Source organism: Nipponia nippon, unplaced genomic scaffold (assembly GCF_047370975.1).
Source record: "Nipponia nippon isolate SJK-2023a ecotype South Korea unplaced genomic scaffold, ASM4737097v1 scaffold_1, whole genome shotgun sequence".
In the NCBI taxonomy this organism is placed as follows: Eukaryota; Metazoa; Chordata; class Aves; order Pelecaniformes; family Threskiornithidae; genus Nipponia; species Nipponia nippon.
In genome coordinates this window covers 26,173,433-26,235,305 of record NW_028262290.1, presented here as the reverse complement: position 1 = coordinate 26,235,305, position 61,873 = coordinate 26,173,433, and the positions used below count along the sequence as shown (strand labels likewise).

The 61,873-nt window shown below is 44.8% G+C and overlaps 2 protein-coding genes across 3 annotated transcripts; one reads left to right on the top strand and one right to left on the bottom strand.

Annotated features, from left to right (window-relative positions):
* Window positions 1-3,177: 3,177 nt before the first annotated feature.
* ESRP1 (epithelial splicing regulatory protein 1) lies at window positions 3,178-39,187 on the top strand. Of its 2 annotated transcripts, none has more exons than XM_087749760.1 (15): window positions 3,178-3,311; window positions 3,519-3,647; window positions 4,507-4,620; window positions 7,181-7,295; window positions 14,683-14,781; window positions 14,885-14,939; window positions 16,817-16,927; window positions 17,016-17,148; window positions 17,232-17,274; window positions 18,765-19,066; window positions 20,631-20,849; window positions 22,894-23,080; window positions 25,045-25,213; window positions 35,535-35,640; window positions 37,200-39,187. In XM_087749760.1, the coding sequence occupies exons 1-14, from the start codon at window positions 3,180-3,182 to the stop codon at window positions 35,623-35,625; spliced, it is 1,899 nt and encodes a 632-aa protein (XP_087605886.1). In that variant the 5' UTR covers window positions 3,178-3,179; the 3' UTR covers window positions 35,626-35,640; window positions 37,200-39,187. The 2 variants fall into 2 exon arrangements, with proteins under 2 accessions (XP_087605886.1, XP_009467575.2); XM_009469300.2 differs by having other exon boundaries at window positions 22,894-23,092.
* Window positions 39,188-59,427: 20,240 nt separating this feature from the next.
* LOC148057273 (GSK-3-binding protein-like) lies at window positions 59,428-61,037 on the bottom strand. Its single transcript, XM_087735008.1, has 2 exons — window positions 60,213-61,037; window positions 59,428-59,743 (listed from the first exon to the last, which is right to left on the bottom strand). The coding sequence occupies exon 1, from the start codon at window positions 60,938-60,940 to the stop codon at window positions 60,335-60,337; it is 606 nt and encodes a 201-aa protein (XP_087591134.1). The 5' UTR covers window positions 60,941-61,037; the 3' UTR covers window positions 59,428-59,743; window positions 60,213-60,334.
* Window positions 61,038-61,873: the final 836 nt, after the last annotated feature.

The window sequence follows — 61,873 nt, the reverse complement described above, 5'->3', positions numbered from 1 at the left end:
GCACGTAGGTGTGTTGCTGTGGTCAGGGGGTGGTGTTAACACCAGCTCCTTGGCATCATGGAATCAGAATTACAGAATGCTTTGGGATGGAAGGGACGCTTAAAGGTCATCTAGTCCATGGAAGGTGTGAATAGTTTCAGAAATGTCCTGAAACAGAAAGTGGCACAAAAGGACGCGTGGTGAGAAACCAGAACTAATACAAAAAGGACAGAGAAACTTTCACTGAGATTAGCAAAGAGGCTGGAAGCTAGATAGATGGACAGCCGGCAGGAAACAGAAGGAATATCAGAGGAGAGAAATACAGCAACAAGGTGCTGGGAGGAGCCTTGAGAGGTCGTCGTGCCCCAAAGCACCTTAGTACATTCCTGTAGGTAACAACACTGATGTCATGTGGAAGATGACGCTTCGTGCAAAGACTATGCTTAACCAGTCCAGGGATGAGGAACGGCCAGGGAGAAGCAACTGGAATGGGAGCATACGAATGCCAGGAGCCTGGGCAACACAACACAGGAACCTGAACGACTGGTGCACGTTGTCAGACCAGATACTGAAGGCATGAATGGAAGAGGGTGGAACGGGAACTGTGACTGCAAAACAGGCATTTTAGGGAATGTGTTACCCAAGAAAGAGAAAAATAAAAGGTAATGACACTACAGTAGCCGTTAGCAGTGAGTGGCTTCCATAAATAAATAAATAAATAAATAAATCACAGGTTAATCAAGAACCCAAAAGACATAATGGGAATTAAAAAAACCTTTTTTCGTACAGCTTAACCTATGAAAGGGGTTACTATACATAATGGCAGCCTGCTGTAGCCGTAAGCTGGGGAGTCTGATGCTCCTAGACAGAAAGAGACAAGACAGGATGAGACAGTAAAGCATAAGAGGGAAGAAGAAAAGAAATGCGTAAGCCAGAACACAACAAATCACAAGTATAGGAACAACCTACCCATCCAGAAACAGTTCTCACAAAGACAAGGGCTGCATCTCGAAAGCCAAGCAGGCACTGGGAAGGAAACCATCTAGAATGGATGATTAAGTTTCACTGAAAGAAGACCAGCCAACCAAGCAAGCACTGTCCCTCTGGCATGCTCCAATGTGAAGTCATTTCAGAAATGTACTTCTGGACTTTTTTACTAAAGCATAAAGTTTTAATAAGAAGTTGTTGCACTAAACTAAGACCTGAAAGGGAAACTGTGCAAAGAAATTCTCTATGCCATCGAATCCCTCTGCTCCAGGCTGGGGAAAGGCCACTGAGCAGCTCCCTGTGCAGGGACCAACCCCACTCCTCAGACGCCGAGTACCAATCAGCTGCAGCCGCCACTGAGGGCACACACCCCAGTGCTCCGCTTCACCGATGCTTTGCTCAACGGATCAGAAGGACAGAAGACAAATGCACAAAGAAAACCAGGCACTCTAACCCTCCGACAAAAGGGGCACAATTAGCTCAGGTGTTTCCTGATGCCAGATTCACATGGCCGATTTCAGCTACCGCTTTTAAAAACCGGAGGAATTAATTTGCCATCTTTACCCCTCAAATTCCAGTAACTGCTACAGTGAATACCATTTTCGATATCTTATGCCAAAAAGGGAGACAATTACTCCAGCCATCTTCCATCACGCAAAGGCTGGCTATTGAAGCACATAAACGATCAAGCAGGGATTTGGTGGCAGTCCCTGCAAGGAGAACCACGCTGCACCGAACTGCAGCGGGGCAGGACGAGGGTGCCGGGCGCTGTTCGGACGAGTCAGTGGCTGACAGGATCCCCAGTGCTTGTGAAACACATCCTCTCCCTTCCTGCCAAACCGACGCGCGTGTGTGCGTTAATAAAAGATGGTGCCAGCTGTGAACCTGCTCCAGCACAAGGAACGGTGATGAAGAGAAGCACAATGCGCACCATCATCTCAGTAAAAATTTAGGGAAGCAGCATCACGATGAAGTTGGAAATACACCACCGGGGTCTTCAAGAACTGGATGTACTACAGGATTTCCTCGGGGAAAGTCAGTGTTACTTGTTTACCCTACATTCAGTGACCTTGTCAGGTATTTGTCATGAAAAGATGAGGGTTTGAGCAATACGCACTTAAAACATAAATTTCACAGTGAAGCAATGGTCACCAGAAGAGAGGGTGTCGTCAGAAGGACCAAAATCACCGCCGCTCACCGAGGGAAGGCTGCGGCAGCCGAACCCGCCCGCTCCTGCCGCACCGCCAGATCCGCCGCGCCAGGGCGGTGCGGCGGCGGGGACGCCCGCGCCTTGCGCACGACGGGGGGAAGGCTCCGCCGTCCTGAGCCCGCTCGGCTCCCGCGGCCGGCGCTGCGCCCGCACACCGCCGCGCCGCTCCCCGGCACCGCACGGCCCCCGACGGCCGCGCTCGCCCCGCGCCGAGGGCGGCGACCCGCCGGGGCGGCCGCCTCTCCTTCCGTCCCGGCGGAGCGGGAGCGGAGGGTGCCGGGCAGAGCGAGCGGCGCCGCGCTCCGCCGACGAACGGCGCTGCGGGCTGCCCTCCCCGCCCGCGACAAGTCCCGGCAGGAGCGGGCGGCCCCGCCCGAGCCCGCTCCCCTCCGCCGCCCCGTCGGTCGGGAGTCGCACCTTGCCGGCGGCGGGAGGCGCAGCCCGGCAGGGTCCGGGCCGCCGCCGGTGCACGTTAGGGCTCCTCGGGGGCCCGGAGCGGCCCGGGACGGCGCGTCCGCCGCTGCCTGCCCGCCCCCCCCCGCAGCCCCGGCCGGGCGCTGGGCGCCCCACCCGCAATCACGGCCCCCCACTCCGCCAACCGCCCCCCTCCGCGCTTGCCACGTCCCCGCTCGGCGGGGCCAATGGGCGGGCGGCGCCAGGTGTGTGCTACCTGCACCACGTGGGGCGGGGGGCGGGCAGGTGAGGGCCGCGGCCCCGCGCGGAAAAGCCCGCAGCCATTGCGCGCTTCCCAGGGGTGTAGCCGGCGTGGGAGCGGCCGCCGCCCGCCCCGGGAAGGAGCGGGGGTGGGAAAGGGGGCAACTCCGCGCCTCCCCCGCGCCAGGTCCTCGGGGAGCGCGGCTGCGGGTGGGGGCACCCTCGCTCGGAAGCGCCTCGGGCAGGGAAAGTTTCTGGCCTCTTCTCTTCCCCCTCCCCCCCCTTCGTTTCCCCCTTTTTTCCTCTTCCCCCCTCCCTTTTTTGTCCTTTCCACTGGCCCGGTGGCACCATGACGGCGTCTCCCGACTACCTGGTGATCCTCTTCGTGACCACGGCGGGCACCAACGGAGCAAAGCTGGGCTCGGATGAGCGAGAGCTGCTCCAGCTCCTGTGGAAAGTGGTGGACCTGAGGAGTAAGGAGGTATTTTTTTCCCCAAAGGGGGAGCGCCCCGACCTGCTGCTCCCCTTGGCCCCTGCCGTGCTGGGTACAGGCGGGGCGGCCCCAGCGCTGGGCTGGCGGTGGGTGCCCCAGGCTGGAGCAGGCTCTGGTGGAGGGCAGGGGCCGGTGCTGCAGGTGGGGACCTCCAGCCCGGGGAGCTGACTCGCCCCTCCTCTGCTTTCTCTGGAGCTGGGGCACCTGCACGACGTGCTGGTCCGGCCCGACCACCCGGAGCTGACGGCTGAGTGCCAGGAGATCACCCAGGTGGATGTGGAGAGCCTGGCACTGGCTCCACCGCTGGAGCAGGCGTTGAGACAGGTGACACTGGGCGCTGGTCTCCCGTTGGGGGCTCCGCGGGGGGTAGAGGCAGCGTTACCGGCCATTTGTCCCTTCCACCACCACCACTGGGGCAGCGGAGCCTGGCACAGGGGCACCACAGATGCGTGTGGGCCAGGGAGCCTCGTCTGCGGTGGGCTTTGTGGGGATTTCTCCCTTGCGTTTTGCTCACCCACCTTGGGAGGGACTGAACCCAAGAGAGGGAGGTCAGGGTCAGGCCCCTACCCTGGTCTCCTGCCCTGCTGGACCCTGAGTCTCAGCTGAAGGCGAGCCCCAATCAGTGTTGGAAGAGGCCAAGTTTAGGTGCCCCCTGAAACGGCTAGGTGGTGGCAGGCCCTGCTAAGGCTTGTGGTGGCTCAGCCGTCCCGGGAAGGAGACAGTACTGAAGCCTCTGGATACACAGGGAGGTGCGCATGATCCTCATGCAGGGCAGGGCTGAAAGCCTGTCTCCTTTCCAATGTGCTCCAGTGCCCTGTCCGAAAGGCTCTTTGGCCCCAGCACTCCCTCAGCCCTCTGCAACCAGCTTTATGTCTCCTTGCAGTGCTCTTGCAAATGCTCCTGGAAAAGGGTGTTTTCCTGTGATGTGGACTGTGTGGCCACTTCTCAGTAGAAGGGGGGGAAAGGGGCAATTTCCTTGTGAAGACAGTTATCATGAAAGTTATCATGTGCTTAGCTAGTAAGAAACAAATCTACAAAAGTGAAGGATTAGGCTCACACAAAAAGAAATTACAGCTCCATGTTCCTGCTGCCCAGGAATAACGTGTTACCAACTGATGACACTGCCTAGCGCAGCACCTCTCATCTCTTTTACATGTATGTCTTTTGTTATTCCTGCTTTCAGTTTAATCAGTCCGTGAGCAATGAGCTGAACATCGGTGTAGGTACTTCCTTCTGTTTCTGTACTGATGGACAGTTGCACATTAGGCAGGTTCTGCACCCTGAAGCTTCCAAAAAGGTATGTACTTGTAGCTTAAATTTGACTCTTAGCGTGCTTTATATGTTTTCTTGCAAAACTGATCAACTTCTCTTTAATATGTGGGTGCCTCTACGCAACCGTAGGACAAACTGCTCATATGTTAATATGCTTGCCAGACTAAAGAGGCTGTCCACGTGGAAGGCATAGGCAATGCTGTGTGCTTATGTAGCCCTGAGATGCCTTTTTATGTTAAATCAGAAGAAAGACTTTCTTGAATTAAGTGTTTGAGAAAGGAGCAATGCATTAACAGAGTACTTGTAGCTCCTGCACCTGTAGGAGCCACAATGGGTTAACAAGCGTGAATTTGGAAGTGTTGCCAAAGAGTTAACCACCTTAATCGTAAACTGCATTTTGAAATTTTATGTTCACCTTTAGCTTTATCAACTTTCAATCTTTCTGTATTCAGTTGACGCTCTGAGGGCGGTGCTCATGCGTGTAAGGAGCTGAACAGTAGTTTGAGGCAGGCTGTGGGTGATGACTAGTCCTGTAGTCTAGAGTTTTCTATAACTTAAGAGTTGCCACATCACTAACAGTGTTATGAGGTCCTACCTGCTTTTCATTAGTGATAGAGTTGCAGCAATATGCCGAGCCTCTAGTCCTGAAATAACTGCATCAATATTAATAACATCTCATTTTGTGGTTTGCTATGAACGTGCATTGCTCTGTAACTGAGCTGTCCTGCTCCTCTCATTGCAGCTGATCTCTCTGCCCATCAGTTTGCTGTTTCATCTTTGAAGGGGCACTGCTGCAAGTCTGTGCTGTTACAAAACTGATATTGGATGAGTTGGTGCTCTTAAGTATTTATACCTTTGAAGGTTTAGAAGAGAAACAGCATGATACATAGTGAAGGGACAGTCCTTAGATATGTAACTTGTAGGGTATAATGTGAGACAATGGGGAAACGGGTTTTTAACTGACGTTCTTGTCACTTGTAATGGGTATGTGTTTTATACAGTTAATCTTTCCATGCAGTTAAATTACGTGGATAAAAGAAGGAAAAACTGCTACAATTATTACAATTACAATTATTACTGCTACAATTATAAGTTAGTTTGGTGTCTGGGATAGGCATCCTTTTTCTGTATTATCACAGGGTCACTGATAGGAATCAAATCTTCATCAAAATCTTCTGTTGCTGTTTCATTAAGAGTTATTCATTTGAAATCTGCTCTGTGCTGCCTATAGATTAAGTAAACCAGATGCTTATGAGACCTGTAATAGGTCTTTGATGAATACCCTAATCTTGAGGTTGGGGTGGGGGATCACTAAATTCCAGATAGGCAGAAATCACTAGGCTCTTGAGAATATATTTATTTCTTTTAAGATGCCCAGTCTGAATCAATCTAGCAGCTCACGATATTCGGAGAATGAATTGGCATCAACTCTTCCAACTGAATGTCGGTGAAGTACAAAACTTGATCTCTCATGGAGGAAGACAAATAGCCATGCTAAAACTAGAGCAGGAAATCTTGGCAAGCACACCTGCATTTTCATAAGTTTGTCTTTAAAGAGTATCGTTAGCATATGGACAGGTGCATTAGGCAAAGATAAGCTCTAATTTTCTCAAAGCGGAACTTGTTTTAGAGCCTAAACTTCTCTCTTTGGGCTCCCTAAATGTGCTTTCACGTATCCTGTCATTCTGTTATAATGCCAAGAAGCTAGCTAGTTGTTAAATCACAGAAAGCCCTTACTTTTGGTCTAGAGAGGCACTGCAGGCAACAAACAGTCAAGTGGTATACGAAGTATTGTGTCTCTGGGGAAGCTCTGGGGTGAAGAGCCAACTGAAGGAGTAGGGTTTTGTGTTAAACAGCTTCCCCCAAGTCTTCTCCATGTCTTCTCCTTCCCACCCCCAAAAAAATGAAAATCATGTGGTAGATGTAGTGGTGGGGCAAAAAGGGTTTTATTGACTTCCAGTGGGCTACATAACTTGCTCCTGGTTTCATACACTGCAATTAAAGCAGTTAACCACGCATAGACTGACAACTTCTGCACCATATCAAACCCTCATCTGCACACAGTCGGGGTTTGTTGTTGTTGTTGTTTTCTTTCTTTTTTTTTTTTTTTTTAAGGGAATAAATATTTGAAGTGTGACTATTCTCTGAAAACTCAGCCTTGTCTATAAACCAAAACATCTTCTGCTAGTCTTGCAAAATTTGCTTGGCTCTATAAACTGAACTGAGTGCCCTCTGGCTTTTTACAGTTAAAATTGGAATCAAGAATTGATGATAAATGTTGGAATAGCAGGCATTTGCTCTCCTACATATATATTGGATTTGAGGCACTAGTAATAATAGCAAATGTTTCTCTGGCAGTGAAAAAGCACATTTCTCCTTTTAAACCACGTAGGGAGGAAGCTGCTTAAGCAGAAAAAGTTTATAAGCATGCTTATGTGGCTAAGAAGAGCTATGTGAGTTTCTCTGTAGCAAAGGCTGTTTGTGTTTCCTACCCATTATAAGGAAATTGTTAGAAAGCTTGGTATCTAATGACAAAGTAGATTAAACTCACCCTAGCTGACAGTCGTTACTTTGTCCTTTTACAGAATATCTTACTGCCTGAATGCTTCTACTCCTTTTTTGACTTGCGGAAAGAGTTCAAGAAGTGTTGCCCTGGCTCACCTGACATTAGCAAACTCGATGTTGCGGCCATGACCGAGTGTATCCTTTTAACAGTGATGGTGTCTACTGCTGTTACAGCTTTGGCGGAGTTTTAGGACAGGTGTGTGAGTAATGCCTGCAACACATGCTTGGGGGTGGTATAACTTTAATGAGTGACTTGGAGCTGTACTGAGCTTTCTCACAAAGATAAAGATAAAAACATATGCGGATACATGCTCCCATGGGGAAAATCCTGTATTTCTTCTTGATTTCTGTACATTTTCTTTATTACCTTTTATAGTTTTGTCTCTTTAAACTTTGCAGTTTTGTGTAACTGGCATATTTGTTCAAATAGCTGATACTTTAATATTAAAGTTGTGAGATTGCTTGTTGCATCAGTTAGATTTTTAGGTAAATGTTGGGAGACCCTCTTAATTTTTAGGAGGGGGAACGGTTATTCTTGGTGTGAACTTGTAGTTAATATTTGATTTCAGGAGTTAACCTAAGGCAGGGATTCTGTTGTCACATGTGGTATTCAGTCTCATGGAAGCTGTACATGTTACACTTAGCAAGGTGAGGCTGGGCTGGCAGTAAGATGCAGTCAGTAACATGTTTCCACTTCCAGTGATAGGGATGTCTAAAATTACTTTCTGAATAGTCTTAAGCGGTCTGTAGCCTAGTCCTGTCTGTCTCTTTACTAGTCTTAGCTCAGTTTTGTTTGCATGCCATGTACAATTACCAAATCCAAAACTGGGGCTGTGAATGGTTTTTAATAACTCTTTTTCTCTGCCTAGCTTATTGTGTCCATAGAGTGGTTGCTATTAAGAGCTGGTATTTTTCAGACTCAAAAGTCTGTGGCTTCTGAATTATTTTGACCTTTCACTGTAGGACTAGTATTGCCTGGGCTTTGTACCTGTGTCGGGGGGCATAAAATATCTATGTATGTGTGGATCGTTTGTGTTTAACCATAAGGTTGAATACTGGAGGCTGTCTGCTCTGCTTTGGCATCTGCAAGTTAAGATTAAACTCCCCTAGTGAAGGAGCAGAAATCAATTCTCCCCTTACTCTGAAGTAAAGCAGTACACTTAATGTAGGAGTGTGAATTTTTATGTAGAAAAGTGAAATAAATACTTGTGTTGCATAGTCTAGAAGCTGGATGATGGAGATTTCTTACAGTTATGGTCAAAAAAACTTAATACATTGTTTAGGGATGCTTTGACATGAGCTGGAGAAGTTAAAGACAATGAACTACTTCGGCTGTTTTGGAAAGATGCCTTTGCTTTCGCCTTGTGTGAATGTCTGGTGTACGTCTTGCCACTGTGGAGACAGTCGTATGACTGTAGCCACCTGGAGCGCCCCTGGTCAGCTAAGGCACAGTGACAGACTGTACTCCCTGCCTGCTGGGAGAGGGGAGCAGGCCACCCTGCCTTACCTGACTGTCAGGAAGCCCCTGAAGAGTCAGTACCATCTGAGGGTGGTTTTGGCAGTTGCCAGTAGTATTTCCTCCAAGTTCCTAGAGTCTTGGTCAGTCTATCCAAATGCTCTCAGCTTGAGTCTGAATTCTGGATGTGATATGCTGCTTATGGTATATAAACCTAAACAACTGTGGTTTGTCTTGTTTTGTGACTGCTGATGCTCTTATCTGTAAGCTTGCTATGTTGATGCAACGTGGCTGAAATTAACTGTCTCTGCCCTATATTTCTTGAGAGTGTTGGGGATGGAGGATGCAGAGACCAAAAAGATAAAATAATTTGTGTTTTCCTTTTATTGACAAATATGATAATTTTCTTTCTCCTCACCTTGCTGAAATGTACAAACTTAATCTCCTCGGTGTCAGAAGCTGTATAAGTTAATTGCATTCGGAGAGTGGATGTGCATGTAATGTTTGCAATGAAAAAAAAATTGTTGAAGTAGGTGCTAAGTCTAAAGACTAGTTCAAACAGTTATGTGCAGAGATTCCCCCCCCCCGCCCCCCTTCTTCATGTAGGTGAGACAGCTACTTTCCTCCTGAGACAGTTACGTAGCAAAGAAAAGGAAATGTCTAAATGAAAAGTAACTTGGATTTGAAGTCGATATGCTGGGGTGGGGGACACAAAAGCAAATTAAAAACAAATGGAGTAGGTTGAAATGAAGTCGCAGATTAGTGCCCAGAATCTGACCAAGCTCTTGTTATTCTTGCAGGAAGTGCAGATCTTCCACCCGGTAGCTAAAGGGGCTGCATGAGTGGAATCTTCCATGATTTGTGCCTCACAAACTATACTGGACCAGATTTGTTAGCATTTGGTGGGGAAAGAAGGTTTTGGTTTGGGAGTAGGGTACTGACTAGAGATGCAGAAGACCTGCATTAGCAAACTGGTAGGAGAAGGAGTAGAATGATTTTTGGGCACATCCCTTCATCTACTTACATCTCCATTTACCTGCGTGTAAGATGGTCGTGATCAGTAAGAGGAACCTTGTGTGATATGAGAGAGTTAGGGGAAAGCTGGGTATTATTGTCTTCCAAATGCTTTTATTTTGACAGGTAGCATTTCATTAAACAACAAATTACAGGCAAATGGAGAATGTACTGTATTGCTCCCAACAGTCAGGGGAAATAACTTCCTACTGTACAGTCATTCAAGATAAATATTCCAGTGTATAACACACTGGGTAGTTGGTGCTTGGCTATGTATTTATTGCAGACGAGGCAAGCACAATCTTGAAAAAGAACATAGAGATATTAAACCGAATAATTGGCTAGGTTATTTTTCCTTTAGAAAGTACTTCTGGGCCTTACTCTTTCAGCAAACTACTTGAAATTGTGTACAGCAATGAAACCATTCCAAATCCAAGAGCTCAGGTGAAAGCTTTACATTTTCACCCTCCCTGTCCCCCTCTCCCCTCCTCCCAAATTATAAATTTAATGTACAAACAGCTACTGATTTCTTTTAATGCAAGGTAAGGGAATGTTTAAAATGCTGTGGAATTTGAGGGACCGAGGAAGAACGGAGGCTAGTTGTAACTGTTATCTCTGAGTGCTACTGCTTTCTAACTTAGTCTCAAAACAGTTTTTGGTGTAGGATACAGTCTTCTGCCAGACTTTCCTTAGTCAGTATTGTGTAAGAGTAGCAACAGCAGGACAATTATGAGAAATTTCGAGTAACAAAAAGAACTTGAGAAAAGTGATCATGTTCTGGCAGAGAAAGAAACTCAGGTCTGTTGAAATCTTTTTTTTTTTTTTTAAACATATATAAGTATACAAAAGGAGCAGGGTTGTTCTTGCACCCTCTGTACCTCCCATACTTGCTGCACTTCTTGATTTGCAAAGCTTGCTGAGCCAGTTTTCACCGCTGCGAGTGCCTTCAGGGTGGAGTGAACAAAGCTTGCATGACTATTCATATTCAGTCTGCAGAAGACTCATCCTTTGCCTCAAGATTGGGTGTGCAGAAGCTATTAAATGGCAAATAGCTCTTGCTTCCTCTAGTGCATGGTTTGTTCCACTCGCTTCTGAGCAGGGTTTGTGAGGATAACTCCTTACTAGGAGTATCTGCTGGGTGTTGTCGGTAAAAACACAGGTGTACTTCAGAACAGCCTGCATAATGTGCTGGATACAATCTGAATACTGCAATACTGAAACTTGGGCTTTTTTTTTTTGTTTTGTGGTTTTTTGTTGGGTTTTTTTTGACCTGGATGTCTTGAAAACAATGATGTGGAGCACAGTTATAACCACTAGTACTTAACTCTAGCAATAAAAAGCCCATTATTGGGTATTACGTGAGAATCTTGCATATTGCTATTTGTATTTCCTGTGATAGTACCCAGGAACTGAGTAATATCAGATAACCTCTATGCAAAGTAGTATTTAAAAAGATGTAATCTTCTGACTGAAGAGACTTAAAAACAGAACAGAAGGGGAAGAGGATCAGTGCAGACCAATACTAGGTCATGTCATGTCAGCTCAGAGTTAAGTTGGTCGTTTAGTGCTTCTTTTGCCATAGTTAAGAAAGCAGTTGAGACTCTCAGAAATGGAAGAGGCAGTGGTAGGGAAGAAGTCTTGGAGGGCACTGGCAGTGGGCAAAGCTGTGGTGACAAATCTGAGGAAATGGTTAAATGGTTTAGAAATTTCTCCCATATTATATAGGCAACTGATACAGAATGTGCTCCCCCCCCACTAACTTCCTGAGTGTTGCAGGAGGTGGTACCGCAGCTGCGCAGCAAGATTAAGAAGTTCCTTGTTTCCCATCCTGCCTTGTTACTTGGGTGCGTCTTTTGCCCATTGCTTCATTTGGAATATATGTGTGCATGCTATTGCATATAGTAGCTTTAGACAGTCAGGTGTGTTTTCTAACAGTTTTTCAAATGTGAACTTGGATTTATCCACTGTAGTCAACTCTTTCCAGCTGCCCAGGAGAGGCAACCTTTAAATATCACTGTACACACACACGTGTGTGGCCTCCTATCCCTTCACAGAAAAAGGGGTGTGTTTTATAAAAACTATTCCATTAACAGCTTTTTCCAAGGTGTCCATAATTTCCAGTGCCTCCATTCATAGGAGTCCATCTGTATGTAGTCAGTCTTGTTCATTAGAATTCAGGTTTTCACTTAGTTAATGTTATTATTACCGTGCTCCTTTACAGATGCAGAAAGCTATCAATTTTCTTCTTCAATCTTGCCTAAAAGCCTTGCTTCTAGCTAATCAGAGACGAAGGTGTGAGCGATTTCTCACTCCTACTAATGTTGATGACTTTCTTCCTCCCCTCCTACTGTGTTTATATTAATCTAGTGTTCCTTGGCACAGCTGACTCCCTGTGTCTGAACACCTGGTACCAACTTCTGTCAGCATTAGGGCGTTTTTAGGAACTGTATCTCCTGTTGATCAGTGTTTTCAATGAAAATGTTTTCTGAAGAAAATGAACGAGGGGTGGGGAAATTGTTTGTTTTTCCTTTTGTGATAGTCTTGCTTCAGATTCCCAGCTCCTTCGCACTGCTGCATTCCCCACTCTGGCGGCTGATTGCTTGTAGGCATCTTTGGCTCTGCAAAAAGGAAATATTGAAGTGTCTCTTCAGTTTTGACAGCACATTGTAGCAGCCAAGCGCACGTGTGTGCACATGTACATGCATGTCCCCTGCCGTAATAGCTATTGAAACTCCTGCCCAGTTTCTCTTGGCTTTGACAGAGGAGTGATAGCATTTCCAAAATCTTCATAAAAATGGTCAGGCAGGAGCAGGGTTCCAATACCTGCATCTTCAGCAGCTTCTGGTTCCCTGGATGGGCAGCAGAGCCTTTGCGCAAATGCAGCGCAGAGCTCTTGGATGCTGCAGGGGGAAGGGTGTCAGGAAAAGGAGGAGAAGCACTCCTCTGCTCTGATACACCAGGTGCCCAGAAACATCTGTGTGGTGCTGATTAAGCACCCTCTCTGCAAGGGAGTCTTTGTGGATTATTTGTCGTCTTGTCAACCCCCCTTACCCAAGGGGTAGGGAAGGAGATGAGCTTGAGTGTACAGCTTAGGAAGAGATACTGCAATGGAGAAGTTTCTTGTTGTCATAAATATGCATAGTGTCTTAAACTGCTTTGGGGTTGTTGCATGTGGTTTGTTCAGGATTTTCAGTTTGGTTTTTAAGAAAACCTTTTAATGTTCTCACTACTTTACTCCAAAGAAGGTACTGGGAGGGAGGGTAATGGCTATGCTAGCAAACTGTGTTTAGTCAAGCAGCTGGGGGGGAGGAGTCACTGGTTTAAGTTTTCTTTTTTTAAACTATGACAATTCACTTAAACTTCAAGTGTTCTTGTAAGACTAAGCACCATCCTCTTACCTTCCATACTCCAATGCACACTTAAAACCAACAAAGCCTCAAAATCAAATTAGCCTCAAAGTGTATTGTGTTGGCACAGCAGCTTTCCTTCCCTTGCTGTGGAAGAGAAGTTCATTAATTCAGTTGAAATTATTTTTCATCTCACAACAAGATAACAGTTAAACTCCAAAAACAATTAAAAAAATAATGTTTTGTAGGAGTGACTTGCAGTCATCCCACAAATAATAGGGAAGACTTTTTATTTTACAGTGAAATTTGTGCTGTCTCCCCTGTTGATGAGGCGATAGGACAAAGCTGGTGTGTGGTGTCTGTTTCTAACAGAAGCTGCTGTTCTGTTCCCTGCCCTTCAAGTAGGCATCTGCCAACTCAAAAATCTGCTCAGCTCTAGGTAGAGAGAACTGTTTTTCTTTTAGGAGGATCCTTGCTATCTTGGACTGAGAAGCAACTTTTAAGCACCAAGATGCAGACTCTTCTGAGCTCTTGAAATGTGTCTAATGTAGTTTTGTGGGAATGTGGGCAAAGAATTGGTGCATTTCACTGTTTTGAATGTCTTGCATTACTGTACTGCCATGCCAGGATAGGTCTTGTTTAAGAAACTCTTTCACTTTTGCTCTAAAGTCTTGATGCAAAGTGATAAAAGAAGTCAAAAAAGCAAGTCCTATTCCCAGACTGCTTTATATTTCACTTCTTTTTCTGTACTTGGCTTTTTTACCCTACACGCCTCAAAGGAGGAGATGTGGGTAGAAAAGACCTTTTTAAAAATTCGCTTTGTAAATGATGGAGTTGCAAGTAATCTTACAGTCCTGTAGCTTGGTGTTAGAGAGGGGCAAATATGACAGGAAGCGGGAGAGATACCATAGTAAACTCTGTTTAAAATTGTGTGAAAAAAGATGGTATGTGCAACTTAAATCAGACTCCCTTTATGAACGTGGGGGTTTATATCTGGTCGTTCTGCAGCCTGTCTTCCCAGGGCAGAACATTTCCTGCTCTCTATTGGCAAGAGAGCTTATCCTTGCTATCATCTTCCAAAATCCTTCAGACTGATGCTCTATTTTGTCTCTTGGTTATCCACAATGGTGCAGTCTTACCAGATTCTCAAAATGCTTCTGCGTAACAGCAAAAAAATTAGGTTGTAATTTCTAATAGGCAAGGCTTAGACAAGGTGCCATTTGTGAATTTTGTCAAAGTGGTGAGCAAGGTATTTATTCTACTTTGGGATTTACTTGTTCAGAAAGCATGTGGTATATCCTCCTATTTCTGGAGCTTCTAGTTGATGGTTTGCTTCTCCTCCTTCCCCAAATCTTCCCCTAGAGATTAAAGATGATGTTAATTAAAGAGGACAGGACTCCAGTGTCTTATGCATGCAAAAGTGTATCTGTCTGTCAAACATGCATAATGCATGAGTGTATTAAATATATATGTGCTTATTATGGGGTCTCGTGTCCCCAGACACTTTCTGGAGTGACCTCACACTCCCGCAGGTGGCAGTAGTTAGAGGCCAAGGCAGAACAGCTAATGTATCCCAGCAGGAAAATGGATTAAACCTTCCCCTGAGAAGCGACTTACCATCAAGGATAACATGAAAGCTTGTTGCTCTAGCAGGAAGCCAATTAGAAACCTGTTTGGTGATGATTGACTTAACTCCAGCGTAAAGATTTAAATCTTGACAAGAACAGTCCAGCGTTTCCCTATGGAGGCTCTCAAGTTGAAGATATGGGGAATATTATTTTAACACTAATATCTGAACCATACAGTAAGTGATTGTGATGAACGAGTTTTCTATATTGCTTGCTTGGTTTTTCCTGCCTCTCTTGTATGCTGAGGAAAAAGAACATAACTTGTACTGTATTTCATAGATCACAGATTTTCAGATCCAGAAAGAGTGAACTACAAATTTGAAAGCGGGCCTTGGTAAGTACCTTCTCCCTCTTCTTGCTGCGTTCCTCTCCCCTCGCCCTGGCCCCTTTTTTTTTCCCCAAGATACTGTTTAGATAAGCTGTACTTCTTTGTATTCCTAATTTGCAAATACCTGTTACCATTATTTTATTTATCTTGCCACTGCTGTGGGAATAAATTAGATCCTTTAAGTAGGAAAGGGAACAGATATTCTGTAAGTCTATGATCAGAAGCAAGACAGTTTTCTTGGTAGGGTTCAGTGTTGCCTGTTAGCTGCTGGTAGTTCTGGGTTCTGCTAATACCTGCTTATAATGGGTGTTAAGTGTGCTGTGCTGTTAACAAAGAATGTAAGCACTTTTGCAGAAGTAACCCTATTGGTACTAACTCTTATGCTTTTCCTGCAATTTACTTCACAGTTGCTGAATACACATAATTATTTTTTTTTATAGGGAAGAAACATTTCCATAAAGACATTGCGCCAAAGATACTGTGCTACCAGTAAATTGTTTAGGCTATGATGATTGTCTCTTCCCAAATATGTTTTAAACATAAAGCTTTATCTACTTTTGATGGCTGTTTTGTTGATTTTTTTTTTTTTTTTTATGTAATCATGCTTTCATTTGTGCAAATAATACAGATTTTTCTCAGTGGTTTGCTGGATACTCCCTCTGCGGTATCAGAAGAGACTGGTATTAAACTGACCTTATTTAGATTCCCATCTTGCATGAGTACTTACATCCCTCTTCCAGATTAAGGAACTGTCATAATGGTAGATGATGCTCACAATTCTGAGCCAAAAGAAGCAAGAAAAGAATGCAACAATACTGGCAGAAAGTATCCAGTGAGATTAGTTCAGGGGTTATATTTTAGCATTGTTCTAAGTTTTTTCCCTTTCACTAACAAAATCCTGGGATGAGGTGGAAGATTCCCATCTTATTTGTGATAGCAAGCAGTACAGACTTAGGAGGCAGGGGGGAGCAGTTTGGGACAGATACCTACAGAAAGGCCACCTGAGAAATTAAAATATAAGCAAGAAACGTGATCTTCCTACAACAGGGCATACCACACTCCTTTTGTAAGAGGGAGTCCTCTGCTGCTGAACAACACTTCATCTGCTTAATCAATCCCATAGTCTCTTCTGCGCAAAAACCTGTCCTTGCAATAGCCAGAAAGGCAGCCTTGGGTAGCTGTAAGTGTTTTGTTCTGCGTGGCACTTTTAACGTGTAAGAGAACAAAAGAGACTGCATAATGACCAATTAAACCTAGCTTTCTGTGGCTGAGCTATTCCCATGCTAAATAGCCAATGTAGCCTGTAGCTATCTTAGTCTCTAGTAGCACAGTGATGGCCTGAACAAGCAATGTTAAGGCTAAACTCTTTGGGCAGGAGTCCTTTGTGTGCTGAGTGTAACCCTGAATGGATTTGGTCTTGGCTTGTGACTGGCTCTTACACACTGTCACAGTACAAATAACAAGCACTAACCTCAGTTACATCGAACTGCTCTGCTTCAGTTTCCGCTTGGCTAAGATTAGAATAGCAAGTTTAATTTTGTGCCAGTAGCCCTGTTCAGACAATGGAGAAGCAACAAACCATTGGTATGTCAGGAGTTGGGGGTAAATTGGAAACATGCTCAAAGAGATGAGAGCTCAAGGAGCAAATGTGGTGAAGCAGGAAAGGGGAGCTGGGAAAGGGGTAGCTTAACAGAGCAGATTTCCCTGAGGAGACGCGTATAGTGGCTTTGGAGGGTGGTGGCACTTAGCCATCGTTGCCCTGGCAGTGCCATCCAGCAGACGCGGAGCAGGGACAGAAGCCTGTCCCTGGAGCACAGGTGACAAGCAGGGAGGGTGGTGTGTGGCAGATGTCTCTGCGTTACTCCCTCTTTCTGTGCCTGCAGCAGCAAGATGGAACTTGTGGATGACAATGCTGTTATCCGAGCAAGAGGATTGCCGTGGCAGTCGTCTGACCAGGACATAGCAAGATTCTTCAAAGGCCTAAATATCGCTAAGTTAGTAGCTAAGAATTTACCTCTACATTTGTAGGACTGTCTGCGTCAGTCATGGAGTTTTATCTCTCTCTTGATTTAAATCCTGCAGGGGAGGTGCTGCACTCTGTCTCAATGCCCAGGGTAGGAGGAATGGGGAGGCTCTCGTGAGGTTCGTAAGTGAAGAGCATAGAGATCTAGCACTACAAAGGCACAAGCATCACATGGGGAATCGATATATTGAGGTGCGTGACAGTGGCTTCGAAATCCCTTTCTTAACAGGAGTGCAAATAGCATGCTAATCACACGTTCTCTTTTCTTTCCTTAGGTATACAAGGCAACAGGTGAAGACTTCCTTAAAATCGCAGGAGGTAATTTTTAGGGAGCGAGAAGGGAGGGTTTGTTCCATCAGCATCTCTAACTCTTAGCTGTAAACTGCTCCTGTTGGATGTGGCCTTTCATTTTCTTTCTTTGAACAAGTAATTGGCTGGTGTGTTGACTACTATGCGCTCTGCTAGCAGCAGTCAAAAATGTTCCATAATTTATTTGCCCATCGCTCTCTTCCACATTCTTGCCATTTTCAAGCAGTCTATCAAATAAGGATTTGATCAGGCAAGGTGATCTTGCATATGAACTTAATTTGTTAGGTCATCTTCTTAACTGAAGGGACCTAAGCGTTATTGATTGTTGCAAAAGAAAACCAGAGCAGTTTTGCAAAACAATATGACTGCTGTTGCTGTGGAGATTTGCATGTAGAAGCAAACAGATATCGCAGTGTAAATAACAAGGGATTTATGGAACTGATTTTCTTTACATCAAATCTTTGGCTCAAACTGAAGGGAGAATTTAGAGGAAATGCTTATTTAAGGGGAATATTGAAATATTTGCAGCCTTGAATTGAAAGGCTGCAAAACTTTCTCTACAAACTCTCCCATGGTCTCTTTTCCTCCCCTTTATGACTGCAAACATACAGAATTTGAGTTAAGATCCAACATGCTGTTTTGTATCTACAATACTACCTTAAGGTCCTTGTTGGTTCCTGACAGAGATTTGGTCTGGGGATTGTAAATGACTAACTGGATGTCTGAGGTTGAGTTTTTAGAGTGGGAGAGGCTATTAAGCTGTAAAATAAATAGCTAATTGATAGGCTTGGTAATAGTTTTACCTTTCAAAGTAAAGATGTTGCACGCTGACATTGGGGAAAAATGGTGCATGTCTGGCACCACCAAACTTCTTTGCAGAATGAGCTAGCTGTAAGTGAAAGGACCATATTAGGATGTGAGGTTGGTTAGCAGCTAGCTTTGGTTAGGGTAGTGTTATAAGTATGAGCATCAGTGGTTGTCTCCTAGAGATATTGAAAGTAGAATTGGCAGACTTTGGCAATTTTATCAGGGTAGGATGAAATTCCTCAGCGGTTTTCAACATGCCCTTCCAACTTTCTTTCCCAGCACAATGGTCTGGGTACTTGGTTACTATATATTATGGTTTCAATGAGCATGCTGAAGGTATTCCTAAGTTAGAAAGGCAAGGTGCATAGTAGCACAGATACTGCTCATGCAAGAGATTCACAGACTGTGCTTTCCTTGGGCTCTGAACATTGTAAGTACTTTCTATTTTCCCTTTGAATAAGGATGAATCTCTTCCAAATGATGGAGTAACATTGTTAGACTTTAATGGGAAGTGTCCTATACAATATTTCTAGTTTATCAAAGTGGGATGTCTTTTCCCGACTCTGGAGGCAAATGTTGTTCTACCTGTTCAAAAACTGTCTGTGGGGAGCAGGAGCTAGCTATGCCAGACTTGCTTGTGATTTTATGTGGCTGCCTAGACTTAAGTGCTTGTGTACTTCTTCTTGTTAAAGGCACTTCCAACGAGGTTGCACAGTTCTTGTCAAAAGAAAACCAAGTGATTGTCAGGATGCGAGGTCTTCCTTTCAACGTAACAACAGAAGAAGTGCTGTCATTCTTTGGCCAGCACTGCCCTGTAACAGGAGGAAAGGAGGGAGTCTTGTTTGTCACGTACCCTGACAGCAGGCCAACAGGGGATGCCTTTGTGTTGTTTGCTTGTGAGGAATATGCACAAAATGCACTGAAAAAGCATAAGGACTTGCTGGGGAAAAGGTACATTGAACTCTTCAGGAGCACTGCAGCGGAAGTTCAGCAGGTGGGTGTGAAGCTTACAAACGTTGGCTTCTTATAATCCAAACTCCTACATTGGCATACAGTAGTGGAAGCAAATACTGCTTGGCCATGACTTGAAAGCTTGTTTTCTCTTCTCTCACTCTCGGCTGTTGCTGGAAAGAGTACTGTCTGAATTTCCATGAGGATTTGCTCCCTCTAAATATAAGATCTTGTGGTATATGCATGTTCTCAGTCATATATACAAACCTTTGGGGGTTTGGCTTCCAATAGCCTTGCAAACAGTAGCTATAGGAGAAAGTTTATGTGGGTCTAGTGCTTTCTTTTCTAGTGCTTTTTTTTTCACTATAGATACTGAATTTGTCTAAGTCCAATGATGGTTGATTCAGGAGGAACATTAGCAACAAATCTTGATCTAAAAGACTTATCTTTAGTCACTGGCACAGGAAAACAGAGCCTTTTGATGTAGTTGTCTTCTTCAGAGCAATGTATCTGACGAGTCTTATGAGTTGCCTCTAAGGGCAGGTCTTGGCCATCTTCTGCCAGCACTGGCTACCTAGCAGAGGGTGGTAGGACTTTGTGAAACTTGGCCTGAAGAGTGCCCCCTCTTGCATTAACATGGCTTGATGGACCATTAATTGCAGTTATGCTGTCAGGGAAAGGAAGTAGGGCTGAGAGGATTGTGTATGTAGGTCTCCAAAGATTTGTAGAGCTTCAGTTGAGGTCTAAACATGATTCTAAAAGGTCTCGTCTATGATGCAAATTACGGCCAACCAATAACCATGTCATTGTAACCAAGCAATGGCACAGTTCTGATCCCCCAAATATGTGGAGATTTCAGTGCCTCGTTTGAAGGGTGACACTAATGATGAGAAAGCATAGCTGCAACACTCTTGTCATTGTATTTTTTTCTCAAGTGCTCTCATAAGTTTCCTTGTTTAGCAAAACCTTCTGATACCTGTATAAATGTAAATGAATCTTAATCTTGCTCAGACAAAGTTGAAGGGTAGTGAATGAGTATTCAGTGAACTCTTGACCAGGCAAGGTTTTTACTGTTAAAATTCGTAGCAAGAAATCTCAAAGCATGACTCTGTTGCAGGTACTGTGACTCAGTAACACCACCTATGTTACTTGATAGACTATTGCATCTCAAGTCAGGGATGTTTGGTAGCGAAATACACTTCTTCTTCCCAGGCTCTCCTAAAGTTTTGGAGAGAAGATATTTTGGGGTAGAAGTGTAACGATGACTCTGTAGATGGCAGAATGCTTTGGGATATTTTCTCAATAACCATACTGTAGAAATACAGGTTTTGTGTTCTAAGAGGTCTTTTGAGAGTTGCATGACAGTTCAAGTAAATTCTCCAAAGCAAAATTGTGGTTTTCAAGGAAGAATGATCCAAAAATTTACTTTAAAACATCTGAATTCTAAGCACTGCTACTGTGCTTTAAGCCCAGAATCTAGCTCCCTTGTTTCTTAAAATACTGCCCAGAGTGAAAACGGATGGCATTGGTGTTACATTCGGTTCCTCTGAGTTAAAGAATGAGTAAGGAAGCTTTCTGTAACCTCTCTGTTTTTCTGTTCTGCACAGGTGCTGAACAGGTACTCTTCCACACCTCTCATTCCTCTCCCAACACCTCCTATTCTTCCAGTATTACCTCAACAATTTGTGCCTCCCACTAACATCAGAGACTGCATACGTTTGCGTGGTCTTCCCTATGCTGCTACTATAGAGGACATCCTGGAGTTCTTGGGGGAGTTTTCTACAGATATTCGGACCCATGGAGTTCACATGGTACTAAATCACCAGGTGGGTAGGCACCACGTTTCTAGCCAGTCTGTGCCAACTGCCCGTATATGCAAATGCAGTCCTTCTGATGATATCAATAGGGAAGCATGTTTGGGATTGACACTAATGGCATTAATTGGCCTCCAGCATTCCTCTAAAAGTGTACTGGCAATAGATGTGTTGGCTTATTTGAACTCCGCAGCATTTGCTGTAGAGTGGTTTCTGTTACCTAGACCCATGTGCCTAAACCTAAGCCACAGTCTTGGAGGGGTTGGTGCTCCCAGAGCAGCAGCAGTGGTTCTGCACTGTAGGAGGCTTGAACTGGAGTCCTGCACAACAGCATGCGTAATTCCTCTTGTAGCAGGCGCGGAGTATCTTCAAAAGTGTGGGCAATATTAGCTCTCAAAGGAAGTGGTTTGCCCCTGCCTTGCTGAACAATGTGCCTCAGGTATATTTGAAGACAAACGTGACTGTGGCCTTTTAGAGACAGGATTTCCTATGGCGTAAGTCAGCAGCTGAAGTTTCTGGTTTCCTGAACTGTATCGTTGCTTTCTTTAAACAGACACAGCTAAGCACCAAGATTAACAGCTCATTGACATGTATAAACAGTCACATCTTTGCCATTGTTTTCCGGAAGCGGTTTCTACCAAAACTTTTTAGACAAAGGACTGTACATTGTTGTGATCAACTTTATCTGCATAGTCTTGTGACTTTAGGGGGAGGAGACTCCCTAGCAGCTCCGCTAACTCTATGGAGATGCCCTGAGTGGTTACATTGATTACACTGATTATTGTGGTATAAAAATGGTTCTTCTAAAACTGTTTTGGTTGACAGTAAGCCGAAGCTGAAACTACAAAATACTTCCCTGTCCTGGAGTAGGGCTTCTGTGTTCCCAGGGCGTGGGGAGGGAGAAGGGACTATAGTTATTCCAGTACCTCGTTATCTAAAGAGATTCCTGTGTCTGTGAGGACTTGACCTAACCAAGGCTGAAAAACTATAAGGAATGTGCAGGGCTGCGAGAGGCGAAGAAAAGATGCAGACGTTAAAGCACAAGTAACGGTTTACAGTAGTATCTGCTCTTGCCAGCAGTAATGAAAGAACTTGGAGGAAGAAATTGATGTGTGTATATAGTCCTGAGGGCTGTCTGCCACCACTGCCCAAAGCTGTCGGATTTTTTTTTTTTTTTTCCCCTAGATACTGCTTTTGCCTGACCACTAGACTTTTTATCTTTCTGTATGCTCTCCCTACTGCCACCATTCCTGGTTTCAACCCTCTAATCATGAACAACTGTGTAAGGGATGGTGATAAAGTTGTTCTTCCCTCTGAAACTAGAACTGGCCCAGAACTTAAGTTAGAGCTGGGTTCAGATCTTTACCTCTAGTTCTGGCTACTTCAAGTCAGCAGCTGCATGTGGCTAAAATGAGGCCTCCCAGTTGTGTATTCCACTCATTTATAGCTGTATATAAGGATGTAATTTTTTTTTTTTTCCCACAAGCTCATACCAAGCCTTAGGCTAGTACCCTTCTAAAACATTCCAGCCCCTATTGGCCTTAACAAAAAACAAACAAACAAATCATTTAATATCTGGCACTTGACTGTATTTATCCTTGAATTTTAAAAATCGCAGATAATAAATGTGGATTAGATCTTCCAGTTCTGCATTCTTACTAAATAGGTGCTTTGAGACCTGCTCTTACCAAAGTACCCCTGAATTGTAGTCTCTCCCATAGGTGTCCTTATTTTTTTTTTAAACATAGAAATAACATGGCTCAAGTTACAATGTAGCTTAATTGAAACAGGTAAATAAATACAATCAAGTTAGCACAAGTTGGAAGAATGCCCATATGATGCAGTGGGCGGACTAGGGTTCCCCAGCAATAGGGGGGCAACTTTAGGGAGGAGAGCTTAAACATGCTGATGGGTGCTAGGGATGACTGACTGTACTTGACTTTGGAGATGAACGTATTTATGGCCGAAGAGACTGCTTTTAACAAGACAAATTATTGCTATGCTGCTACTTCATGGGAGCTCCAGAAACATTTCTTTTTGTCTGCCTTGTTTGTAGGGACGTCCATCGGGAGATGCTTTTATTCAGATGAAATCTGCAGACCGAGCTTTTCTGGCTGCACAGAAGTGTCATAAGAAGACTATGAAGGACAGATATGTTGAAGTCTTTCAATGTTCTGCTGAGGAGATGAACTTTGTATTAATGGGGGGCACTTTAAATCGAAATGGCTTGTCCCCGCCACCATGTAAGTTACCATGTAAGTTTTGCATGGGTCTTGCCAATACTCTACGCTATGTGCGGGTAGGTGCTGGAGCTGCTTTCTTGACTCTGATTCTGGTTCTTGGAAAGGAGTGTCAGATGGGGGTATTAAAATAAGGTCTTTTCATCTTAAATCATGAGCAGCTTGCAAGCATTATTTTTCCCTTTGGTTGTGAATTACTATGACTGAAGAACTACTTTAAAATTACTCTTGCTCTTCCAGTGGCAAACTTCCCCTCCGTTCCCTGAAACTTAACTTGGCCAGGCTGAGCCATGACTCGGAAAAGTAATTTGTAAGCCCTGCCTAGAGCTTAAAGAACAGTTTCCCAATTAAACTGATTTGTATTTATATTTTTCATCATGGTGAACATGTCAAGTAAAAGCCTTCCCCCTTTCACTTCCAAAACTTAGTTTATGAAACAATTGGTAATGCTGTCCTTTGGGACTTAACCGTAAGTGTTCTGTCTATTGCACCCCTACTGACTGAGCTCTTCCTTTGCTTTTTGTTGTTTGTACAGAATTGAGATTGCCTGTGTGGGAGTAAAATACATATAGCTTTGGCCTCAGAATTGCAGAAACTGTATTTTATGTAAAATTATGCTCCTCAGAGCTACTAAGATGAACGTGGACTTCTAGATGAGCATTTGGGGGAAATGCTTTAAGAGCTCAAGGGCTAACTTGTTAAGCATACATGCCATATAAGTCTGAGCTTATGGGAAAAATAATACTTTGCTTCCAAGATCATAAATGGCAAGGTAGTCCAGTAGGAGCTTTCTCTCTGTCTCTCTATGCAAATGTGTTGTTGTTGGCTTTTAAAGATGTGTCCTCTAAATCCTAGTCAGAGCTGCTAATATGGCAGCAAACTTCTTGAGTGTGGTTCCTTTTGAATGAGTAGACCTTCAGCTATTCCTTAGGAGATAAGTTTTCCAGGTGACAAGCTTTTTTTTTGGTTTTGCAACGCAAGTATCCTTCTGAGCAGGGATCTGCAGTATGTAGTCCTGTGTGACAGCTGTTCCAGACAGGGGTTGGAAACTTTTCCCAAGAGCTCCTAGGACAGGTTCTTCAGCAGCGTCTCAAACTTTGGGAACTCTTAGGTGGCAGTGTTGCTATTTCCAGCTGCTAATGCCAGTGATGTATTCCTCAGATAAGCCCTTTCTGCTCTGTCACTGCCCTGTCCCACAGTGCAGTGAGATGCTGTCACTTTAAAGTAAGCTTCTATTTTTGTTACTCAGGGTTATCTAAAGCTTTTATACATTTACTTATGCTACTGGGGAGGGGAAGAGGGAAGAAAAGGAAAAGAATGGCAAAGGAGGAGAGTGAACTCTCATACGTGAGAATTCATTTAGAGCCTCACATCTTGCTGAAGCAGCTCCAAGTGCAATTTTAATTTCTTTCTTTCTTTCTTTCTTTTTTAAATGAGTGTTAACACTTGAAGCTGCAAAGCCATGGCTTTTCCCACTCTGCTGTTGATTAATTGAAGACAGAGCTGTTTGGGGGATAGAGAGCGTCAGGATGAAAAGGGGAATGTTTGGGGGATAGAGAGTGTCAGGATGAAAAGGGGAATGTTAGGCAGATCTTAGGCACTTAGTTTCCTTCTTACAGTGGAGAAGTTTCCTTCTTACAGTGGAGAAGTCTCACACTTCTTGATTGGAGACTTCATTAAAATCTGAGCCAAGACAAGAAAAACTGGCCTCCTCTTCAGAAAGAGACCCTATCCTAAAGTGAGAGGTGGCTTTTTGTGTATTACTGACTTTGCTTTTGACTGGGGAGGTGGGCACAACACTTGTAGTCAAGCCCATATTGGTGGCTCAGATTTATTTTCTGTGATGAGCAGGAGAATGAGAAGCTTGTGAAGGTTCTTTACTTACTGCAGAGTTGTTCAGCTAATGAAGACCATATATATGCTGGAATTTAAAAGGTCCTAATCTATTTTCCATTTGTTCCCTTTAGGCCTTTCACCCCCTTCCTACTCCTTTCCGGCTCCTGCTGCAGTTGTGCCAACAGAAGCTGCTCTGTATCAGCCATCTGTGCTTCTGAACCCACGAACGCTCCAGCCCTCCACAGCGTACTACCCTGCTGGGGCTCAGCTTTTCATGAACTACACAGCGTACTACCCCAGGTAAAGCAGAGGAGAAACCAAGCAGGAACAAAGAAGTCTTTTTCCAGCAAATGCACAAAGCTCACAAAAGAACATTGTCTGCCATGCTAAAGGCTTGTGCTACCAAGAACAACTTATTCAGTATCTTGTTCAGGGAAACAATTTCAGGTTATCTAGGGATTTTCCAAGTTTTAGAGTATTTCAGGTAGTGATGCCTTTTTTTTTTTTTTTTTAAACATAAGTCACACAGTTACAGTGGGATTTTGGTTGGGTTTGTGGTTTTTGTTTGTTTTTTTTTTTTTTTCCACCTAACATGCCTCTTAAACTTGTTAGTTTGTGTTGTTGTGCCCCCAGTGGGAATTAGTGTGTGTAGTATTCCTTCCCATGTCCATAAAGAAGCCCTTGGCCCCTTTTTAGAATGGGTGGATTGGGGTCTGCCCTAACAAATTCTGCTGAAATTCTGCCTCTTTGTTTTTGTAATAAAGTAACTTTTGACCTTTATGGTGAAAACTCTGTTTACTTATTTATAAAAGTACTGCATTGAAGCACACATGTATTGAATGCATATATAAAGCATATAGAGGCATATATTCTTCCTGACCTCATAAACACCTCTCATGAAGGGCATTTGGCTCTTCTAGATGTATTAACTATCTTCTACAGAACTAAAACTCTTGATACCATTTGTCTTCTGCAGTCATGAGGCCTTGGAAAGAGCCATGTTCCCTGTAAGCCATAAACTATTCCTTGTCTGTCAGGAAACCTGTTAAAGAACTCAAGTATTCTATTAGATTCTGATCAGTGCTTTTTATCTCTGGAGAAGGATCCAAATAGCTACTTATGAAGTTGTTGAGCAATACGAACTCTCTAGTACCTGTAAGATAACAAAGGTTTTCTTATTGCTTTACACTAAACCAGTATGTGAGTTGCCTGGTTTTGGTTTGGTTTTTTTGTGTTGTTTTTTTTTTTTTTTTATTAAAATGTTTCTTCACTCATTAATTCATTTCTATAATGCCTTCATGTCTGTCTTATGGTTATGATAATATGTTACCAAACTCAGCTTCTTTAATGTAAGATCAAGAAAAATAAAATTCCAAACTTGCACTGGCAATATAAAACAAGTTTCTTAATAATAGTTCTATATGTCATGAGAACACAGTAGCAGTAATAGTTTGTAGTGACTTTGACATGTTGTACTTCTTAAAGTAATAATAGACTGGCCGTTGCAGGCTATGTGTCAGGCCCTACACACATCTCTCACTGAATGGGATCCCATGAGTCCCATCACTAGCTGCTTGGGCTGTGGATATACAAACTAATCAATCCCAAGTCCCAAAATATCCTTTTTTTAATGTTCTTGTCTAACTGACAGTTGTATACTATTCTTAGGAAACCATACCTATGTAGCTTCTGTGCCAGTTACAAGTACCTCTCTAACTCCAAAAAATTTTACCTTTTTTTTTTTTAACTTCTTTCCGTTTTGTGAGATCTGGTGTTTTGATATTGCTTTTCCATCCAGAGTAAATGTTTGATCCACAGACAAAGAGTGTATACTCTAATAGAAGTAGTGATCTTTGCAGCTGATATTTTGGGTTGGTTTGTTTGTTTGTCTGTTTTCTAAAAAAGTAAACTTTATGGCTTTTCAGGAAAGTTCTCGTGTATCCTTTCACGCAGCAATCGGAACTCTCTTAAATCGAGTTTTCTGGTTCTGAAATTTTAATTCAAAAAATGTTAAGTATGTGTAGCAGGAAAGAATGGGGTATCCTCTGTACTAAGTGCTGCATTTAAATGCATGTACATGGAAAAGCAATACAGAACTGGTGGCTAATGATCAGACAATGGTTCATAAATCTAACTAGTGAATACTTATGGAAATAAGGAAAGTTTCTTTGACCTGCTGCCAAAAGGTTCTACCGCTTGTGTTTTGCAAGGTCAAGTAGCTTTATAATAGCCAATTCTGTTCTCCGCACAGTAATCAACCTAGATGGGGGGGGGGGGGGCGCAGGCATTGCTTTGGTCTTCAGTATCTATCAGAAATCCCTGAAACTCTCAGACTCTTCTTAATGCTCATCTAGCTTTGCTGATGAAACCCAATGGTGTAAAGAAATGAATGCCTTCTGTGCTATTAAAATAGCTTTAGTGAACTCCTAGTGAAAATGAGGGAGAGCAAGTTATTCGGGATCTGTCAGTCTTTGATATCTCCGTTCAGCTTGTAATTATATCTGGCAACATGTTCTGACAGCAAATCAGTGGTCTCAGTCTCTGCCTAGTCCCAGGCTTTTGAGAAAAAGAATAATAGGATTCATGAGAGAAGGGTTTGTTTCTTTATCTAATCCTGGATAAACAGGTGTACTAGTTGCTGTATGTATGTACATTGAAAGTAATGAATAACTGCACTACTTGGCAACTGCTAACATGTTCTATGGAAACTTTTACCATACACAAACTCAAAAGTTACTGCTACAGGATTTGTAGTTTTAAAACAAAGTTAAATCCTGTTGTATTTATTCAGTTCTAATGCTATTTTGATCACTTTTAAGTAGGGCCTTTAAAACCTCAAAAGTTTCTGTCAAAATCCATAACTGTAGGAACACATGTAAACTTTGTTCTTTTTTCAACAATCTTCTGAACAGTGAAGTGGGAAGAGGAGCTTCTTACTCAGTGGGTAGTATGCTGGTGGGACTTAGCCAAAAAATGATGTGGAAACTGAAAACTGATGTGGGTTCAAACAAACTGGATAAATTCAAGGGCAGGAAATTCATTGTGAGTTAGTGAATACACAGAAACCACATCTGGCTCAGGAAGTCCTTGAACTCAAAATAACTGGAAGAATGTTCTTATGTTCTGTGTCCTATGGTAAACTTTTGTGCTGTTGAACCAAGGTGGGTAGGTGAACTTGTTTGTTTGCATCTTTGAAGTAGTATTTGTCTTGAGAGATACTGGTACTGCTTGTGAGCATGGGTCTTTTCCAATGTGTTTGTAGTTGTATTCAGCTGTGTTAGTCTAATAGTGGTTAAGTTTGGGTTATCTCCCTGTTGTGTCAGTGTATGTACAGCTCTCTCCCATTGGAGTGATTTGAATTAAAAGGTCTTTTTGTGTGGTAGTTAAAGGCATGATTCTGACACTTGCTGCACAAGAAAATACAGAGTAATTCGTTAGTGTCCTCATCTGTCTGCTTCTGCCTCTTCCTGCTATGGATTAGGTATGTGTTTTCTCATTGTACACTAATCAACATGTAAAAGTATTTATATTATATACATATGCAACATACATATAGCATTAATATATATGTATGCATGCATACGCAAAAAGTGTGTGTGTGTGTATAAAAATAAAATGACCAAGGTTAGAAAAAAGCCTCACTTGTTTTCCATAATGGTCATCATGGAGGATCTGATCCATCCTGGAGAACAAGTGAGGCTTTTTTCTAACCCTGGTCATTGCTCAGATCCATATTGAAGCACAATTAAGTTATAACCAGTTTAAACTGGCAAAACTAGGAAGAAGTAGGCTGGATTAGGAGTGATATCATTCAGAGCTGCTGCCAGCAGCTTTATTTGCATATCTGTGTGTCTGGCTAACCAGCATCACTTGACAGAACTGGGTTAGGAAACAACCATATGTGTATTTAGCCTGGGAGATCTGTCACAGATGGAGACCAGCAGCAGTCAGAAACACAACCTCTTCATCAGCTTAGTTGTACTCATAGCATCATAGCAACACTCTGGACCACAGCTCTTAGACTGTAGTACTCCCTTTCTTTTTTTTATTTTTATAATAAGTATGTCAGCTTGGATTGCATGAGATCACATCTGCAGTGAATGGGCTCACTGAGCATAAAAGCCTACTGGTGCCTTCTAGTTGCTGTCCAGCAAATGGAGTTCACGTTTACATCATGTGGCAGAATTTGGGACCCTTCATTACCTATCCTTGCTCAGGGTGAGCCAATCTCCATCGCGGATTTGTCAAAATAACCTCAACTCTTTAGTTAATGGCACAAACTTGTCACCAGAATGATTGATTGTTTCTGAGGGGAAGCCTTAATGATTCACTTTTCTAAGTGAAGGTAGCTTGCCAAGGATTAGAACAGCAGGGATGCCTTTAACTACTAGTGTATTTTATTGGAGGAGTACATTAGCAGGGAAGACTGATTTTTTTTTTTTTTGCGTGCCTCCGTAGGCTGTCATTATCCCTTCACTTGAAGGTTTTAACTAGTGAAACTACCATGGTGTCTGAAAAGCAGCAGAGTGGTAATGCTCTGATCAATAGGTATCTGGGTATTGGGATAGTAAAATTTATTTAAAAAAACAAAACCAAAACAAAAAAAACACACAAACAAACAAAACACCTTTCTTCAAAGTTGATAAGCCTGTAAAAATGTTGTCGCTGGTAGCAGTGTCCAAGATTTACTCAACCCACCACACAAAATGCCACCATGGATGCTGGTGGAGGTTCTTCTACTTACAGATCCCAGTTCCTTTTCTTCGCTTAATATACTGAATGATTTGATGTTCAGTTAGCAGCTCTTACTGTCACCTCCTGACTTTGCTATCTAGTAAAACATTTGGATTAGTATGACAGATTAATTGATATTACAACATTGTGCAAGCTAGCTGCAGAGATCAGTTTGAGAATAGTTTTTGCTTATTCACAGTTCAGTGGTGGGAGAGAAGATCCTCCTGTTGCACCTCAAGGCATGTCTGTCATCCATGCAGGTGGCTTTTTTAAACATTCGCAGTGATGGCCAGGTGATCTCAGGTTATTCAGGGCGCAAAGATGTGTTGCTGGATGCTTCTCTTTAATCAGCAGCGGCCCTCTGCAGGGGTGTGTTGAAAGTCCCAACACTACTCAGGGCAGGCCATTGCAGTCTTCTGTGGCAGCAGGCATTTCTGGCTCTATTCCCATTGCTGCTTCTTGTCGTGCTAGCATTAATTTATACAGATGGGAAGCTGCTCGCAGTAGGCAGACTTGTTAGAGATGCATTGAGTGGGCAGCAGGTTATCTGGTTGAACCTGGGGATGGCATCTGTACCGAAGGAGCTTTTGGTGTTTCCAGGGGTAGAGTTGGACTGATTTTGGAATAAGGCTCCTTAGAGCTGAAAACTATTTTTATTTAAAAAAAAAAAAAAGCCTTCCCTGTTGAGAACACAGCCTGTGATATTTGTCCATGATTAAACAGCAGTCATGGGGATTTAAATGTTTCTATTTAACAGATGACCTGATGATTTAGTGCTCATACTTCTGCTATTTGTCAAGTTATATGGCCTTTCTTTAAATGTGGATAAACATTCCAGTCTTGGAAAAGGACAATTATTCTGGTTATGGAAGTGCTTTTGCTAATAGCATGTCTTGTTAGTTTTTGTGAACAAAGTACCATGTTAAAACTTTCAACTTCAGTAATTATACCACAAAATTTACTAACTTTGCCTCTCTCAAACTTTGTACAAACCACTTCTAAAAAATCTTTATACTGAAGCTGCATTTCCTCCTGCTTTTGGGCTGCTTTCCAGCAATCAACATTATAGGCATTATGCTGCAAGCTTGTGCATACATGCACAGTATACCTGTGACCTGTGCCAGACCAAGAGGTAGTTGAAAATCCCTATTGGTCTCTGAAAAAATCTGCTGTTCATCAGATGCTGGGGTGATCTGTCAAATTTCCTTGAAGTTTTCTGAAGGCTGTTTGGTGATGTGCACCTTCTGCTTTTTGCTGTTCCTCCTGCTGGCTTCAGTCAGAGGATCTGGCTTTGGGCTGCTGCAGAGCTCCTCAGGGTCTGCTGGGCTTCCTAGAGCTAGCAAAGGGGGAGGCTGATTTAATCTTGAAACACTAGTGGATGAGCCCAACGAGTTGTTCTTCCCTGCCCCCCTTTTCTTTTCTCTCCCATGACTTTCCCTATTAGTGTTCTTCTGTGTAGTATTGTGTGGGATATGTAGTAAGACTAACCTGCAATACAGGACCTGGTTTACAGTCCTGAAGTTAATAGAAGTTGTCAATCAGTAGCTTGATGAAAAGATCTTCAGTATCTGTTGTCACAGAGCAGCAAATAGTTAATAGTTAACGAAGAAAAAACTTTTTCAGGACTACAGAGAACAAAGTCATAGGAAAAATAGGGACAGAAAATCTGCAGGGAGGGAACTGAAACGTGTAGGTGGTGTCTATGCACGTATCTGTTCCTGCATGCAAATAGCGCTGGGTATGTCTGTGGTTCTCTTGACTGACCTGCAGGATGCTCGGCAGAGACCTGAAAATCTGCTTGGTTATGTACGCTGACTGCTCCCAACTCACGCCCACTTTTAATATAAACCACAGCTTCCTTCTGGATATTGGTATCTGTTAAGCAAATGTATAATGGAAAAAAATATTAGGAAATCAAGCAGGAGAGACAGTGATCCGCACTGTTTCTACATAATATTTTAGTGATGAATGTTTGGGATCCCTTGAGGTGTATAAATGCTGTTTGAATGCCAACATCGACCTTTAGAACATGTGAAAACTTGTTCTTGCATCCAAAACTGATTTCTGAAACTTTAATTGTGTTTTATTTTGAGAGTCTTTGGAGAATATCACAATCTCAGAAATACTGATTGGAAAAAAAAAAATCGAGTCTGGCTGTTGATTAGATCCAAGAAGGAGGATCAGTTCATAAGGAAAAAAAGGTTTGCATTGGGAAACACTTCATATGCTGTTTGATTTCAAGAACTAGATTGAAATAAAAAGAGTTAAGGTCTTGCGCTGCATCATTACATACTGATATGCAACTACTAAGAATGGCTGTAGAAATCTTCTCTGACCCCATGTAGAACATTGAGTATTTGTTCCCGGGGTTTGTTTAACTAGAGAAGATAGGCTGGAATAGCTATTTGTCTTGTATCCCTCCCTGGGCCCTTTTCATTACTAGTGTCCTCTATCTGCTGCTTTTCCATCTGGAGATGTGACCACTCTAAGATGCTTGTTGCTATTCCTCCAGGAGGTTGTCACCCCTCAGTTTGGGGCAACGCAGAAATGGCTGGGGGCAGCCCACGTATTCTCTTGTCTGGGGAGTTAGAGCAGGAGGCGCCCTTAGCCTCAGCTGGTGCTGAAGCTGTCTGTTACCTTTATCTCCAAGGTGGTGTTATAAATTAGAAAGCGGTTGTAGCATCTCAGTGCAAAGCCAGCAGGGTTAGCCTGACCAGCTGGAGTTTTTAAACAGCGATGTCTGACTTCTGCTAAAGCAGATAAGGATCCTGCAAAAATAATAATAAAAATAAATACAGTGGGGTGCAGGGGGGAGAGGACTGAAGGAGAAGCACTTTTGCCCCACTGAACATTGTCCTACTAGAGCTGAGGAGAAAGCACACAGAGACTCAGCAGCAGGGCCAAGTGGCTGGGACAGTGGGAAAGCTGTTCCCTGGGATATCCAGCCAAGGCTCTTGTGGCCCAGCACTGCAAGTTCTCGTGGCCCAGCCTCTCAGCAAGGGCCAGAGAGGCAGAGGAACTTCAGTTTAACAGCGATGCCTTCCAATGACAAGGGCCGTAGCCTTGCTTCAGAAGGAAAGCTAGATTGCCCAAGGTGTCTGTCTTGTTGTGGGTCTGTTTTCTGGTCGTTTCTTATTTGGTTTTGGTGTGGTTTTTTTGTTTTTTTGTTTTTTTGTTTTTTTTTAACAGCAATGCAAGCTAACTCTGTCTTGCCTTACTAAATTAGTTTACCTCAGAAAGCTGCATCATGGTCTGGTTTGGGGGTTGGGCTTTTTTTCTCCCCCTGATAAGAATCAACTCTGCAAAGAAAACTGGAAAAAAGTCTGTTTTCCTTGCTCTTCATATGAGTTTTGGAAGTAATGGGGTTGTTTTCATAAGGATTCTAGAAAAATTTAAACTATTCTATAGCTTAAGGTCTCGTATGGTGTTCTGTTTTCTTATCTCAGATGCACAAATTACCCCTTTTTTGGTAGCTTCAGCTGTCTGGCCAAAAGGATTAATGTTGATGACACTTTCCACAAAGCTATGTGGTTGCAGATAGTCTGGGGGGTGCATCCTGCTCAATGAAACAAAGAGCAAAAATTTTTTTTAATTAAATGTTATACATACGTGTCTAGCAGTAGCTGAAAACTCATATGGATTACCTGACATTTTAGCAAAAAGAGGATATTTGATGGAACTGCCAAATCAAAACAAAGCAAGGGTCTGTTAACTAGCTACAGTTTTGTGGCAATTTGAATAAGGCTGTGGAAGACCTGACACAGAATATCAAAGCTTCTAACATCTACAAACTGAGAGTATTTAGAGTGGTAGAGTATTTTTTTAATTGCTCCTGAATAAATTATATTAACTATCGTGGCATTAATATTGCTTTAAAGCAAGACAAGCATGTCCCTTTGTGGTACTAGACTTTAACCTGTGGCAGTTGCCATTGACCACCAAAGATGCTGTGCCTAAAGAGTCCATGAAATATAAGTAAATAAAAGCAAATACTGCCTTGCTAGCATTGCGGGCAGCTGCGGAGAGCTCTTTCCTTAGAGGTATTTGGCAGGTAGCTAATGGAGAACACTGACTTGGAGCTTGCATCCAAACCATAGATGGGCATACCTGCCATGGATTCATCTCCTTGCTCTTTAGATATGTTTAAAACTTTGTGGTTATACACAGCATATGGTGGCAATAAGCTCCAAAGCTGAATGGTGTACTGGGGGGCAAAACTTATTTTGAGCCTCTTTAGTGTCATAAGTTGACAGCTGGACCTTGTGCTTGAGAAGTTGAGTAGTACATAGGTATAGCGACTGTGGTAGTATTTTTGTTAGAGATTAGTGAGATGATTAATCTTATGGAAAAGGCATGCAGAGAACCATTAGCGGGAAGTGTTGTATTGTGGTAAATTTTTATGAAGATGCTACTCTACAGCATAAAATCTTAACTTCCCATAGCTGTTTTTCTGACAATAGGCTCAAAACTGATAGAAATTATTGCAAGTGTCATCTTTGATAGTAGACTATCTTTGCTACCTAGTGCAGCCACCAGTGAAGAATTATTCACAAACGTACCCAGGAACACAATATTGTGGGGATAAACAAGCATTATAAGCAGTTCCTATAGAAAAACAGCTCTCCTTCTAGCCATGGATAGCTGTTCACTGTAGAAGTAGTAGTATTAGACCTCAATCAATTGCATTTGCTTAGTGAAATTCCTTGAAGACTTTTGTCTGAAGGGAAACCATAAACATCTGTGTGTTGTGTCCAGGAATGGCTCTTGTCTGCTGGATTTGCTTGTCACCTGCTGTGATTGAGCTATCCCCTTCCATACTCTGCTGTATGAAGATGACCCAGGGCTTGGCAAATAGTGGGAACTGGGGAAGGGGAAGACTGAAAACAGTGGTGAGAACACATGCTTGGAGGCAAATGCACCTACTAGACTTGAAAGATACAGAGGAACTCGAGAAGATGAGCTTTAATTTAGAGAGATTGAATATAGGCTAACACTGTAGGACTCGTGGGGAGGAATGACTCCTTCACAAGGCATCTTGGGACAGTGGCCTTTGGGCTAAACTTAGTCTTCATGAATATCATTTTAGCTAAGGATTTAAGCTCAGATGTAAGCAAGCAAAGGGAAGACTGACGGTTTTCAGCAGAAACTTTCCCATGGTATTTTTATAACCATGAGTTTGGCGAATAGAAGTGGATGTGGTCTGGGAGCTACCTTTCTAGTGAGGTTTGGGGAAGCTATCCTAGCTCTAAGGAATAGTATGAAAATGCTGATGGAAATGGTAGGTGCTTGAAGCCATGCTCAGGAGATCAAGCAAAATGATCAAGGTAGCTTTGAGCAAGAAGTGTGGGCTTTTGGGGGGGTTTATTTGCCTTTTTTTTTTTTTTTTTTTTTTTTTTACTTTCATCTTAAAATTGTTTAATATGCAGGAGAAGCCAGTGGCATCACTCAGTGTTAGGACAACTTCAGGGATAAACGGCCTACGCAGATCTACCTAGTAGTGAACTTGTTAACTTTTCCTTTAGAGACTTTGAGAGTACGGGTGGCTCCAGCTGTACGGGAGGTGTGTTGTCCCTGATCTCCAGGGACACTCTCTTGAGACCAGTCAGTTGTGACTGCCAGAGTCTGGAGACAGTCGTCTTCAACAAGACACTGTGTGTACCCATGTGTTACGCTGTTAGGGGAGGCTGATTACCCCAGCGTAGTTTCTGTTGTTGAATTGCTCTTGATGCCATGGCAATGGGAACATTACAAATATCTAATTATATGGCCTGTACTTTGATATCTGCCCAGGGCTTTAGGAAAGGTTAAGGTAGCATAGCCAGCTGCTGGCGCTCTCTGCTGCACTTGTTTGGCTTCTGATCACTTCTGTCTTAACTTGTGTTTGTAGTATGCAGCAGAGGATGGACTTGTACACACAAATGATCCGGCCAGGACAGTGTCCAAAGAATGGATTTGCATTTAAAGGCCCCAGCAGTTAGACTTCCTTAGAGAAGGTAAGGATAACGAACCCCAGGAGATGGATTTGGGGCTATCGTAGCATTTTCTTCAGTCAACCACCATACTCAACATAATTTTTCATTTGCTGCCCTGGGAACATAGCTACTATTTGCTATGTCCAGAATGTCACACTGCAGTACCTCAACACCTTGGCTATTAGAGCCATCATTTAAAGGATTTTGACGACTCCAGTCTTGTTATGGGCTGCTGCTTTGCGTACTTCCCAGGGCTCCAAATGCATGCTACCTCAAGCTTTGATATCAGTATTGAGAGCCTCCAGAAAGCTCCTCAGAGTCAGTTTTCTCTGAGGACCAAAGTGCAGAGATGATGTTATTCTAGCAATGCACTAGGATATAGCGTTGGTTAGGCAGAATGAGCTACGTTCGTAGGTAACTACAGAATCTGATTTCTAAACCTCATGCTGATGTAAAATTGCAGCAACGAAGTAGACTGTTTTTGCATAACTGGCAGCTACTCTTGCTTTTGTGAGCTTTCTGATCAGGCCATTTCAGCCTTTCAAGCTTGGTTTACTTGATCTTCTGTATAGGAACAGTCAAAGGGTGAAGTCACCCAGAAAGCATTTGTGCAGAAAAACACGAGTTGAACTGAAAAGCAGTGAATTGATGGCTGCAGCATGTGCTTCATCATGTGCAGTAGTCTTAAAGGAAGATATGGAAATATACTTAGAAAAATACTTCTGTAATCTCTAGTCTTTTAAAAACATGTAGTCAAAGAAGTGGTAAGATTTCTTTTATGCCCTTTTCTTTCTCCTATTCCCTTCTTCACCTTCAAATAATGCCCTCTTTTTCATTCTTCCTCTTCTCTGAGACAAAGGCAATTTAGCCTAGGGTGTAATCCACTTCTGAGCAAAATCTTCACCTGCAGCATCACCTTGCTGTCATCTGCTCTAAGAGTCCTGCTAAGTGAAATACAGCATGTGTGAAAACTAAAGTGACCATCTCAGCTAGTTGGCCAACAAGCTGGTTTTTGGCTGTGTTGATAAAGCTAAACCCCATCCATGTAACTAATAATCTGAGGCTGTAGCCATTTAGTAGCATCCTGCCTTAAACTATGCTACACTGCTTCCTATCCACCCCTCGCTGGTTGTCTATGGCGGGTGCTGCCATGCAGTGACGCAGGTCAGGAAAGCTGATCCAACAGGAAGAACCCATGGGGAAAAGGGTTCATCTTTCAGGCAATATTCACCCAATCTGGTTTAATGCTTAGCTGTGTGAGTACCTGTGTCAGCTCAGAGAAGGGAAGGTAGAAGTAAGCAAAGCAGGCACTGAGGGATGGTAATGGCATTGCCACGTTGGAGCTGATGGTAAAACTTCATCATGAAAACTAAAGGGTCATGTAATATTGAATAAAGTCTGGCATACTCTCAGTGAAACACTGTTGCTCTCTTGACAGAAAATGCTATTGAAATGCTGTGTGTGTAAGGCGAAAACTAAAGCTTTTGATCCTTCAGTAAAGATTTAATATCTTGGAAATCAATAAATTAAAATTTGCTTTTATCGTGGGGTTCAGTGACCTGCACAGTTCTTTCATACAGATTCCTCCACCCTTTCTGGTGTTTTGAGCAAACAGAGCAAGCCTAGATGGAGATTCTGATTGTGTTCCCAGTTTTACCACTGCTCAAGCTAATTGTGCTCAAGAAAAATCATCAGAACTCTGGAAATCAGCAGATGGACCTCTAACTTAAAGTTAATGCACAGTTTTCACAGGCATGCGCACACAGACCACTAAGCCCTTCACTGAGAGCACAGGTGCTGAAATCATGCAAGTCCTCAAGGTTTTCTTGTTGGTAAAGTATTAAGCTGCTCTTAACACAGAAATAGTTTAGCCTGAACCTACGAATTCTGATCTACTACATTCTTTGAAATAGCAAAAAAAAGACCTTTTTACCTAATTTTGCACACAGTTTAAAGTTGTTTTTGTAAAAGTATTTTAAGACCTCTAATTATGCATTTGACATTTTTATATAAAAATTGTTTTCTTGTCTTGTACATATTTGTCTGATTGTTCCGTGCTCTGTATACTTTAACATATTTTAACGGGCATATTTTACATAGTACAGAAATAATTAGGAATGTAAAATGGATTATCTGAGGGGAAAAAAATGCTGTAACTCTGTAAAAATACAAGTGCAGGATGTTAAATGCTTTGTCTCTGATTCTGATCTTATACACTCTCCGTATGTACTCAGGTATTTAAATTTTAAAGGGCTTACAGGAGTAGACATTTTCAAACTTTGATCACACTACCTACTGAAAGTGAGGAATGCAGTTAACCTCTCTCATGTCATACTATTTTTATTTTTCCACTGCCTGCTCTGCTCCCCCTATTTAGTGTGTAATGATATCATATTTAAGAGAAGGAATCATGATCTGTTGTAAGACCCACTGCCTAGTCTGCTGTAAGGGAGGGTCAGGCAGGGACAGCTGTTTGAGTTTGGTCTCTCTGAACTACCGCGAGTATACTTTGACAGTAACCCAGCACCACAACTGTCACTCTTAGCAAAGAAATCAGATGATGTACATGCTCTTACTTAAATAACTGATATCTTTTAGCATCTCTCTCCCTGTCCTGGGACTGGACTTCAGCTACGGGTTAGAGCACAGCATCTTTCCATGGCAATTATACTCAAAGGGGAGTGGGGGAAAAGAAACCCTGAAATAAAGAGATGTGTAAGGCTGAAAGTTGCAAATGGGATAGGTTCTCTGGCATGTTCAGAATAAATAATACAGAACTGAGGATTGCAAGCTGATCTGGTCTTGAAATTGGCTGCAAGCAACTCTTCTCCACTGCATGTTAGAAACCGTCTTCCAAGAGAGAAAGTTACTGCCAAACAAGATAAGGTATTTGGCAAACGGACCTGTCTCATTGTTTAAAAACACACAAATCCACAAGAACGCACTTGGTTCTACTTCTAGAGGTTGATGTGGGAAAGCATTTCTTAGGGGTGACGCCTTGCTGGTCCAGCTTCTCCTGGAGAGCACAGCTGGGCTGCTGTCACCCCAAAGGTGACTCCCCTCCCAGAGACAGGCGCTCAGAGCGCTGTATGTGCTTTATCCCAAGACTCTAAAACACGTGGACGGTCCAGGGTGGAGAGCCTAGGAGATGGGAGCTGCGTCTGCTGGGGAGGCTGAGCTCAGCACCAGGTCCTGCCTCTCTTGTTCTCCCAGACCCCTTTTCACTGTGGCCGAAGGGCTGCACCTTTGTGCTCCGTTGGTTGCATATTCTCTTGAGAAGAAGAGAGCAACAGGCTTTTGCAATGTTGCAGCCTGGGAAGGGACTGAATCCACCTTGTAACCAGTGGTTGCCCGAGGCAAATCTGTCACCTCTGTGGTTATTAGGCTCAGGGGACCATGGGGGGGGGGGGGTGTCCCCAGCGGCTTTGGAGCCACTTTCTTCTCTTCCCTGACTTTTCCCCAAACTCGGCAGAAACGATAGCAAAATTTTAGGACTTAACTCATGCTGTGGTTCCTGGGTTAAAACGGAGTTCCTGTGAAGCACTTTGGGTATGGGGTGCTTATGTTCCCCTTATAGCAGTATTTAGTTACTGTGAGACCAAATCCACAACAGTGCCTCGGTATCTATGAAAGTAAGTACAAGGGAAGAAAAAAAAAACGGAGGGGGGGAGGGATGGCAAAGTATGGAAAAACTTTTTCAGACAAGGCAGGTGATAATGGAAATGAGGTTATCTAATTAAAAAAAATCCCCCCCCCCCTTCATTTTTTTCCCTTATTTCTTTGCTCTTCTCTTTCCTGTGTGCCACCCTCCCGCAATCACTACAGTCCTGGTAATCTGGATTTATGTTTTCTTCTGGCAAACTTCACGCTGTTACAGTTTGAAGTATTTGACAGGACATTCTTGTAAATCACTGTTCTGTAAACATGAGTATATTGAACGGGATTAGTTGATGCAAAATATTTTAAAATGGTATTTCCAACTTCTCTTTCTGAGAAGGTGGTTCTGCCTTTAATGCTGGAGCACAATTATAAATTAATAGTTATGCAGAGAGAAAATTAGCCTACATGAGCCACTTGGGGAGTGATGGTAGAATAGAGTCTTTGCATATTAAGTGCATAGGAATATCCTAACTGTGCAAATACAGTTAAAGAATGAGTGTATGGGAAGCAGTAGGGCACAAAAGGTTTGGAAAAATAAATCACAAACTGAATGCAACAATAATTAAATGCTTTGGGGGGAAAAAAAAAGGCAAACCTCACGTTGGGTTGCACAAATGGGATTTTTGTTTGGGATGCCTTTGAAGTTTTTGAAGTTTTCTATGCAGTGCTGGTAAAACTTTAGTGAAAAGTTATGGCCAACAGTTATGGCACAAAAATTGCAGAAGGATGTGGACCAACTACAGAGTGACCAGACGGGATGTGGAAACAGATCCCAAGGGCCTGCTGAAGGCACTGGGATTGCTTAGTTTGGTGGAAAGGAGGCTGAGGAGGGATGTGAGAACAGTATATAAAAAAAATACGGCTATAAAGAGAGAAGGAATAAATTCTTCCCATTGTGGATGGGACCAGGAGAGAAAGATGGAGTTACAGCCAGGGATTAAGTGGGACATCAGAACAAACCTTCCCATGCTACCAACAGTTAAGTACTGATCTGGACTGCCCAGGAAGGCTGCTCAGGCTCCACCCCAGCAATCTTTTGGGACTGGTTGCCCAAGCACCCATCAGAGATGGCACCGGTACAGCTAATCCCATTGTCGGTGGACAAGATGTCCTCTTCAGGTCCCCGCCAGCCTTGTTTTCTATGACGATACCGCTTTCTCCTTAGGACCCTGGCCTCAGATTTTATAAAGTTAGATGCACATCCTAATGTGCAGATCCTTTGATCTGAGTTGGGTCTTGTGTTACTTTTCACAAGTTCTCTCATATTTGGGATTCTTTGCATTCTGTTTATTAAGTTCAGAACTGAATCATTTGTATTCTTTTTCAATCAATCAGTCTGTTTTAATTGATTACAACAACATTAAGTTTCATTTAACCTAAAGCTGAGTAGTATACCACGCTCCCATTATAATGGTTGTATGTTTTAGAAATCAAACAAACTAGAAATGAGGTGATTTCTGCAGAAGGGGAAAACGTGTGTATATTCAGTTTTCTTTTGGCAAGATTAATTGGGAAATCTCACGGCTTTGATACCTTCAAATATCTCAGTTACCTCAGTGAGGCACAGGATCTCAGCTGGAGGCAATTTTATTTATTTAAGCAGGAAAGCCTGAGCCTCCATCAGTAAAGATGAAAGTCCAGTTCCACAATGTAACTTTCTCTGAGGTTAAGGTTATTGATTGAACTTGAGGTGTGAATCTATCACTCAGGTAGTCAGTGTAAATAATATGTAATATGAAGGTAATAACTGGAATTAATCTGAAAAAAACATTGTGAAAATATATGTTATGCTTTCATAAAGACTATATTTAAAATTATTGTATTAAATGGAGGAAATTCACCTTCTGAACTACAGTCTTAGTAAAACATGTTTTAAAATCTAATGGTTTTATATGTTTAAAAAAAAATTTAAACTGCAGAAGCTTATGATACCTTCTACTAGCCTGCATAACCTAAGGAATGACAGCTCTGTTTACCCTGATGATAAAAGTATGTCCAGTATTCAGGCTGCTGCATCTTCATCCTGTTTCTTTTTTTTTTTTTAACTGAGTCTCAGCAATCGTGTTGTCTTGTATTTTAAAATCCCAAATTAAAAATCTAAAACTGAATATTTATGTACTTCATGTAGTTTTTATACAAGCTTAATGTTAAGGAATTTTTTAAAATAAGCTTTTGTCTAACACTTACGAGCTTTCTGTGGTCAGTATGCCAGCCTGCATAGCATGATGTTACACTGTCTAACTAGGAACATTACAATCTTTTTCTTGTTTTAAAACAAAACAAAAAAAAAGATAATTCTATCACTTTGTTTTCTGTGAAAATAACACCCCACATTTAGGGTAGGATTTTTTTTAGCCTAAAGGTGTTCCTAAAAATTCCCCCTGCAAATTTTTATTCTTCTATTTGCGCTTTTGCAAGACGAGGGATAATCTTACTGTAACATCTCGTGACGGCAAGAGCTTTAAGCGGGTGTTGGGAAAAGCCAGTTTCCACACTGCCTGCGGGCAGCTATAGAGAGCTCAGGGTTCTCCATTTTGCCAGGTCTGACACCAGTAAAATTTCTTGTCCCAGATTTCCTATCATGCATCCTGAGACATCAAAACCAAACAATTTTTAAACTATCGAATACTTTAAGTCTTTAATTATATTTTGGTCTGTGGCTTTCGGTTGTTTTCTTTTCAAAGATTGCAAGCTGAAAATAAATATACATTGTTTGAAGTAACTTGCAAAGGAATACCCCAACTCTGTGAACACAAAGTGTTTTTAACCCATAATTAGTAACTTGCCAACCAAAGCTCTGTATGTGCTGGTGTCTGAATTGCAGCAGTGCCGTTCTCTAAGGAGATGTCGTTTTTCAGGGTGCTTTTATCACTGCCGACAGCCTGGAACGCTAGGACTGCTGTACGTCGGGATCTTACAAGTGGCGAGATCCTAAAAGCAACGCTGCCAGAAAGCAGCAAATTGCAATGAAAAATGCAATGGCTGCGCTGTCTTTTTTTTTTTTTTTTTAATAGCTTAACACTTTCAGCAAGGGACCTTGTTAAAATGCAGAGCTGCTAGAAACTGGCCAAAATAATGAGAAGAGAGAGAAGACTCTAACCCGCCCTGTGACGAAGCGCTCCAGGGAGGGCTGAGGATGAAGATGCCCTCTCCCCCTCTGCCACCCGCTTCCCTGAGTATGGACTCTGCCTTTTTTCGTGCTCCCACCTATCTTTATCCCACCCTGCTCTTTCTCCGAGGTCACCTCCTTGACCTGTCTGGAGCCGGGGAGGGGTACAGCCGGGCTGTGCCCCTCACGGCGGGCGAAGGCCTGGCAGGGGGGAGTGCTGGAGGGGAGGGAAGGGGGCGAAAGGCGGGGTACGGGGACCCGAAGCACCAGGCATCCCGCGTGAGCACTGCCCCAGAGGAGAGGGCGGCGAGGGGCAGGCACGGCCCGCTCCCCAGCATCCCCCGTCCAGCCCCTGTCCCTCTCCAGTCCCATCCCACATGGAAGGAGCTGGCGTGTTTGCCGGGCTCAACGCCACCTCGAAGCAACCAGTTATTTCAGTGTGTGCTCAGACAGGCACGTTCAGCTTATGGATCCACGCAGACTCCTTTTTTCTTGTTATTTAATCATTAACCACTTGAACGGAGATGTAAGCAGCCCCTCTCGCTTGCATCCTCACCCGCAAAGGGAGCCGAGTGACCCTTTTGAACACTGCAGGTCAAAGATGGGCTACTTGGCAAACAAGCCTGGGCAGTCAGAGCGAGCATAAGCGGGATGAGCTTGCTTTCGTCCACCTTTGCCGCCTCTGACCTGCTTGGTTTGAGAAGCTGATGGAAAGTCATGCTGTACTAAATTGGAAACAAAGAAAAAAACTTGTTTTCATGGTGTAAATGGAGTGTGGTGATAAAAAATGTTCTCCTGTGGCTCCTGCATGTCGTGTGGCAGTGACCTGGCTTAGTACCTGTGTCTCCCTGGGGGATGCGTAATCCTGGTCTGCTGTGGGAGCCCCTGCGATGAGGCAGTACCAGAGCCGGAGCAAACCCTGCCGAAGGGACACGCGTCCAAAGCACTGGCTACAGAACTGAGCTGGGAAACAGCTGAAAAAGCACCATAACCGCGCTGAGAAAAGTTATTAAATATCAACCCCACCGCTTTAGTTACTGCTGCAAGAGATGTGGCTGCACACGTCAGCCTGGCTGGGCTCGAGGGAGAGCACAGATTTAGCGGCCATGACTGAGCAAGGAGCCCACGTGAACTCCAGTAAACCATATCCTGATGGGCTGTGACTGCCTGTGAGACGTCTGGAACACAGAAATATCATACCCAAGGAAGGGCCTGGAGACCCAAACTTTGGTTTTTTTCAACTTTATCGCTCCAGTTAATGAAAGATATCACCTCTGCCCACAAGGTATGCATGCCCCTGTTCATACCCAGGGGCCAAGATTTTGAAGTACGAGAGCAAGCCCAGCCTCCTCCCTGGCCATGCTTGCACGCGGCCCTGTGCCACCGCACACTGCCCTGGCTCCTGGGCATGGCTCTGAGGGTCCGAGGGCACTCTTGGACATAAAGAAGCAACAGAGATCTTTAACCACTGCAATAGTTCCCTATTACTGATCACAATTTGGAGCTGGATCAACAGCAGTAGCCACACAAGGGGAGCCCCAGTGCAGAGCCAGGACCAAGCAGGGAGTTGAAGTAGCACCACCATCAATACTGGGCTGTCACTAGAGCATCACAGGAGCCCAGGCAATGAAACAGCCTGAAAAGACCCAGGCAAAATTTAGGGAAGGCCAGCTGGAGGCACGGTGCTCTGCTCTTGATCGCTCCACACTCAACCGAGGCTTCCCGCGACAGGCAAACGGGTGGCAGAAGCTTATCCCACCCAGTCTCATTGCACCACAGAAGAGAAACCAAATGCAGGAGTGGTTTGGACCACAAAGGCTGTGAGCCTTGTCTACCCCAGCAATCGACAACTAGTATTGTACTGATTTTTGAGCCTGACTGGTGATAAAAGAGCGGTCCCAGGCTCACCACACTCATAGAGGCTGGGGTAGGAGCGCTGAGGCCCTGCTGTGAATTACTGATGGAGTTTGGGGGGGGGTTGGGCAGGGGCTGAGGCTGTGCCGGCCCCGCTGCAGCCAGACCCCTGATGGGGAAGGAGGGGGGGTCCTCTCTCACACGGCTGCAGTCATGTTTAGGTGCACTTAGCAGTGAAAGCCCACCGCGATAGCATGGGAATGAAATAAGAATGCACAGAAATGAGCGCAGAGAAAATTAAAGATGGCCTAGATTAATCGGCAAGCCTGGTTTGCTTTTTAGAGAGCTGTTACACATTGCTGCCTGTAGAGAGGATCCATCACTGTATAATGAAGCATCAGCAGCAAAAGTGGGATTTTGTGAGTGTTCACTCCGAGATCTCTAACGTCAAACCCCATGTCCCGTGTCCATCCATGCAGGTGGGGAGTTGCATGGGGTGATGTGATCCAGGGACTGCTGGCACCGTCCGCGCTGTCTGTGTGTCCCTCCGCCTGCTCCTCTGGCTGCCAGGAACCAGGAGAGCACCCCTGGCCCTGCTTTGCTTCCAGCCTCAGCCCCTATATCAAAGGTAGCGTGAGGTTATAGAGGACAGCCATCAGCGAGCCAGCCCTCGGCAGGCAGCGACAGCGCCTGGCACGTGCGTGCTGCCTGAAATGGCACAGCAGCACGTCACCCGCATTTCTTAGGAGACTGGTGTGTAGCTCGGGGTGCAAGATACAGGCCAAACGGAGAACAAAGAAGCCCATTTATTAAAAAGCTTCAGCCTGTGGAAATCTGCTTGCAGGGTGGAGAGGGAAGGGATGTTACATGTTTCTTACAAAGGGTTGTAAGTAAGTGCAAAGTTATGGAGTGACAACATTTCTAGAGCACCCCGCTGCTTGGGTGCCATTCCTGGTTAAAGGACCCTTGTCACTACTCTGATACAAACTGTAGCTGGGCTATTTTTACTAACCAACATCTCAGATGGAAAATACAGTTACAAACAGATGGAAAAAGCTAGTAAGATAGAGCTGATAGATGGGCTTTAACACTTGATTCTTTTTCAGACAGCGACTCCAAAAATAGCAGAATGGAATCACACGTTCATTGTTTCTCTCTGACTTCAGATAAAAAAGCATCCATCCTGCGTTGGAGGAGACAAAACTACAGCTACAGTTTCAAACCCAGCCTGGTCTCCAAGTCTCAGGCAGGCTGGGTCTCCTTCCCGTGCGCGGTCACCAGTTGTGGCTGCTCTGCCGGTTCAATAACAGCCGCGCTGGCGCCTGGTTAAAGCTTCCGACGGTGCGGGTACCCTGAGGCACGGCTGTGCCACCCCGGGAGCTCATGGGCTGCAGGGGCCCCTGGTCAGCAACGCTGCCGGGGCATCACACGACGCTGCAGTGTCCTCCACCCACAAGCAGGATCAAGAAAGTATAACAAGGTAAAAACGAATAAATAACGACGAAATAAAACCAGGTGCTGTGGTTAGCTGTACACCACAGGGCAGTAACAGTGTATTTGAGGTCATTACTCTGATCCTCATTCTTCGTGACAAGGGGAAAACAGTCAGCAGAGCTGGGGGGCTCTGGCACAGCCGCCCCATCTCCACAGGCAGCAGCCTGACGGGCAGAGCTGAGCCGCCCGCCCAGCACCGCGTGGCAAGTCGATAAAAGCTACTTGGAAACAAGCTCCTGGCCACAACGGGTTTGGAAATAAACACCACTTCTGCTCTATTGTGCAGGTGATTTTCTCCCCCTCCCAACTCGTTATAAAACCCGTGAGCTGTGACCAGCTTTCTGGATGCTACAGGCGAGTAATTCTCCCATTGAAACCTTCTGGCTGCGGCACAGCGAGGCCCAGCATCGCCTCCGCCAGCTGAGGCCGTGGCCACAGAGCACGCTTTCCAGCCCAGGAAGATGGAGGCTGGTAGGTGGAAATAAAAAAAGGCAGCATCTACCAAATCTATCTCTGTATGCGCTCTGGGATAAATGTATAGTGGCTGAACTAACCGGAGGGAAGGAAATTTCTGGTTTAATTAAATGAACAGACTGAGCAACCAGATGCTTGAATAAAGAACAAGAAGAGCTGCCGCTTGTCCAGGAGAGGACTTTGGTGCTGGGGGCTGGTTCGTGGACGAGCGACTTTCTCCTGCTGCTGCCCTTGGGGAAAGCACTGTATTGTCCCCTTGCGTGTAGGTGACTTGGGCTGACATCAGTGGTGATCATACACTTGCATGGGAGGGGGAACCGAGCTCCCCTTGACGGCAGACGCTGGCTCTCCCCGCAGCGCACACCAGGATCACCTGACAAATCCCATACGAGTGATGCACAACACGCTTCGGGTACCAACAGATTTACAGAAAGCTGCTTAAGGTGGAAGGCAGCTGCACGGCAGCTGTACGAGGCACTTGCACATCCTTATTTCACTGTGTTCAACTCAACTGAACTAATAAGACAAAAGGCAATTTAAAAGTGCTTTGCAGATTACCTTGTCCAAGAGCTTCTTAAAAGCTCACACAATGAAAGTGCATTTGAGCTAAAAATATGGCATCAGTGATGGCAGTATATAATAGCTATAATGTTTAATCTAGGAGGAATCAGCTCTGTTAAGCGTATCACTTTACAACTGCTGGCACCTGGGAATAGTGTCTGTGTTTCTGGGTCAGTCTTTCAGATCCCAGTTTGTCAGACTAAAAGGGACTGAATGTCTTCTACCTAAGACCTAACAGCCCTCGTATCACGCTCTTTCGTAAATCTAATGGCCAACAATGGTGCAACAGAAATCATGCGGGCAGCTGGTGAGGGACTTGATGCCTGTGATTTAATCCATCCCGACGTCATTCTCAGGCACCCCATTTCAAGGCAATTTGTGTGCTGTGGAAGCATTTCTGCTGCTGAGTTATTTCTGTTGTTTCAAGCCTGATGGTGGTCACAGCCCCGCCGCCCCATCCTGCAGAGCTTCCTCCGGTTCCGCTCTCTGGAGGCTCCGTGAGAGCAGAGCCTGAGCAGCCCCTGGGCTCAGGGGACCTGAGTTTCACCTTATGCTTTGCTAGCCAAGTCATCTGACTTCTCTTGGTTTTAGGACAAGGCAGCTAATGAGCATTATCTGTAGGCGAGGGAAAGTACAAACAGCTTTTATCTCCACGAAGCCAGGCAGTGTGTCCCCCCACCGGCTTGGAGTCAGCCACATCTATCTACGCGGTTAAAAACTACCAGCCCCTTATCTCCCAAACCTCTTGTAACAGAGAGACCTGAGATATCTTGTTTTCTGGCTCTCAAGACAAAGACCAAGGCTTAGGTCCGCACTTTGAAGTTTCATTTCGCCAATCGGGAGTTTGCAGGGCTTAGTGCGTACCATCCCCAGCCAAACAGCCACACCAGCGGGACTGCTGTTATCACAAAAGTGAAACCTATTTAAACTGCCACCCTGCTATCGAGTATCCCAGTCCCGATACGGCCGAGGAGAAGCAGGTAGTCAGTTCAAGGGCTAGCACTATTTGCTTGATGAATATTGATGGTGTGGAGCAAGGAGTACTGCAACGCTGCGAATGGTCCTTAAAAATGTTCAGAGGATGAAAATTGCCGGCACTGTTGTGATTTTGAAGCTCAAATAATAAATGATTCAACAACTGTACAGTTACCATGGGGATGAATTCTCATTGAGCCTAAAATTACCAAGCTGCTGACAAGGACCTATTTTTAGTATCAGCAGATGTGTATCTTTAAAAACATCAGCACAAACCTACTACTGTGTGTTTGTGTATGCATGCCTGCTTGCCTGTAATTGAGTTTTCTGATGCTAACAACAAAAGCAAAAATAAGTAAATGTCTGATTGCTGCAACGGACGATGCAGTGATTTCGGCTGGGGGCGATAAGTGGAAGTTGCAATTAATACCTGATAAATAAAGCATGCAAAGTGGCCAGATTGCCAGTATGTAACTGAACTAGTAAGCAGAGCCCTATCATTACCGTCAGCTAATGTGTTACAGTAATGGAGCGTCTATTTTTGGTGTCTATGAGTATCTAATGGGAAGCGCCCGTCTGCATTGTCACAGCCCCGCGACACAGGGAAACGGAGGCTCAAAGCTGACATGAGCTGCTGGCACAGATCCTGAATCTCTGCGCTCAAAGACTGAGTTTGTCAGCGCTCTCCCTCTATTTCACACTTGAGGGAGGTGCAAGGATAACCCCCCAAAAAAAGCTCACAGATTAGGCAAGGTGTTAATGCATCCCCAGCAATGACATAGCAGCAGCCGGTATCGGTGCCAAGTTGTGGATGGAGTGCTTGCTAACCACCGACCAACTCATCCCATCCATGCTGACTCACCACACCGTCAGCGATGCAAATTGTGCCGCCAATTTAAGAAAGGTTAAGGCCCCCGCACCGCTGACTTTGACTGGGGTTTTCTCGTTAACTGTAATAGGACAGGCTGGAGACCTGCCTTTTTTTTATAGCCTAATTTTGCTGAGGGAGAGGCCAGAGGGTGGCTATAATGACATCTCATTTGGTGATAAAAGGGTTGGTTTGTTTTTGCCAAACACGTAGCTGGACAGACGTATCTCTGCTCGCCTCTTGGCATGCCAGTGCAGTACATATACATGCAAACAGAGTTTGCTAGCAAACCAGCCAAGCAAAAAAGCAGCACATTACAGCTGAGTAGAATAATAGGGCATTACAGGAGACAGTTCAGCAGTTTTGTTCAAAAACCAAACAATCTCTTTAAGTTTCTTAAAGGCAGAGATGGAGACAACGGAGAGGACTGCAGTCGTTCATAGCAGGCAGCAGTGCTCCCTGCCTGCACCGCCCCGTGAGGTGCCAGTCGTGCCTCCCACAGAGAGCAATGGGAAAATAATGGCATTTGAGATAAGAGAGAGAAGAAGAATTAAGAATCAAGAAAAGCCCTTGTGCCGAGACACGTTTGGAAAAAAAAACTGTGAACTATCTTCTATCTCAGAGTAAATTATGTAAAGGGACCTGATTAAACCATCCATCATTTGCCATTTTTGATATTTAATTAGGAAAGAATGGTTAATTCCTCAGCGTTGGCTCTTTGAGATGTGTTGGCCATATACACTCTGCTCTTGGAGCACACGTGCCTCTATTACAAATGTCTGACTCTGCTAAGAAATACCATCATGTTCTGCCACTGTAGAAGACTCTCCCCATTTTTTTGTATAATTGAGCTTGTACAATTTGGGCCTTGGGGGAGTTTTGTTTGACTTCGAAGAAGCTGTCCCTGTGGAAGCCAGCCAACCTATATTCCAGGTGAGGTTTAGAGATGCTCTCGTTCAGAAAGACTGTCTGAACAGCTTGGCTATGCTACTGAAGATTAAACTGCGAGCTTCAGGAGATCTGCATAACTGAACTGCTTGTGCTGGCCCTGCCCTGTTAAGATCGTACATGTGGGCTCTCATGAATTTCCTCATGCCCTTGCTAAAAGAAGAATAGGATGGTATGCACTGGAGACCAGAGGTATACGGAGCACACAGACATGTCTAAGAGACAGTCTCAGGCTTGCAGCTTACCTGAAGCAAAGGATGTGAATTTAATTCTGTAGCAAGCAGAAACAAACTCACATTCAATTTTCAGTTTGAACAATTGAAATTGGCAATTTTTTTGTTGCCCGGTCGCAGTGATCTGAAACTCTCAACTTGGGCACTGGACTAGAACATTTTCTGAGAAGTCACTGGTTCACAGCAAACTGCTTCCTGGTACGGAGGGTGTCGACAGCTCTCGTCGAGTCCCAGGGCACTAGGTTTACTGAGACAAGAACTGCCACTATGAACACAATCCTAAGAGCACAAAGGATGGGGTCCTTCAAACCTGGGAGAGGGCTTTTTTCCTTGCTCTCTCACCCTTGAGCACACATTAACGTTGCACTGGTTTGTTCCCTCTTGAGTCCAAAGGTATCAACAGATGATCCAGACGTGAGCCATGGGGGGAAAGTAAGAATACCTGAACCACGAGGATGACATCTGGTCCTTTCTGCCTGCCTTTTCCAGCGCTGGAGGAAAAGGTGGACATGCCTGCCTCAGCAGAATCAGCCGAGCACTGGACATTCTGCCTGTTGCAGAAGAGCAGGTGGTGGCTGGGGAAATGCTGTTATTGTTTTTGAGACCTCACATACCTCAGCGAGAAAGGGCAGAATCTAGATCTAGAGGAAGCCGTGGAGAAGAGTCTTGTCAACCACAGGACCATAAAGGAGAGTAGTGATCAAGATGAAGCAGGGTGAAGCTACATCAGGAAAAAGTCTTGAAATGACATGCTTTCTAAGGGGCTACATTTACATAGCCTGAATTCCTTATTCCTAGCTGAGATTTAAGGAAATACTGGGTGAATTCCATGTGCTGTTTTAGAACGGAATATTTTGTTTTAGATGGATGTGCCAGCTTTGTAGGATTGTAGGATAATTTGGCTCAGAGATATCTCAAAAGGTCTCTAACCCAACTGCCTGTCCAAAGCAGGGACAATTCTGAGGTCAGACCGTGTAGCATTTTATCCAATCTGATCTTAAAAATCTCCAAGGGTGGGGACTGCAACCTCTGGGCAACCTCTTCCAATGTCTGACTGTCCTCACGGGGAAAAGGTTTCTCCTTATACCCGGAACATAAGGATGTGGTAAATTATTTAATCAGCTTCTCTGTGCCTCAGAAACATCATCATACACAGTGAGAGTGCTAACCACTGAATAACAGCAGTTACTCAAGGAAAGCCGTCGATGCCAGGGTCACCCAGGACCACGAACCTCAGCTGTGAGACTCTCAGTACCACATGCAGAACAGCAAAGGTAGTCCATGCTGACAACATACGTACTGACGTCTTTGGTATTGACAAAAGTTTTATCACCGTTGCTGAATGTACAGCCAGAAGAACAGCAAGACAATAAGAGATACTATTTGTACTTAATTTTTCTCACTGTGATATGGGTTAAAGCGCAGCAGCAACTAACTTAAAAAAAAAGGTAATGCAAAGAGGAAGGCGTAACTGCTTTCAAAATCATGAGCTTTACAATAACCAAGGAGTCAATAACCAGGCAGGTTCTATTTTATAGCCACAACTACGGAAATAAGACTTGGGCAGTGCTTGCTTTCCTCATCTCTCTAGGGCAGATGGAGGAGTCTGAGGCTTCTATGTGCAGCATTAGACAAAAGATTCAGACCTCAAGTGCTGGGGTGTCGAGGAGTACCGATGCAGAAATAAATATGGTCAAGCCCCAAATGATGTCTGTCCTGCCAGTGCAGACCCACAGTCCTGGAGACAATCAGTGATATGAAAAGGGCAAAATCCCCGCGAGACCCAGGCAGGTGCTGAAGGCAAGAGCACACCAGAACAGAAGGAAGAGCTGGGTCAGTGCTGCCCATGGTCAGTGTCCACATGCCAGCACCATTTCGTAGACGGTCAGGGTAAGCTGCCTGAGCCTGTCTTAGTTTTCTCTGGCTACTGTTTTTCCTCATCAGGAAGCTTGTTCCTACCTACAGTTCTCCAGATGGGTCTCTAACAGTCTTCTGTCTCATGATGGGGCTCCATAATTTGCTCTCAAAGCTTTAATAATCGCCGTCTCTAGGAGTTAGTAAGGGGAATTGAGGCTGACACACACCTCTGGGTTTCAGCATAGGTCCTTTGATCTAGAGTATCTGAAACCATTTTTTCCCCAGAATCCTTCATGTCCTTGTGTTGGTTCAAATCTCACCTCTTTGGGGGGCATTTTCTTTTGCTCATCTTCTGTTTCTCTTCCTGGCCAGCTCCAACGTTTCCTGAGGAGTCTCTTCTCATGGAGCCCGACTTCCAGTCCCATATTGCTCTGTGGAGGCAGCTTCCATGGGCAACTCTCCTTCCTGCTGTTTCATGGTCAGTCCTCAGCATTACAGCCAGAGGCGAAAGCAGTCACCAGGCATGTCTGATGGGCTGGCTGGGCTCTCTGCTTCTCACAGAGGGAACCTTGCTCCCCTGACCACCCCAACCAGCCTCCCACCACCCTCTGCAGAAGCCAGCATCGCATCCCAGTGTACATGGTCCAACTGACCACAGCAGGTCAGGTCTCCTGGCTCCAAAAGCACTGGACCACCCATACCACCATGCACAGCTAGCAAGAAAATCAACTGTAACCATGACTAAAGACCTAAAACCCAAGAGTATGGAAGGGATAGTAAGCTATGTAACCAAGAGGGAGCCAAACTGGCAGACATCAGGATGAGAACTGCTGGGACTCTCTTCCACCATGCAGCAGCTGGTATGAAGCAGCTGACCAGCATCTGAGATACTGAATTACCTAGAGCTCAGGTCTTACCCAGTATGACAATCTCTTGAGTTTTAAAGATTTAATTTTGTGGGACTGTCACTTACGGAAGATCACCTTTGGTGTCAATCCATTAATCTCCTCTGCTGAGTCACAGGAGTTCAAATAAATTGAGTGGACTACTTGCAAAGTTGAAATCGCCCACTGAAAAATCTTTGCTCTTTCTATTTAGTTTTAACATTCAAGTTAACTTCCCCTCTCCAATTTAAAACTTTCTAAAATTTATGGACTTAAAAGTAGTGCCTCCTGGATAACACAATTTCAACTTCTAGGTGTCTGTGCTTGTTGTACTTAAAGGTGAAGATCAGTTTGTAATATAATTTCCCCAAGCAGATAGACTCTGAAACCATTAAATGGTTTTCACAATTAGATTTTAAGCTGAATTTTTCTTTTCTTTTTTTTCCTCCTCACCCTGAAGGAAAACTTTTCTGACTCCAGAAAATATGAGAAAAATCTCCAGTCTTGCAAATGAGAAAAAACATTGCGACCACATTCAAAAAAAATGAAGCCAAAGAATTGAGACTTTTAATAATGAATAGGTTAAAGCCATTACAATCATAAGGCAGATCTGTATTATGCTGCCTGCAAACTTCAAGTCACTCTTGCATGAAGACATCCTTGAAAGGGTCATTCAGCATGGATATATACCTGACAAAAAGGATTTTTGGGTTTTTTTAGGACAAAGCAAGTGGATTTTCGCTTTGTTTATGAAAAAGCAGGTGAAACAAAACGCATTTGAAATTCTATTTCTTACAGTAATTTGGTAGTTCTGATAGGCTCTGATCTGCTTTTACTAAGATAAGACCTGTTCAGGAGCAGCTATCAAGGCAATGCATGCACAACACATATGCAGTATTGCACTATAAATAATTTTGCCTTAAATTTGACAACAAGACAAAAAGCACAATAGTGTTCTTCCATAATTGTTGCTGTACACTAGATTTTTTTTCCTAAAAAGCTAATTTTAAAGCTATTTAATAGCACATATCCTTTGTGTAGGACTATCTTTTATTCTTAGTGTCAATAAAACATCTGCCCATTTGACCCTGTGTGCAGGTACTGTTTCAGCGACTCACATTTGACCCCATGCTTGTGTGTGCACATGCCCAGCACCCATGCTGTGCATATCTGCTCTTTAGCCCCAGAGCATCTCTGTCTTACCGCAGGCTGAAGAACAGGATCAACACAAACCAAGTATGTTGTGAAAGGGTCTCCAGCAAAATACTGGGAAAAGTGAAAAATGGGACAGTGGATCACTTCCAAATCCCTATTGAGGGAGGCAATTTGACTTTCAAAGATGCTTCATATCTGTAGCTCCTCCTAAAGGGGGAAAAAAAGGGGGAAACCGGATCTATAGAGATGCAGAGGTGGGAATTTCTGTGTCTTATTTCCATTCTGCTACCAGTCTGGCACACTCCAGGCTGACATATTCCTTTTTTATGGGAATAAGATTTCTGTGTCTTGTGACCCAGGATCCACCCAGTGTTCAGGACAGAGCTGACAGGGGCCGAGGAAGTTCACATCGGAGGCCTTGGAGGAAAGCAGCTGTCAAAGGAGCCTGATGGAAGCTAACAGAAGAGCAGCAAGATGAAAAATACAAATATTTTCTTTTTTACCTTCCAAAATGGTGTACAAATGAGATAGATATCACACTGGTGGGGCATACCTGTGCACTGACTGACAGCTAGGTATTGCCAGAATACCAACCGCTAATGCTGCCTGCTAACAACAGGAGAGGATTAAATATCCCCCTCGTCTTCCATCCTTCAGGAGAAGCTGGGGATGTACGTCCACACGGTCAGCCACCTGCTTCAGCACTGCTTGCCTTCCTGTGGAAAACTACTAGTCTTGTAAAAATGAAAAGGCATTGCGACGTCAGTTTAAGAACACTAATAACGCGAATTTTCACCTTAACTTGGAGCCCATGCTTCTGTAGGCTTAAGCCTTGAAACTAGGACAATTGTTGTGATACAGATAGAGTAAGTCTCGACGTCTTGTGGTAAAATGCTTAGAGCAGCAAATATTTAGTATTAAGCCAGCCAGGATCCATTTCCTCTAATTAAAACATTTTCATCCTGCTGCTGTTTCATCGCATACCACTAAATGAAAAATGTATTTCTTTAATTTAGTGCTGCTCCTAGAAGTGATCCCATTGAGCTGGAAGACTACAACCTCTCTGGACTGTAAAATCAGTCGGAGGCCACCATCTGAGGGGCAGCCGACAGCACAAGCCCCGCAGCGTGCTGGGGAGCAGTGAAGTTCCTCGGACGAGGACTGACAGTACCTACATGGGAGGAAAATGAAAGCAGGTCTATTTATTCTCTAACTTACCACTTGGCTTCCAACTGTAAAAGCTCCAGCAGGGTTGTTGGTTTTTTTTTTCCTAGCTTTACAATTGTTGCTGCTATAAAACCTGTACTTGGGGTTGGAATTGAACGTATTAAACTTCTTCATACAGCTCAGGAGCTTACAGCCTTTCTTTAACACCTCTTCATGGAAGTCCTGCCAAGTCAGTGATTACCAGGGGGACACAGAGACGAGGTGTTTTTACGATTTCTTTTGATTGCTGATGTCCTAGTGCCTACAGCGATGAAGAGTACCCTTAGCTGACTGTATTACTCTACCAGACACCACCAGATTAGATCATGGGAAGAAAAACCAATACAATTTAGATACAGGATATTGCATAAGGAACAGCTAATGCTGCATGCCTCTGAATTTATGGTGCCTGATGTCCTGTAGCTTCCTCTAGTGTGGAGCCTACAGTGTCTACTAGTGCGGCTTGGGCACACTACAGCCTTCCTCTCGCTGAGGGCACCAATTCCTTCTTCTCTAGCGGCTGCCTTTTGCCGTGGGAATTGCAGAATGGCAGTTCTGTAGCTTTGACAAGGGTGGTCGAGGTTAGTCACACAGCTGAAGCATCATTTTTGGAAAAGAAGCAGCGAACCAACCTCATTGACTCAGGAAATGAGTTTGCCGATGTCATTTTTGTGTTGCTGCAAAGGCATTTATGTAATTATCGTAGCACTTTAAGTGTTTTCCAGCTACTTCTAAAAAAAAAAAAAAAGCCACGGGAGGAAATTCCCATAGAAGTTGAGAGGAATTTTTCTGTTAACTTCATCTGTTCATTTCATTGCAGCTAGGATTTCACCTCTGATTTCTGCCCCATGTTGTACAAACTGAAGATGAAAGACAGTTTTAACTTGCTCTCCAACTCATACACTGCAAGGTTTATAAGAAGTAAAACAGATCTTGGCCACCAAGAAGTGACTGAGCTACAATATTTGAAACCAAACGAACGAGCAAGTCAAAAGTACCCACCAAAAGGCAACTGAGGAGAACAAAGCTACTTAATATTTGGGAAGAGCAATATGACATGGACAAAAAACATGTAAAAGTGAAAGATTACAACCACAAGCGGAAAATAATAGCCTGGGTAAGGAAGGAATGCAAGGTGAGGAGAGGAAAATCATGAGGCCAGGGACTAGGATGGAATGAGGGATGTTCTTTAGATGGAGATGGAGATGGAGATGGAGATGGAGATGGAGATGGAGATGGAGATGGAGATGGAGATGGAGATGGGCATGGAGATGGAGAAGCTGCCAACACTGGGACTGGCCCAGGCTGGCCAGAACTTAAGTTATGCATTAACCAGCCTACATCTTTCTTCTCCCTTATGCCTTCCTTGAGATGCACTTGCTATTTTCTTTGAAACCTTCTTTAAAACCTGATTTTAAGACTTAGGGCAGAGTCTCTCCTTTCCTACCATGTTTATTATGCCGAGTACCATATCAACATAATTTCTACAAGAATCTCTAAGTGCTGGTGCAATACACAATGGTAAGGTAGAAGGGAGACAGGAAAGGGGAACAGCAGACAAAAATCATTCCACCTGCCAGACTTCTGGCTAAACTGAGTTACTTTCAAGAGCTCGGGGAACATGAGAGTAGAAAGAGCAAGATATAACAAGGGTGCAAAGCTGAGTTTTGGGCAAGGTGTCAGGAAAACCTTTGTTCAGTCATACAGAGAAAACTCAGGAGGAATTAAACTGCAATGTAGACTACTCATGAAAAAGCTGTGGCAGCCTTGTGCCATGCTAATGCAACACCACAGAGAGGCGCATTCCAAGATGAGATTGTGAGTCTTTTGTGCCTTTGTTTACAAAATTATTTAAAATCAAGTTTATCCCCAAAATACAGCCCCCCGTAAATATAATGAGAATGAAGTTTTTCCCCAATGCATTGCAGTATCACTTATTACAAATATCTAAATGGATTATTTTTGATCCTACAGCTCACATGTGATCCACTGCAAAATCTCACGTGTTGAACAATTTTTTCCTCACAAGGTGGAAGAAAAACAGAGAAAACCTAGCTAAATGCCTATTATGAAAATATAATTTTATTCCAAATGTAAAGCTGAGGTAAACTGTCTTTTCACTTACTAATGAAGATAGTCTAAGCAAACTGTGAAGGCCAAATGTAGCATGTATCCAAATTTGCTTTTTGCTTCTCCAGAAACCAAGTAATTGGTATCTGAGGACCAGCACAGGCTAAATGTATTAAAGAAATCCTACCTCCAAAATAAAAAAAAAACTTACAAAAATGTTTACTCCACTGTTCAACCTTTTTTATCCTATTTAGGAAACAAAGTAGACACTGACTTTTATATCAAAGTTCCTTTTTGTTTGTATGCCCGCATAGCGTAGCACAAGGCAATATCTGAAAAAGAGAATTTGCAATGAATCAATGGAAACCTTCTGGCAGTATTTCAACTCGTCCAACATCTTGTAAAATTTGGCTTCCGAAACCAAAATAAGCCACCTTCGATCCGTTCTCTTATGAAGATGCGACGTGCTCTATTTTGAAGAAGACCATTTTGAAGACTTATAAGGAAGATGTGATGATAAAGGCTGCTGGCATGAGCTTAGGATGTTCACATTACAAGTGATGAAGATGTGTCGGTGAGTTATGCAAGTTATCTGAAACAAGTGCCAAAAACCCTTTTTACCAAATCATCACACACTCTACGTAACACTTAGCTCACTATAACCCTTTTCATATATCCATCTCCCAGCCTCGCACAAAGGAGAAAGTAAAAGCTATTTTAGAAGTAATTTAGGAAGCTTAAAAACCAGCCAGTCACTGTGAAATTTATTAGCATCTTTTCTAAGCCTCACTTCAACTGCCAGTTTATTGAAAAGTGTTATTCTAGTAAAATCCTTAAAAGGAATGTCTCGAGGCTTTCAATGACTACAAAGGACACTTGTAAAGTTAGCTGTTCTCATTAGTATACAGAGGCTAGGATTTGGGGAGGGGGAAAGGAGAGGCGGGGGAAAGGGGGATGCAGAATCGATGCATAATTATCAGTGGCAAAAAATTCAAATCGACCATGCCAGCTTTCCCAATTTCAGCTGACAGCCGCACGTACACTTTTAAGCGTAGTTGTGTAACAACTCGGGCTCCATCGGCTATGCTCAGTTTTTAGCTTGTTTCCTCCAGCTCTTTTAGTAAACTACTCATCCTAGGGTTCAAATTCAGTGGCGGCACAACAAATACCTATCTGCCTGAGCATCTAAAGGACAAACACGAGAACAACTGGCTTTTTAGTTGTTGGCGAGTGGCTATATTTGAAGCTAAGACTTCTTTTTACATTCTATTGAACTTTTTTTCCTGGATTAAGAAAGAAACAAGAAAATTTCAAATAAAAATTCATTTGAAGTAAGGACAACCTACACGTTACATTATTGTATTAGAGGAGAAGAACTAATGGTAGATCTGAATCCTTTCCAAGTTGTGCAAAATGCCACAAAAGCAGCATAAGTTATGAGAAAAAGGACTTCAGATGTTAGTAATTAAGGAGGTTCTAAAATGCGCTGAACTTCTTCCTTTGCATTTTACATGCTTTGATATGGAAAAACTACATTCTACTTATAAATTAATCAAGATAAAGCTAATAATAACACCACATACTGTTCCTAGCGCACGAGGAATTCAGTGAGACATAAAAACCTTCAGCATCAGTTTCTATCAGTAGCTGGTAGCAGAGAAAGAAATCTAAAATACTTTGCGGATTTAATGTATTCTGGAAAGAACTAATCACACAAGTAAACGTAGCTGCTTAAATTGCTCTCTTGGACAAAGGCAAACATCTTCCATTTTCTTTCATGTGGGATTGCTACCTTCTTCAAAGGAGAAGCTTTTACCTCAAATTGAGTGGGGGTTGGGAGATTGTTATGCTCCAGTCTGTCTGATGTGTTCAGTTCTGATCTTGAAGCTCATTCTTTGACTCCTAAAAACCTAACGTAGGATTTCACCAAGGAAGCTATTCAGAATAGGTACTGGAACTTAATCATCACCAGCATCAAATTATATGTTTTCCAGATTTTTTGTTTTTTTAAATTGCTGCCTAGACCTCTCTCCCTTCCTTTCTAGAGTCTTTTTTCCTCCCCCTCCCCGGAGAAAGAAAAAAACCCAAACAAGTAACCAACACAAGCTCTGTTCCTTCCCCAATACAAGATACCCAATTTTGGTTTCAGTATGATTTGACTTATAAATTCCAACAGCCACATTCTCGGCTGCTCGAAGGGGCGTCTCACGGCTTACAAATGAGCTCTGCTGGCAAACAAAGGGGCTCAGTTGCATCTCCGTGCATTAATAACCGGTGTCCCACTGCATCAGACTATGCGGATTGTTGTGGGGATTTTTTTTTTTTTTTTGTCTGCAAAATGGAGATCTCGCAACTGAAAGAAGATCAAGGGGAACATGCCTACTGGAGCATCATCCACGTAGTTTTGTTCTCATGAACCAAAATTCACTTCCCCTTAACAATGAGACACAGACCCAAAAATAAAAACAAGACCACGTTTATTCAATACAGACAGGTTAATTAAGACAATAAGTCCTGTAAATCAGGAACACATTTCAAACACTCCGGTACGAAGTGCATATATTTAAAATCAACAGCTGCACCTTGTATTCGAGCCATTGAGTTTGTCGGGGAAGGGTGGATTCAGGTGGGTTTTTTTTTTTCTTTTTTTTTTTTGGTAGAAAAAACTTGTTTCGGCTACCTTATGTGAACAATGCGTCTCAGGCTCCAGTCACTCATCAGGCTTTACAATTACAAGTCCAGCTGCCTTCCAGCTTTGATATTCACATTTTTAAAACTGCTTCATACAGTCGCAACGGGAAAAAAATAATAATAAACGTTAAAATAATAATAAAAAAACCCAAACAAAAAAAACCAAACCAGCCCGGGAGGGGAAAGGGAACACCTCCCGCCGGGGTCAGCGGGAATTATTGCAAATGGCTCCTGGGAGACGGAGCCCGGCGGCGGAGCAGCCCCGCGGCGGCGGGGGACCGGCGGCGGGGGGGCCCGCGGCCCCGGTGCCCCGCGGGGGGTGGGGGAGGAGGAGGAGGAGCTCCCGGGGAAGGCCGAGGAGGGGGGAGCACAACAACAGCTCGGGGCGGGCGGCGTGCGCGGCCTCCGCCGGCGGGGGAGCGGCGGGGCTCGGCGCCGGGCCGGGGGTGACCTTGGGGCGGCGGCGGGGGGGGGGGCACACCCGGCCCACCCCAACCGACCCCGACCCCGCCGCGGGGGGGCCCCGCCGCCCCGCTGCCGCCGGGGAGACTTACATCGCGGCCGAGCCAGCACCCGCTCCCGCAGTCCGCTCGGCGGGGGGCCCCGCCGCCGCCAGCGGCCGCCCCCGCCGCGCTCTTCTGACCCGGCCGCCGCCGCCGCCGCTCGTCCCCGCCGGCTACTGTAGGGGCTGCACCGCCGCCGCCTCGGCCGCCTCGCCGTCCGCGCCGCTGCTCCCCGCCGAGGCGCTGCCGCTGGAGGCCGTGGAGGCCGCCGCCGCCGCTGCCGCCGCCGCTAGCTGCAGCCGCCGGACGGCTTCTTTGATGAGGTTGCCGGAGAGGATGAGCTGCTGCAGGAGCCGGTGGGGGTCCTCCTCCTCCGCCGGCCTGTCGCCCGGCCCCGGCGGCGGTTGCTTCCTCCGGCGGGCGGCGCTCCGCAGCCAGCCCCGGCCGCACAGCTGCTTGGTCACCCGCTGGTGGCCGCTCCGGTCCGGCCGCGGGGGCTCGGCGTGTTGCTGGTGGGCTTGCGGCGGGGCCGGCCCCCGCGGCGCCAGCAGGCCGCCGCTGCCGCCGCTGCAGCGCGGCGAGTAGGGGGCGGCGCGGTCGCGGGCGCTGCCCGGCCCCAGGTGCTTGGGGGCGCGGGGCGGCGGCGGCGCCCGCTGGGCGCTCAGCTGCAGCACCTCGCCCAGCTTGGCCACCAGCGCGTCCACCTCCTTGGAGCCCGCTTGCCCCACGGCGACCGAGCGCTCCAGCAGCAGGAAGCGCTCGCCCGGGCGGCACGGCATCTCGGCCGGCGCCCTGCCGCGCCGCAGCCGCAGCGGGACCGGGGCCGCCGCCCGCCGCCCCGCGCGCAGGCGAGCACACGCGGCTCCGGCGGCTGCGGTTGAAGCTGGAGCCCGGCCCGCTGGGGTTGGTTTGTAAACAATGGGTGACGCGGGATCCCGGGCGCCTCCCACTGCGCCGGGCGGGGGGGGGGGAGGCCCCCGCGGCCGCCCGAGCGCCGGCCGCCCCCGCCGCCAGCGCCCCGCGCGGCTGGCGGGGAACACTCGGCGACGGTGCGGCGGCGGCTCCCGCGGGCGGAGACCGCCGGCAGGGCACGACCGCCCGGCGCCCACCGGCCACGCCGCTCTCTCTCCCCCCCCCCCGTCTGCGCGCCGCGTGGACCGTCCCGCTTTCAAACCCCGCACCTCGGGCCCGGGAGGCGGGGCCAGGGTGATTGGCGGGAGGGGTGTGAGGGGGCGGGGCGGGCGGGCAGCCCGGCGGAGGGGAGGCGCGGGGACGGCCCGCGGGAAGGGGTCGCTCTGGGCGACCGGGGTCCGCCGCCGCCCTGCCGCCTCGGGGCGGGTGCCCGGAGGAGAAGCGGGGGGCGCCGAGGGGGGCGAACGGCGCCCGGGCGCGGAGGCAAGGGCGGGCGCCTGCCCGAGGAGCTTCCTCGGGTCGGCACCGTGCCTGCCCCAGCCCCGCCGGCCTGGCAGAGGCTGCCCCGGGAAACCGTTAGCACTCTGACGGGCTCCGTGTGCGAGCGAATGCCCGTGCCTCTGTAACCGCCTCCCTGCTGTCGAGGGACGGCGGTCGCGCGGGTTTCTGCTTTCCCCGCCACGCCGCACGTGGAAGCGGTGCCCGCGTTCCCTCAGGGAGCGCTGACGGTGCCCTCGGGTGCCTCCCGGAGCGGCGCCGGCCGTGGCGGTGCCCGCCACAGCAGCCCCCCACGAGAGTCG

What these genes read in the sequence shown, in the direction of transcription:
- LOC148057273 (XM_087735008.1), bottom strand. Translation starts at nt 60,940, where the DNA reads ATGCCGTGCCGCCCGGGCGAGCGCTTCCTGCTGCTGGAGCGCTCGGTC.
- ESRP1 (XM_009469300.2), top strand. Translation starts at nt 3,180, where the DNA reads ATGACGGCGTCTCCCGACTACCTGGTGATCCTCTTCGTGACCACGGCG. An exon ending in AAATTTGAAAGCGGGCCTTG is followed by an intron (nt 14,940 to 16,816) that starts GTAAGTACCTTC and finishes CTGTGCCTGCAG; the next exon opens with CAGCAAGATGGAACTTGTGG. An exon ending in AAAGGCCTAAATATCGCTAA is followed by an intron (nt 16,928 to 17,015) that starts GTTAGTAGCTAA and finishes TAAATCCTGCAG; the next exon opens with GGGAGGTGCTGCACTCTGTC.